Below are 72,089 nucleotides of genomic sequence, written 5' to 3' on the forward strand. Positions count from 1 at the left end.
CAGGAGTAAGTTAATTGCTTGCAGGGAGGCATTAACTCTTTCAAGTCACTAGGGTTCCACTTACAGCATTGCAGAGGGCAGTAATTTACCAAATAATACCCCAGTGACCAGAAAGTATTTGTGCAATATAAATTATTCCCAGGGAGTAATTTATGAGCTCAGAAAATCTCTTCTACTCACACAGATTCAGGGAGGGAGAGAAGGAGCAAGAAGAAAAAAATGGGTAGAAAAATAGGTGAGTCTACATGTTTCCCAAGCTCCCACAGCTTGTCAGGGGCAGAGCTCCAACTTGAGTTTCCTGATCACTGGCATGTCTTCCTCTCAATTTGACGCTGCGAGATTTGGGGCACTCAACTTGAAGAGGGAGCTAATCTGCTAATCAGGGCCAGGACTAGGGTGAGGTGAGAGGGATGCCTCAGTGGCCTCACCTGAGTGCTGGCCCTGCTGCTACCTCAGTGAGGGATGCATTAGCTTGAAACACTCAAGGAACCCTAAAATCCACACTCGCATTCATGGCTTGCTTCTATTATCCCCATAAGTAATTGTTGACGATTCATGAATCGATCGATTAGTGTTCCCATATGGAGGAAAAATGGAGAAGGCAATGGAGGAGGGGGTGAAGAAAGGAGTGGGTGCCGTGTTGCTCTGCTGCCATTCTTGGAAATGGTCAAACAATTCATCTATTTTAGGTAAGAGGAAAAGAGACTAGATTTAAGTCTGTTTATTATGTAATTAATACATGGCAAAGAGGTCTCTTGGAATATTTTGGCTTAAAGGTCCAAATATGCAGTGGCTCATATCTGTTATCCCAGCACTTTGGGAGGCCAGGTGGGAAGATAGCTTGAGCCCAGGAGTTCCAGACCAGCCCAGGCAATATAGGGAGACTCCATCTCTATTTTCTTTGAATAAATAAAGGTCCAAATACTGAGTACTTGTCAGGGTCAACTGACCACTATGAATTCCCATTCTTTAGGAAGGTTCCAAAAGTGTGCAACAGGAACTAGGCGGTCTGCAAAAGAATTAGGATACAGGTATCTTGACTCCCCACTCAAATCTCTTTCACCCAATCCCCACCTATCTCTGCCTTTTTGACGGCTGTCTAAAAGCCAATCACAGAAATACCACGGCCTTTTAAGGGGGAAAAATCTATTTAGTGCTCTGCTCTCTGCCTAGGAGTTTTGCTGTTCCAAAAGGCAGCAATCAACTTCTTTTCAAAGTTCTGCTCCCCCATTCAGCCCGACATTAACCTCTGCCCCCAATAGAGATCCCTGTTGACTTATCTGAATTTTGGCTTATTTCTTGCCTCAATAAAATATACTAAATCACAATTTAAAAGGTGACAGAACACTCCCTGTGTGCCCCCTTACATACATACATACACACACACACACACACACACACACACACACACACACACACATACACACAAGTAAAACCAGTGAAATAATTTTATAGCACCCTTACTTGGATGGTAAGACTGTCAAAGAGTGGCCTCAGGTAAGTCATTTAATCATTCTTTGCCTCCATTTTCTTCCCTGGTAAGATGAGGAGCTTGGACTAGAAGTCTCAGGTCCCTTCCAGTTCTGGAATTTCACAATTCTGGAGCTGACAAATATCATCAAAGTTAAAACTTTAACCTACACTGGAGTCAGCAAATCATAGCCTTTGGGTCAAATCTTGTCCACTGCCTGCTTCATATGGTCCATGAGCTAAGTATGGTTTTTACATTTAAAAACTAAAAATAGAGAAAAATCAAAAAAGTATTCCATGACATGGAAAAAATTATATTATCATTTACATATCATCTATGGCTGCTCTTGCAACACAAGAATAGAGCTGAGAAGTTGCAACAGGGAGAGTCTGCCTTCAAAGCCTAAAATATTTACTATCTTTACAGAAAATGTTTGCTAACCCCAGACCTAAGCCATCAGACCATTTGCATAGTGAGAAAGTCTGCTGCAACAATCTCACCTGATTGAATTTTTATCTCTGGAAAAGAGGAATCTCACATAGTAATTTCAAACGCCAAAAACAAAATTAATGGACAATTAGTCTGATCCTTATGAAAGAAACTGGAAATCACTGATAAATCTCCCTTGCCAATGTCAGGATTGATTTCTTGTGAGAAACGATTTACTCCAAAGAATTTGTCACTTCCCACTACTTTGCAAAAAGGCCATTACAGTGAATTTTTCCCCTTTCCTTTTTTTTTTTTTCACTTTTTTAAAGTGGTCTGAAGGCAAATCTATCTTTCCTCCTTGAGTAATAGGATCATTCGTGAAAATGGCTGTTAAAGAGCAAGCAAGCATGGAACAAATTGCGGTCCAATAAAGCAGTGACTTTGAAAAGGAAATTGCCCTGCTTAAGTGATGGATTTTGTTTCAGTCCTCACGACCCAAGTTACAAGGCAGTCCAGGGACCCGGGTCCTGGCCCTTATAGTCAAAGCAGCTGCAAAGCCCCACTGGGAGCTCGCCAAGGACTCTGTGAATGGCCAAAAGCTGACCCACCCACCCCACCACTTCTCCATGCTGCAGCCCTTCAGGGCCACAGAAGCTGAGCAAGAATGTGGCAGCACCTAGCATCCAGTCTCCTCCAGCAACCCTTTCAGCCAGCCTGGAACGTCCCCTCGCCGCCACCTCCTCTCTGCTTACCTACTCCAATCAAGGCCTACTTTGAGTTCCATAGCCTTATAATACCCTGTTTTATTTTTCATCATTTTATGGTTGTGTTTTCTCTTCCGAAGGACTATAAGATCCTTTGGCACAAATTGCACTGATCATTTAGGCAACTTTCAGTTAGAGACTGCAAGGAATCCTGGCGAAGAGGGTGATAGTGGTGAAATGGGACATTAGTAGGGCTTTGAACCTTTTTTCTCAAAGAAGAGATGGGAGGCTTGAACAATGTTTGCTCTCTCTGATTCTCAGGAAGGACTTCCTAGATTAAAAGCTGAGATCTGGGGAAAATGTGAGAATCCTTAGCAGTATGCCTCTGTTGTTGCTTTATCAGAAGATGTTCTGCCTATTGAGAGAAGAGTTGGTGCTGCAAATTAATCCTTTCTGGACTTTGTTGAGGAGCAGCTTCAAATCAAACTGTTTCGTTTCCTTGAGAACAGAGAAGATGGAGCATCGGAGCTGCGAGGCTCCCTACTTTCAGCTTATGGGGGCATGATATCAGACCATCCCCTTGTTCCCAAGACACCAAATGCCTGCTTCCCATCTTAACTCTATTCGAGGCAGTCACTTTAGAAGGAACTTTTGCTGAATTCATCTGCATGCTGTAGCCATGTAAATAAATGTTCTTTCAAAATTAGAAATATTTGCTTTAATTCTAAATTAATGTTTTTCTTTATATTACTGTTTTAAGATACTTTGTATTTTGAAAGGAATTTAATATTTTGCAAGAGTCTTAGTCCTAGAACCTATCAAAATAGGACTTCTTCATTTTGCTTTCAAAAAGAATCATAAGATGATTGCAACCACTGGAAAAAGATAAACCCAATTCAGTAAACTGAGAGCATCTAAAAAATCACCTCCTGAGCTCCACCCCTCAAGAGATTCTGATTTAATTGCCCTGAACAGGGCCTAGGTCTGGGACTTTTTTTTTTTTTTTAATTTTTGAGACAGGGTCTCACTATGTCACCCAGGCTGGAGTACAGTGGTACAATCTCTGCTCACTGTAATCTCCACCTCCTGAGTTCAAGAGATTCTCTTGCCTCAGCCTCCTGAGTAGCTGGGATTACAGGTACCCACCACCACAACCAGCTAATTTTTGTATTTTTAAGAGACTGGATTTCGCCACGTTGGCCAGGCTGGTCTCGAACTCCTGACCCCAAGTGATCCACCCACCACAGCTTCCGAAAGTGCTGAGATTATAGGCATGAGCCACTGCGCCCAGCCTATAGATCTGGGTATTTTCACACTGGTCATGAGAAAATCAGACTCCAGGACATGAGTCTCATACATATTTCTGTTGGAGTATTTATCACTTTATACCACCAGTAATCATGTGCATATCTCCCTCTCCTTAGTGATGGTTTCTGAAGGGCCAGGAGAGGGCTGTCAAAACCCAAAGTGCCTACCATTAACCCAGCTCCTTCTGAGGGAGTATCTGCTGTGGAGGGAAGGTAGGGAGGATCTCTAGGAAGTATCTCAAGCAAAGGTGGCCAGGCTTTGTACTCCGTGATGCCAACAACCTGGACATGGATGATTGGACCAGGATAGGCACCTGCCCCCAGGTCTGCTGATCTACAGGGTATTTTGCAACCTGTAAGGAGCCTGACACAAAGGCTCAGTCCAACTCTCACCCCTGGTGAACACCCAGCAGGGCCAACTAGATCCTTTCACTAAAGGAGTTTAAATATGAGATCAACTGAGAGCTGAGCAGTTGGTAGCAGGAGCAGAAGCCAAAGGACACCCAGGGAAAAACAGTGAGAGAGGAGCTGAATCACCTTGGCGGCTAAGCCTGTTAGTAGGGATAGGCAGATGCCTGCTGCTGAGGGGGCAGTGAGATAACCCAGTCACAGAGCCGTATCCTGAATGACCTTCCAGTTCCTGAGCTTCAATCCAGTTTTCGTGAGGCCTGGCTGGGTGGCCTTTCCGGAAGGCTTTTCGGAGACACGTGGCTGAGTGGTGGAGATTCCGGTCAGCCTTACTTCCACAGTAAACTCCCAATACTTAGGGTAAACTCAGTGGTATCTGTTCTTTACAACCCCACAAGAAAGCCTAATCAACACAATGCCCAGGGTCTAGCACTTTGCCTGGCACACAGCAAGTGCTAAATATTTGCAGGTGCTTGATGGCCTGACCATCCCCAGCAAAAAGCCTGCTGAAAATAAAGAAATCATTCAAAGTAAGAACATTGATGAGGGCCGTCTTCAAATTCCAAAAACAATGTTAAATGGCGATAAATATATTAAGCTTATTCTGCCCTCCAATTTCCGAATTTCTACCATAAATTTATCAAAGGAAATGTCATTTTCTGCAGAACTGCAGAGAGCATCCTAATTTCAGCTAAGGTATGTTTGGATGACTTGATTTTCACTTCGCTTAATCTTAAATCACAGCAACGTTAGTAAGAACAATTTTCCTCCCACACACGCTTCACTGACAAACCTGCAAAGTAGCTGATCTTTGACTTTTAAAAAGTTTAATAATACATGATCTTCCCCCCACACTGCCACACGCATTTCCCCTGCCTATTGTCTGTATCAGCTACTTGAAGAACACATACTCCCCAACAACCGGATGAGTCATAAAATAAGAGGTACATGGATGTAAACTGAGCCTGTTTACACTTTCCCTGGCCCCAGCTAATAAAATAAAAGATGTCCCACTGAATTCAGGTCCAATGGCTTCCGGAAAGCAGGTTTCTGCTTAGCAAAGACATGCCCTATTTAGTACATTATTTGAGAGGTAGAGCCAATTCCATGCCCCATGTGAATGAAACGTATTTATGATTATAGCCATGCACAGGGTGTGTAAGGACTTGCCCTCCTCCTGTCCTCTACAAAAGAAGGCTCCGGCAGCTTCTGGTGGTGAGCTAACCAGCAAAAGGAATGCCCAGAAGGTCTCACCTCTCCCATCCACAGAGCTCTGGAATGGGGACCCAGCCCCTGATCTCTGGAAACAGCACCCAAGGGGCTGCTTGCTGAAGTTTTCCATTTGCATTTTCGAAAATCTGGATAAAAGCAGGTTTAGGTCAACCTCCCCTGACCCGTTCCTGATAAAGTAGTCTTACGCCTCTGGAATCGGGATTTTGAATGTATGTGCCTACCCCATGTCTGGTATTAGATTACAACAGCATGAAAATGGAGCCTAGGACTGAGGAGCCGGCCAGTCTCAGAAGCCTTCTTCATTGCCTGCCATGTAATACATGATATGCAAAGCCTCTGACTTCAGCCAGCAGATATTTGGAGATCGTGTTGGCCTTATCATGGGGCCTAAACTAATGTGTGTTTAGGTCAGAAAGCGAATCAGAAAAGCCACTGGAGGGCACGTCACTGAGTGAGAACCCTATAAATTCATCCCCACTCGCAGCGTACCCTGGCAAACACTCGGCTTCCCTCACCGGGCCGCTCCGCACCTCTCCTTCGCGGTGCTAGAACTCCAGCCGGCAGCTCCTTTTCTCGCCGCTGCCTCCTGCCCAGCGGAGAAGCGAGGGGGCGAGACACCGGAGCGGGAAGGCCGGCCTTCGAAAGGCGCGAGGAAAGCCCGGCGCCGCCCTGCACCCGCAGAGCGCCTCCCTTCCTGCGCGGGGCGCCGGGGCAAAGCCCGGCGAGGGCGCCGCGGTCAAGTTCGGATTGTCCCTTTCGGCTGGCGCGCGTGGAGCGCCGCACATTCCTCCCGATCCACCCCGCGAGGAGAAGGCGCGAGCCCAGCGGCTTCTCCACGCTTTCAGGGCTCTCCCTGCAGCCCGGGGAGGGGCGCCTCGCGTCGCCCGCTCGCACCCCGGTCCCAGCCTCGGGAACTCCGGCGCCTCCACGTTGCTCTCCTTTCCTCCCCCATCGCCGGGCCCCGCCGCCGCCTCCCGACCCCTCCCTCCGGGGGCCCGCGCCTCCCCTCCCCCACCACGGCCCCCGGCCCCCCAGCCCGGGCTCTCGAAGACCAGCCTGCGCTCCTGGCGCCCTCATGTCTTCACTGGACTCCCCGCGCCGGTTGACTTGGTGTCTCGTTCGGATCTCCAGGCAAAACCTCAGCTCCCGCGGCAGCATCAGACAAGCCCATCTCGTGCTCCCAGGCAGTGCGCCCCGTGGAGGCGCAAAGCGCTGCAGCTGCCGCTGAGCCGCCCGCAGCGCCCCGGGCCCGCGCTGCCCCAGCCAAGAGCGCGGCGCGCGCAGCCCTGTCACCCACGGACCCAAAGCAGCGGCAGCTACTCGGACCTCGGCTTCTGGGGGTGTGGGGAGCCGGCGGGAGAGTTGTCGGCAGCCCTCGCCCTCTTCGCTGCGGCGGCGACGGGACTCTCGGCCGTCGCCTCCATCGCTCCCTCGCTGCCCCGCGCGACCCCAGGATTGCGAACTCTTGGCCCGGACCTGCTGGGAGGGGCTCCGTGCTCCAGCCATCGGCCCGGATGGGTCTCCTGGCTGGGACTTGGGCCACCTGGAGTTAATGTCCAACCTGGGGTCTGCGGAGACCCGATCCGAGGTAAGCAGGGGAGCGGGATGGGCTGGAGGGAGCGGTTGGTGCCTGCGTCGCGGGCAGGAGCGGCTGGCTGAAGGGCGCCCTAGTCAGAGGGGTGCGTCTGGACCCCAGAGCAAGCGGTGAGAGTAGAAAGTGGAAAGACTAGAGGGAGACTAAGCTATGCGAGGAAAGAGAAAAGTGGAACCGGAGAGACTGGCCTTTGGGAGGGGCAGGTTGTCTTTTCCACGTGGGCAAAGATCTGTGAAGCCCCAGATGCCCCTGAACCCCAGAATGCCCAAGAGGAGCAGTTTCCTTCCCTGACTTGGCGAGGCGCTCTTCCGTTAAGTCCCAGAATGATGCATGGCTTGGATCATAATTCGAACCCACCGCCGCCGAAGTGTCCTCTCTGGACCGGCAGATATTATCATTGCCAAGAATGCAACTTACCATTGAGCTTGTTTTGATCTGTTCCAAGGAAAAGCGCAGGCCCGGGGAGGGACTGCTGCAAAGGTGCTGAGAACCTAAAAATGGAGGGCTCACCTCCTCCAGGCGAGGTCTGGCAAAGCTACATTCCTCACCCTGCTGCCAGCACTTTCCTAACGCCCCCCACCCAAACTAACCATCCCGGTCGAGGTTAGGAGAGGAGCTTTCTTGGCAGTCCTGGGCTCAAATCTCTGTCTCGAACAGATTCTTGAGACTCCACTAGGCCATTGAAGTTATTATTTTAATGATCCCTTTTTCTCCTGCACTCCGTGCCACCTTCCAATAACACCCCGCCACCACCGCCACTGCTTTACACCACCTCCGGGCTAATTCCGCGCTGTTGGTTTATTTCTGGCCGCAAGGAAGAAAAACGAACCCTCTTCGGGCTGGAAACGGACTTTCGCGGGTTCCCCCGAGCCTCTTGGCGCCCAGCTAGTTTCGGCTTTGGTAGAATCCGCCGGCAGGACCGGTGTGCGTGTCCCGGGGGCTACCCATCCCTGAGCTCCTGCCGCTTTTGCTCAGAGGCGGGGACAAAGGCAAATCCTCCGGCCCCTGCTGCGGAGATGTTAAGATGAAATACTTAAGCCTGTATTCCAAATACTGAGCAACCGCTCGACTCTTTCTCAGTATTTGGAATATACGCTTAAGTATTTCAAGCAAGAGGTGTTTCTTCCAGCCTCACTCACGCACCCGGTCCCGCAAAGCAGTCAACACGGGAGCCCAGCGGCCTCCACCAAACCCTGGTTTGCTGCGTCTTCGCTTTGGCAGGAAAGGTGGAGCGTTTTCAACAAGTGACAAGTGTCCGATGTCTCGGAAGTCGGCCATGCCCCTAGTCCACTCCCGCTAGCAATTCGGGTGCTCTCGGACCTGGAACACGGCCCTTAGACAGACCCCCCTCCCCAGTTTGCCTGCGAGAAGTGTCCCAAATTCTTTTTCCTTTCCTCATCTTGGGCCCCGCAGCTATGGGTGATAAAGGGGAGAATAAGTCCTCTGTCAGTCAAGAACACGAAGAATAGTTAAGAAAAGCAATAGATCTCCAGCAATTTCTGTCTCTACCTCCCCCCTCCAAAAAAAAACTCGAGGTTATAGCAAACCCGTCTCCTCGCCCCACCGCCTCCTTTTCTCTCTCTGAGACCTGGATCTTGAAGGCAAAGCCCAAACAAACCTCCCAGCCTGCCAGGCACAAGAAGGTGCGGGGGCACTGACGGCGGGAGCGCTCCCTCTGGCGAAGCTGTCACAGTGACGCGGGGAAGGGGTGGGGGATGATCTGAAAGCAGGTTGCCAAGAAACGCGCTCAGGTGAAGTAGGGAGGAAAACCAGCAAGAATGGAGGGGTGGGAGCCTGAAAAGCAAAGATGACCATTAGGACCTCCACAGGTTCCCGGGCTAATCGGACTTCGGGAGGCTTGTAGAGGGAGTGGTGGTTCTCCAGTTTTATAACTAAAAGATAACACAGCCTCCGGGCCGCGTGGGCGCGACACAGCTCAGACGGTTTCTGGTGCCCCCTGCTGCCGGGAACTCAGAAGCGCCTCACAAGGAGCAGCTACTTTGCTAGCACTCCTGTGACTTTCCTGGGCGCCTTGCCTCCCCAGGCCTGGGGACCCACCAGGTGCCGGCGCCCGCAGCCCGCTGCTTTTGCTCTGCGGGGACGTGGTTGTCTTGGACCCACAGGGGGACCAGCCTGCCAGGCCCGAGAAACGGTCCGGGGTCCCCTGGCGGAGTAGTGCTCAAGTCACTTTAGGAGCAGAGCCTGGTTCTCGCACGTGGCGGGGGTGAAGCAGTTCGCGCTGTGGGCAAAGGCCGTGTTTGAGGAGAAACGCGCCGGGCAGATACAAATGTGTTTGGGGAAAGCGACAGACAAACTGAGAAGTCGCGGGGTGGAGTCCACAAGGACTCCGAGAAAAACGTCCAAGCAGACGCTGTGTGTGCCGAGTCCCCAGAACCTCCCCCCTTTTCCCGCACTCAGCAAATGCCGGGAACTAAAGAGCAGCTCTGACTAGAGCGGGTCCCGGCGGCGCTCAGGGGGAAGAATGCGCCCTCCTTGTCCGTGGGGAAGAGGGGGAGCTCGATAGGGGCGCCGGCGGCGCTCCGCCGAGGGCGGGAACGGCTGCCGGGAGCCTCCTCTGGCGAGGCAGGGAGTTTTCCACTGTGTTGTCTTTTGCCAGCTTCGCCACACTTCTAATTGAGGATCTCCACGTCCAATTTAAAAAGCCGTCGGTCGGCCAAGCAGGAAAAAAGGGAAAACCCTCTTAAGACGGAAGGGAAATCTGGTGCCTCCGTGGCTTCCTGCTGGCGGGCACAGCAATTTGGAATGGCGTGTTAACCCCGCGCCTCCCTGCTCCTCCGGACCACCAGCCATTTCGCACGCACTCAAGAGCTGGCACCAGCCGGTGACTGGGGAGGGCGGCTCTCGTTCCCCGGGTCCTAGCTGCCAAAGCGCCTTTCTGTACTCATTTTGCACTGCCTTGTGCAGTTTTCCTGTGTCTGAACGTCGCGATCCAGAGCCTAGCTTTTCCCCGAGTTTGCAAACCAGTCCGCGAGACAAGAGGCGCTCGGTGCTGCAGGTCGCTAGGAGTTTCTAGTCCCTACACCCTCCGAGCCCAACAGCTGCAGGACGAACAAACAGACGCCCAGGGGATGAAAAACGCATTGGTCTCTGCAGCAGTGGGAAGTTGGCGGCCGAATTAAAGGCTTCCTCGGGTTGCCTGCACTGGTACAGGGGATGGGGTTCCGTGTAGAGACGAGGACTGGACCCTGGAAGGGAGGAGGGGTGCCTGTGAACTAATAGCCAGGAATGACATTGAGGTTTTTGCATTTATCTGGTTTTTGCATTTCCCTCCTGCATAGAAAAAAATCGAGTTTTCCTAACAATCCGTTTTATGGGGCGGGTCAGGGGGAGGGGATAATGGACTGCACGAATCTCGTAGATTCCGCAGAAGAGTCTCTCTAGTCACTAGTCCCCTGGAGACTGGAACCCTGGCATTAGGAAGGCACTGGATAACACTGCACCCCAAGATGCCTTCGCCCTCCCCCGTTTCCTTATTGGCTGGAACTCCTCCCAGAATTTACAGCGTCTTTTTCTCACCCACCCCCAGCTGCGTGGCCCCACTTTGTAGGGGTGTGAGAATTGAGAAGCCAAACAGCTGAAAAGAGCTGAACCCCACCTCCAACCCCCACCCCCACTCAGCGCGTACCACTGTCTAGGCCTTCCTCTGCCAGAGGACCCCCAAAGCGTCCCGGACTGGGTAGAGTCGTCCAGGAGTGACTCCTCTGGGAGGGGAAGTGATTAGGGCCAGAATCTCTCAAAGGTGCAAAAATCCAATCAAGAAAGGGTTTTCAGGCATATCACGGAGGATTAAAACTTTAAAGACAAATTCAGTCTTTGCCTAACAGCAATGGTAAAGCATTTATTGAGCTCTTACTACATGTTCCGCTTTCATGCGTGATTTAATGTTCATAACCTTAAGAGGTGGGACGAGTATTTTAAATCGAGTCAGTGCTTCGGGAAGTTAAGTAACTTAACCGAGCTATTCCCATACAGCCCCAAAGTCTCCAAATCCCTCCTAACTTCTTGCTCTGGCAACAGAATACCTATTTAGGTGGGAAGAGTGAAGAGTGGGGGCGGGGTAAGTGGTGCCCCCAGGCCTGGCCTTTACTAGCCGGAAGGCGGTTTGGGACCGGAGGCAGGGGGTGTGCTTGATTGTATTCCCAAAGAGAAAGTCTGTTCCTTGCTAGGGCCGAGGGCTGGTTCCGCGCCCATAGGAGCTCCCAGGACAAGAAGGGGAGGTCTCTGGTTGGGGTGGAGGACTCAGGGTGGGAACTACCCGATTGCCCCCCAGGAATGGGAGATGTTGCGCACCAGTAGAGGGGACTGGACAGGCTTCGTGGTGGTGGTGGGGATGAGGGGTTAACTGGAGGGGACAGCAGCCCTGCTTGAAACTCTGACCCCAAGAGTCAGAGTGGAGAAGGGCAGCTGCAACCTGAACCGGGAGTGCGAGCTGCTCCTGGGGCGCACTCAGCAGGGAGAAGCGAACTGGGGACTCGCAAGGAGGGCGGGAGTGCCCTGGGAGCCGCTGGCCGGCTGCGGTGCCGGAGGAGGGCGGTGACGAGGTTGGAGGGGGGCGCAGGGACCCGCGGAGAGCCCAGGCTTAACGAGCATTCTGTGGTTCTCTCCCCCACCTCCCGCCTGCCCGCGCAGGTGCCGCCGCCGGACGGGACTCTAAGATGAAGTTATGGGATGTCGTGGCTGTCTGCCTGGTGCTGCTCCACACCGCGTCCGCCTTCCCGCTGCCCGCCGGTAAGAGGCCTCTCGAGGCGCCCGCCGAAGACCGCTCCCTCGGCCGCCGCCGCGCGCCCTTCGCGCTGAGCAGTGACTGTAAGAACTATTCCCTCCCCGCGGGGGGCCGCTGGCGGACCCCCTCGCACCCCTACCCGTCTCCCGCACGCACCCCAAGCCAGCCCGATGGCTGTGTAGCCTCCCGACCCATGGGCAAGGGGTGCGAGTGCTGAAGCCCCCAGGGCCTTGCCTGAAAGCGACATGGGCTGGTTTGCCCTTCGCAGAGGGGATAGAGGTTTTATGCTGCCCCTTTAGCATTCCGATGAACAACTTTCCTCCCCACCAGCACCACCAGCTCAGAAACACACAGCTGTCCCCTTTTCTATTTCCTCATCTATACACACGCCCAGTTCTTCTTTCTTCCAAAGCCCTTTATCTATGTGACTGTGCCTGGCTATGCTTAATTCTGAAAACTATTGCACTTTCATCCTAAACTGGGCCTGCAAGCCGAGAGGCTGGGTTTCACTAAAGCAAGCCGGAGGCAGAGAAAACACAGAAGGGCCTACATTTCCAGAACAAGCGTCTGGGTAGTGTCAGATCTGTTCAGAAAAGTTCCGGTTCTAGAAAGACTTAACCATAAATAGTGCTGGCTGGGACTAGGGACAAAGACTGTAGTTCATTCCACATGTGACAATGCTAACTCTTAAGAAAAAAAAAAAAAAAGCCAGGTTATTCTTATTAGAAATTAAGTCTGTGATTTACCTCTCAAAAACTAACATGTTTTAGAAGCAAGTCAGGGAATATCGGCTGTGATGTGATATCATTTTCCCTCCATTCCTCAGAAGTTTATTACACGAAGTTAGAGATGCTATATTACAGGTGATAGAGGCTGTTGTGGAGGCATAATGTCAACAAAGGTAGCAACAGAAAATTTCACAACCCCAAAATAAAGAAAAAATGAGTTGTATGTGACTAGGATACCACCCTGGCCACTGTTCCCTGCCCACCCCCACCATCACCCCCACCCCCAGAATTATCCCTTTTGCGCTTGAAACTTACTGTGGTCACAACCACGGTAGTAATCCTGGAATAATCAGCTGTGTGCTGATCCCCCTAACCCATTGGCCTTGGGCTACAAAACAACCCAGTAAATGCAATGTGCTTATTTTATGCTTAATTATAGCAACAAAAGCATCTTCTTCCACAAATCCCAAGAAAGACAGAAAGTGGATTTTTTTATAAGGCAAATTAAGACTTCAAAAGTAAGTTAGGGAACATGGTTGATCCTTTGAAACTAAAGTGCCTGTTCCAAGAATGTCTGTCAATTAACTGTGTAAACCTATTTTAAAGGCTTTTATTTCCATCACAAATTTCATATATATAAATATTTCTCCAGCAGAAACTTAAAAATGCTCCTTAGTACCAGGTCTTCCGAAACTGGCTATTCATTCACTCAAACGGCCTAGACAAGAGGGACAAGAACACGGTGGCAGATAATAGTTCTCTAACCCGGACATTGCCAAGAGAAAAATGACTGTGCCTGATTACAAGCTGATTAATTCATGGAGGTTTAATTGCCATTATTAGTGTCCTGTTTAACTAGGCTCATTTAATACTGGCTCTGGCTCCTGGCTCAGTTTTCAACTAACTCTGTGTGACTTTCAGGCAAGTTACTTTCGAGCTCAATGAATACTCTGTAACTGTACCATGAAGAGAGGCCTTTCTGCTCCACAATGCCAGCGGCTATGAGATTTGCCCCTTGGCCTTTATGCTCCTGTCACAAAGTCCTGTGGTAAGAGTCTCCTAGGAAGAGACTGGAGTCACCTAGGGAACTTTAAAGAATACTGATGCTAGGTCTCACCCCAGGAAATTCTGATTTACTTGATTTGGGGTATGGCCTAGGCACCTGAGTTTTTAGGTGTTCCCCAGATGAGTCTAATGTACAGCCAGACTTGAATCACTATGGACTGATAATACCCAAGAAAATCTGTGGCTCATATAAGGTACAGTCACAAAGCAAACGAGTTAGCACAGATTGTGGGGGTGAGGGCATGCTGTGGGGAAGAGGGATTGCTTCCCTTTTCCAGAACTGATGCTATGTCATCAATGAACAAGATTCTCACTATTTACATTTGAATGACAGAACACACCCTATTGTGTTTTGTCTATGGAAAGACCCAATAGATCCTAGAGGAAACCAGAAAAAGAAATGTTACCAAAGAGAAACTGAGCTGCATTCTAAGCCAAATTGACTCTTTTCCAGGTATGTTTCATTCAGTAGCAAGCTGTCAGTGCAGGGAAGGCAAAATAATGACAGTATGCAGACTTTGAACACTCAACCAGTGTCAACACGCCCCTGTCACAGTGCTGACATTTATATCCTGCACTGTACACAGTGCAACTGGTTAAGGCTTATGTAAAAAAACATTGTCACCACATTTCACTAAAAAATAGAAAGTATCATAAATTCTGATTCCTCTAGTTCCCTTCAAATGCTTGTAACTTAATGATTGAGCAAAAGAGCTTTCATGCCACATTAACAGTCATTCTGTGCGTTTCACGGGAGGACCGGAATATACACAGTTTGCACACTCACTTTTGAGATTGTATGTGTCCTGCTGGTTCCAGTTTAAATGAAACATTCAGAATTCTATTCCTAATATGATCTGTGTGAGATAACCAAATAGAATTCATAATTGGCCAATGGGCTTGCCTAGAGGCTGGCTGTAAAGCAAATGGCTCATGGCTACCACCTGTAGCAACTTCTAGCCTATATAAACTCAAGGACTTGTGATTTGACTTTTGGGGCACCTAAGACGTTTCTCTTTGGCTATCTTTGTTCATTTATTTTGCTTTTTGCCACTATTGTGTCCAAAGGGCGATTAGCGTAGGCATGAGGAATCTGCAAGGTGAAACCTGCAAATGTCATAGCATTTTCAAGCTGAAAGAAAACCCCTCTAGTCCTGAAACCTAAAGAGGCAAAGCAGTTCTTCTAGAGTGTGCCACAGTTCCATAATCGCTGGAGGCAGGTCTGAAGCTGGGACCAGAGTTTCCCTCAAACAACTGAAATGCACTTTATATGGGAAGGGAAGGATACTTTATATGGGAGGAAGGTCTTGAACTAATGGCTTAGACAATGGTTCACAAGGTTGTCGAAATTTATTGAAAGTTAGTTCATCATAGTCATATTCCCTATCTCAACTCTAAATGTATTTCATAAGTAAAAGCATAAAATGCATGTAGTTTTAAAAAATTGCATCTAAATGCATACATCCATTCACCAGTTACATGTATGCCTGTCTGTGCCAGGCACTGTCCTAGGTGCTAGGGATACCTTGATACACCAAGTAAGCAAAAGTCTCTGCCCTCACAGAACATACCTTCTAGTAAGTGTACATGTATGGTGGTATGAAAAATCCAACATGAAAAGAAACCTCAGTCCAGTAAGGTGGGCTTAACTTTTTGTGCAACTGGAAACCAACTGAAATGACCTTGAGCATCATTAAGTTGTAATTACAAGTAATTTCCAATTTAGTATAATATATGGGATTATAGTCTACCAGTTTGTTAGCAGGTCACAAAATTTCCTATAGAAACAAGTTTTTAAATTAAGCTATCAGGTTTTCAGGGTAGCCACAAAAACCTATGTAAACTGTGATATAACTGAACTGTCATTCACAATATTTGAAGTGAGAGTCTCTGCCCTGGGGGCCACATCCCATAATCTGCAAAAGGAGGGAATAGAACAAGAAATCAGGTAGGTTCAGCAAGCAAGAGCTCAAGGTAATATATTCAGACCAGACTAGGATTTGGACCCCAGCCTTGCCACTAAACTGAGATGTTGAGCTGTTACTTAACCAATCCCTTAAGCTTCAGCTTTCTCCCCTGTAAAATAGTCATAACAGTAAACCTGTCTCATGGGTTGATGTGAGGGTTAAGTTAGATATTGCTTTGTAAACCCTCTGCTCCATAAATAGGGATCATAGTTGTCATTTGCCACCCTCCTACTTGCAACGGCCCCTCCCTGGGCACCCAGTGAATTCCCTTCTTCCGCTGTGACATCTGCCAGGATGCTGCTCTAAATGGTGGGATTTCAGCAGCACAACAGCCTACGGGGAGTGAGAGAAATGCAGCTCTTGTGGGCAGGCTATTTTGGGCCTCACTGTTGGTTGGTCAGCACGTAGGCAGGCCAGGCTTGCCTGGGATCGTGCCCCTGGGTCAGATGCCCCTCGCTCTTCCAAGGTTTCACAGCTCCATTTCTTCCCCACTTTCCAAACTCACGCATTTCCTATGGAATTTATCTCACCAGACTCCCATGGTTATGTTAGGGAAACCTCTTCCCTTGTGGTAAGGAGGGAGCTAAGCTAGGGTAGGCTCTTTCTATGTAAGTGATAAGAGGATTGTGAGTTGGAGGCTACCTATGTGGAGATGTAGCGTTTCTGTTGTAAATGATCCCAGCTGGACATTTAATTTAAGATGTTTCATAACCCCAGCATAGAAAACTTTTAGTAAACTCTGAGACCACCACCTCTATAGAACTAAGGAAGCTTCTAGTACAACAAGTGGGTAAATGTTAAGCTTTCAAATCTAATGCCATGAAATATAGAATTTAGAATAAACGAACACCATCTATCTATTGTGTCTTATTGCTTAGGGACTGTATGAATTAACAATACTATAACCGAGTAACTACCTAAGCTAGAAAGGAGCTCTACCACTTAGGAAGGGTCTCTTGGAATCAAGAAATTGCACATCAGACTCTTATAGAAGGCACTGATCTTTTACTTGAGATCTGAAACCAACATTCTCACTCTAGCCCCAGTCTGGAAACCTATTTCAAACTATTACTGTGTCTAGAAATCTATTTAAGGCTTAAATTGATTTGGCCAGTCTTAGGACCTTAGGCTGACCCAGGGCGTAAGCAATATACTCAACAGGTTCTACCTCAACTGATGTAAAAATTAAAGCTCCCTGATATTTTCCCCTCCTAACATCTCTTTGATCTTTGTTTATTTATCACTCATGGCCCATAGCACCTTCATTTGATTAAAATACTTGTTCTTTCTTTAATTACTTGAGCTCAAATAGGAAACAAATATTAAATATCTTTCATGTACTAGGTGCTGTGTGGCCTCAAAAAAGCTAAATTTCTAAATAAAGTTGCTTGTGATATAGTTGTAAACTATTGTTAGGTGAATGGGCAGACAGCTGGATGCGTGGATAGAATGTCAGTCAGATAGATATGTTTATTGTGTAGGGTTTAGGTGAGCTGTACGCATGCATGGTGAACATTCCTAGCAGTGAGGTCACTGGGATTTGGGGATCATAGCAGGGACAACTTCAAGGAGGAGGGAGGATTTGACCTGGTACTTGAAAGATGGTTGTTGGGAAAAGAAGGTAAAAGGAAAGGGGGACATTCCATACTAGGGAGCAGCATGGGAAAATTTGTGACCATGATGTGGGGAAAGGACAGACCAGTCTCCAAGTTCTAGAAAGAGGTGCTAAGAAGCGGTGGGAAATTGACGATGCCTTGGTAGGTGATGCTATAAAATTCAGGAAAAGGTGTTAGCTCTGCTTCTAATAGCAGTGGGGCACCCATAGAGCAGGCAGGTAACAGCAAGGGGATTTTGCTTCAAAGCTGTCTTGAAGCAGAAGTTACCTAAATAACCAGACTGCTTTTGAGTGGAGCCTCGGGCATAAGCATGTCTTTTATTTTGAGGTATTGTGCTCTTATTTTTAACAATCTTCTAGGCATAGGCACAATGGAATCAAACTATTAGCCCCAAGTAAGTGAATAGTTGCAAATAAACACTTAATTTTAAAGCTAATGACATAGCACCTTTTAACTATCCACATGATTAACACAGTTCTTGTCCTGAAATCAAGTAAGTTTGAGCTCTGCAATACAAGAGGAGATACTATTATCCCCATTTTACAGGTGAAGAAAGGGGACCTAGGGAGTTGTTCCAGGTCACAAACTTGGTAAGTGGTGAAGCCAGAATTGAAACCTCAGCCTTTTGGTCTGAAAGTCAATATTTCTTGACTTTACTCATACAAGCATGCATATTAATGGATTAAGAAAATGCAGACATTTGGCTTGCTTAAAAATGCACTCACTAACTCTGAAACAAAGATTTCCAGGAAAATTAAACAAGCAAGCGAAGAGAAAGGAGAAGCAGAGACTATTAAATTTCCTTTAGCCCCTTTTTAAATTTCCATTTGGGCTGTGGTAGGCTTAAGCAAGTATTATTAATGACTACTTCAAAGTCCAGATCAGGACATTTGAAGAAGAGAAACATGAATTTCTGTAAGTATTCCTATAATATTGATGCTTTTTGCAATGAGAGAAGCCTCCCTAATTCTGCAACAAAGCAAGGTCTTCTCAAGTGTTTGGTAGGCAGACAGCATTCGGGAAGCCTTGTGGGAGACTAGTTCTCAGATCACTCCCATTCTGCCCAGCGAGGGGGGGATGGCATCCACATGAAAACCTGGCATGACTGCACTAGTGCCAGAGCTATGGCCTCAGTGGGAATAGGAGTATGCATAAGCAAACTTGGGTCACCCCTGGGAAACAACAGGCTAGCTCAGTAAAGGCAAAGCCCACTTTTGCATGACGTTAATAACGTCATTGAAGTAGAAAAGTATGGTTTTAAAACAATACGGCCTTCCAATTTTTTTGCCTGCAAACCTGCAAATAAGAATGTTAAAAAAGGATTACCACTTTGAAGCTTTCTAAAATTTTTTATCACGAGTTTAAATGGTTATACCAGATGTCATTGCTAACCCTTTTGGGAACTGTATATATGCTTTAAATATTCTTTTAGCAAAACTTTTGCACCTGCACATGTAGCTTATTCAATTCGTGGAAAATGATCAAACTAATCAGCACACATCAGTTGGCTTTTTGGTCAGAAAAGGTCTGACTTTATTTTCAGTTCAAATATTCATGTTAATATATACCCCATGACCACTCTCACGCTTCTGAATCCCAGTTGTAAGGTAAAGAGATGGACAGGTGAACGGTCAGACAAGCAGAGAAAGCAATTAGGCTTCCCAAAGGGCCTGGCCAGGAGGAAATAGGGAGCAACTTGCTTCAGGATTTCTTGGTTTATTCATAAAGTTTTCTCCTGTTGCAAGTGTTTGTAGTACAGTGAACATCCATACACACTTCACGAAGATTGACTTCTTTTTCAACATTTTGCCTCGTTTTTTCTGAACCATTTGAGCATTTGTTATGAACATCAGAACGTTAAATACTTCAGTATGTATCTTCTAAGAACAAGGACAATGTCTTATATAGGCACAGTTCAGTTATCAGTCTCAGGAAATTTAACATGGATGTAATACTATTATCCAATAGATAGTTCATGTTCATATGTCCCCATTTGTAGCCATTATGTCCTTTACATTTTGGTTTTTTTTTTTTAAACCCAGGACCATAAATTGCATTTGACTGTCTGGTATCTTTATACATCTTTAATCTAAAATGATTCCCAAGCCTTTTTTTTTCCCATGACATGGACATTTGTGAAAAGTCTGGGCTCTTTCACCAGCTGTTTCCCACACTGCCCTTCAGTTTGGATCTGATTACTTCCACATGATTAAATGTAGGTAAACATCCTTGGAATGTCATGTTCTTGACGCTGTGTCCTCACATCAGGAGGTGCCCAATATCAGTTTGTCTCAAGGAGCCATTCATGCGTGAATGCCTTTGTATGGCACCTGAAGGTGTTTATCCCTGGGACAGGCCCCACAGTAGAATGGCAAGATGGATGAGAAGCTCACCGTCTCTCAGTAAGGTCGAAGGGGGATTGGTAAAGTGGATGTGGGCAAGGAGAACCGCAGCAGGAGCATCTCCAGGCAGCCCAGACATTTTAGGACATGGCACATGTGGAAATTAGGAAATGGACATGGATTCTCTCTCAACCACCCATAGACACTGCAGAAAGTTTTCATGTGCCCCCAGAGGGCCAGGCACCTCAGTTTGAAGACACTGCTCTAAGCCATGGTGCATACAAAGATATCACTCATGGGCTTGGGGTGTGCTGACATTTGCATGTTTAGTTGTCAGGCATTTTGATGAACACAGAAGAGCTCACACAGCCTCTCAAGATGGGCCTGTGGCTTCTGCCCACAACCCACCATGCTAAGGGCTCCAGGCCCTGCACAGAGGTCTCTCCTCTGTAGAACATGCTAGACTAAGTAGGGACCAGCGTCTGGATCCCCTTTCACGCAATCTTGCTTTGTCTAGAGACTGTAGAGTTGACTGTGTTGCTGCCTTCTGTGTAAACATTGCTGAAGGAGGGTCCCAGATGTGACAACCATATTGGCTTACATTAGGCACCATTTATGAAATGCATTCTGTGGACCAGGAACTGAGCTTGAATTATTTCTTATGTTATCATATTAATTTGACCTGAAGGAAAACTTGTGACTAGCCCCGTTTGAAAGGGGAAATTGAGACTTACAGGGTTAGCAACTTAGCCAGGGTCTGGACACAGGGCAGCCTGAGTCCAGCACTTACACTTGTCGCCACTGCACAAGATCACTTCCTGCCAGCCCAGGATACTCAGATGTCACTCTTCTGACTCCATCAAAAAGTCATTAAGGAAAAAAAATCAGGGAATGCGTTTAGCAGATAAAGTTGTTTTATAATGATAACCATATCTCATTACCTATAGAGTCTTTGAGATTCCCATAAATTCACTCACCAGGGGTAGAAATTCCCTCCTAGTATCTGACCACAGGAATCTATCAAACCTTAGTCCTTCCTTCTTGTTCAAATCACTGAGACCCTTACATGCCTTTTACCCACTGCTCAGTGGGTCCTCTGGGAAGGGCTGACGGACGGACACTGAGTGCAGAATCCAGCGGGGTCCTGCAGCCTCTCAGGCTGAGGGCAGGGCTTCGCTGAAAGAAGAAAGGAGAGACACCCCCACAACCACCTGCCTCTGATAACACCACAGGGATGATTTGCCCTCGTGGCTTTTTGTGCACTTAATTTTACCAGGTAACTTTCTTACCCTTCCCTGTTAAGTTTTTTAGAAGGGCAGTAGCAGAACTCCTGGTGTGTGCTCGTTAGCTTGGGGTGTTTATTACTGACTGTGGAGTGCTTTTAGCTCACACCAGGTGTTCGTGGATTAGCTAACAAATGAACACCCTGTTGGGTGTTTTTCTGACTTAAAAGCGAACAGTGGACACTTTCCACCCAGGGGGACCATGCTGTATCACTGTAAAATCATTAGCATAACTATGATAAAAGCATGGACCCCATACATAGAAATCAGAGCAAGATGATCAGAACCTGAGTAACAAAAGGAATTTACTGTCTGTCTCTCCCTGAGTGGGGTTTTCTGGCTATTTGTATTCATGGAGTAATTTTCAGTCCATTTATTACAAATTTTCTTAGTTGAGTTGTAGGATAACAGCTTAGGATACAGTACAACTAGTATGTGCAGCGTCATTCAGAGTGGATGGAGATGGTAAATAAGATGGCATTTTGATGGGCAAAGTGGCTTTTCAGAGTATACCCATAGCTCCTTTTTCTGTAAAGTGTTTTGCATTCTGGTTGGTCTTTTTCTTCTGCCTTGAGAGAATCCAGAAATGCTTTTTAAAACAACAAAACACTGGTGGTTTTACAAAGCAAATACTTTTCAAATAAACTGATGTCATGCCTTACTGTCAACAAACCACTGGTCCTGAAGAGAATGCACTGGTAGCTCTGGAAATGGTCGCAGTGACTTAGTAAATTGCCTCAGCTGGTGATTAATTTTAGGAAAATAGATGCTGTGGACACTTCTGAAAGTTAACCCAAGAGCAGCCTATGATCAGGACAGTCTACCAAACACTAGATTAATTCTGCATCCAAAATAGGAAAGCAAGGAAGGTCATTACATAACATAAGACGCATCAGCATTCAGTGCTTAGTGATCTATGGGCTTTTTAAAAAAAAGTAGTTCAAATAAGTGACAAAGTCATCACTTTGAAATAGAAGCAGATGACAAAACTTTACAGAAGTTTTTCAGAGAACTGGAACATTCTCATGAACTCACATTTAGAGTCCATTCTCATGGACTCCACATTTTTGAGGTCCCTGGAGGTCCAATAAGAACAAGTGTTGATAGCCCACAGATGGGCTTCCAGGAGAAACTGCTTGACTCTCCTGATCCATTTTGTACCACTTGCAGGGGGCGATTCTAGCCTTGGAGTCATAAGGCAGGTATGACGTAAGCATACTGGAAGCAGCAAAAACAGGAATGAATACAATTGAGATGTGATGAGAATGGAAAATTGAGTGTTTGACTTGTGGGTGATGGAGACTGAACGAACCATAGCATGTGGCTGTAGTGTATCCTCTCCAGGGTCATGGGGCCCTTCTCTATTTTTACAGATGGAAACTGATGTTTAAGAATGCCTCACAGTAGAATCTGGATGTCTTCAGATGCAGATACAGGGTCCTTTCTACATATCTTTTACCTCTGTTAAATAGGGCACAGGAAAATGACTTGGTGATTTAGAGAGGGTTGATGACAATCATTTCAAATGTAGCCAAGACATTGAGCCAAGAGATAAACTGAAGAGGTTGAGTACTGCAAAGTTTTTAAATACCTCCTGTGGGGTTTCATGGGACGCCTGATGGTAGTGGCTGAGCTGAATGCTGCTGGGGCGTCAACCAGAGGTGGTCTTCTCCCCGACAGAGGTGACCGAAAAACTTACGTCTGGCCACACTTTCCAGCCAAAGCTTAGACTATCCTCATCTTAGCATTTTGGAGCTGGAAGAGGCCCCAGAGAGCATTGAGCTGACCTCAGAAGGGTTAAGTGATTACTTCCAAGGTCACAGGGCTGATCAGGGACTGACACAGGACTGGAATCCAGGCCTCTGTTCTCTCCAGCTCTGCAGCAAGAGCCTGGTCATTTGGTGCCAGCGTGAGTTGGAGGAGCTTCCGGAGATGGGGCCTCTCTGTCTGGATCTGCTGCCGTGCTGGCTGCAGCTTTTCCTGTTTTAACTGGGAAATTGCCAGAGCTGCCTTAGTGTGACATGAAAGAACCAGGACATGGGAGAGATGCCCCTGAATGGCATGGCTTTTCCTTTTTCGGAGACAATTTACTATATTCTGTGGCCCATGGCAGCCTAACTTTAGGATCTACTTAGTGTACCTGAGTTCATACTAGATTTTTCAACAGAAAGTATATTTCTCACTTCCTGGGCTGAACTGGTAAATGTGTATAGAAGAAACCAGCATGTCTTGCACTTGTTTCACAATAAATTCCCATATGCCACAAGACTTGAAATGCTCCATGGTAGTAGAGTTTTTACTTAAAAACAAAAAGACAACAAGTTTGAGCTTTGAAACGGAACCACCAAGTCCACATTTACTAGTCCCATGGCCTTCACCAAATATTTGTCTTCTCTGAGCCTCAGCTTCCTGAGCTGTAAGGTGGAGATAGTATTCAATTTAGCCTTGAAGGGATATTGTCAGTTTAAAGTCAATGTGTGAAAGTAGGCAGTATTCCACTTTTATGTTGGTAATGTTTTTAAGTGCTTCAGGGAAGCTCTTATATAAGGTATAGCCTGATGAAATTTTGTCATATGAGAAGTTTTACAGGTTAGACTCAGCCGTGTAGTAATGATATTCTTGTAATGGTATCCCAGCATTAGTGAAAGAAAATCATGTTTGTATCTTATAGAAAGATAAAAATAACTTATTCTAAAACAATGACATTCATTGGGACTCTTCTTGAGAAGTTATATCAATTTTAAGTTGATCTTTTCTTCTCATGTAAGTATGTATGGGTGTGTCTCTGTGTGTAGACACGTATGTATGCGTGCATGTGTGTATGTGTTTATAGACAGAGAGAGAGTGATCTATATTTTTTAATATAGAGCAATTTGGCCTATAGAGCAATTTGCACTTTACCCACAGTATAGGTAAGCAAAGAATACCAGATTAAATGTCTCCCACCATTAGGGGGTTTTTCATTTTCCTCCTGTCTGAAGACAGCCTTTCATGGGAAGCTTTACATGTCAGGATGGATGGCACCGCACCTTGGCAGCCCCAGATGCAGCAGCCTGTGGCCTCATCCTCCACATCCTGCCCCATCCCAGAACTGGGCCCCACCATCTGGGCACTGGTTCCTGATGTACCTCTCACCTGTGTGGTCTTGGCTCAGGCAACAGATCACCCCATAAGCCCCATTAGCCCCCACCCTTCCAGTCACAGAAGCTGGACAGTTTCCAGTGAAATAGCAAGAATATTCTCCCTAGAGCAAGAAACCCCTGAGCCTTCTCTCTGGGGCCTCTTCATCAGGCAAGCCCAGCTCTTGCAGATCTTAAGCCTGGCCTGAAGGACCTCCCCTCCTGGACAGGAGCACTGTGGGTACTGGAGTCAGGCCCCCTGTCTCCTGGGTCCCTCTGAGCCTCAGAGACCTTCCCTCCACCCTCTAGATAAGGAGTTGTGTCCTTACCACTTTGTTCCTCATAGACAACCTTGTGCCACCTCCCTCTCAGGCCCACAGGTTGAAAACTTCAGATGAAAGTCAGCTTAGACTTCCTGCCTGGCCAGGCTGGGCAGGGGGCAACAGCTACAAGTATAAAAATGATCCTCTGATTAAAAGATAATTAACCTGTACTATTTTTAGACAAATCTGACATTTTAAGAAAAGACTTTGTCCTATAATGCCAGCTTAACCAATATAACATTTTGAATTATGTAATTTTGAGTTCAGCTATTACAGGAAGGACCTGGACCCCTCACCATTGTTCCTATAAAAACTCAGTTGGCTTTACAAAATAGTCACCATCTCAGTTCTTTGTTCCTGAGGTGACATTACTGGATTTTTTCCCCATAATCGAGGGCACCAAAGTCTTTGCAGTGAACAGTCTGTTCCCAGAGTGGTGCCCCAGTACAAGGTTTCGTTTGTTTAAGTAACACTGTTTATACAAAGAACACATCAAAGTTAAAATATTTTAAATAGAATAATGCCAAAATATTTAGTTGCACTCTGAAGGATAGCTTAAATGCATTTGAGCATTTTGGATATCCAAAAACTTTATCTTTTAGATGGACATGTTTTCCAAGATAGATCCTCCAAGCAGGTCTGGGAAATGAGCAAGGATTTGACCTATTTTTTTTTTAATGATGCTTTTCTTTTGTGGTTTGCAAATATTTCACTATTAAAGTTAATAAATGAGGGTCATTTTGTATCTGACATTCTGCCAAGCCTTTTATAGGATAAAGACAGAGATGCGCCAGTAAGTCTTAATTCAGGGAACAAATCCAAACTCAAACCCCTCTTCTTTTCCCTCAGCTCAGTGAATTCCTGGAAGATGGAGGCAGCTGTGGGCATCTCAGCTCATCACCAGGAGTTTCCTGCCTGGGCTGGGTGACAGGACTCTGCAGAATAATTAAGGACAGGCTCAGTGAAGTTGCCTAGCACCCTCTGCAGAGGAATATGGCTCCTAATGCCCCCAAGTGCCTCACAACCATAAATTGAGGCTGGCTCTAAGAATGAACTCATTTAATTAAAAGAGGCAGGCCTATTTGCCCTGTGGTTTGAAAAATACAATGCCCTCTCCTGGCTTTCAGAATTCATATCCATGTAAACTTTTCAGCATAAATATTTGTCGTTTGTTCTATTTTTCATGAATTTGAATGGGAACAAAAACCTTGAGCTTAATAAGAGTTGCTTATGGCCTGAACTTGAGGCTTAAATATTTCCACATTAGCAACAAAGTGTGAGGGAGATTTTCTATCAAAGGAAGTAGTTTTCATTAGCCACATGCCAGAAAGCCTTTTTTTAAGAACAAAATATAGACTTTATTTTTTAGAGCAGTTTTAGGTTGACAGTAAAATTGAGAGGAAGGCAGAGTTCCCATATACTCCCTACCCCTATACATGTATCACCTCCTCCACTGTCAACATCTCCCACCAGAATGGTACATTTATTACGACTGATGAACCTACATTGACATATCGTTTTCACTGAAAGTCCATAGTTAACATTGGGGCTCACTCTTGGTACTATACGTGCCATGGGTTTGGACAAATTTGCTATGATGTGTATTCACTATCTACCTGAAATTCAAATATAACCAGGCTGTCTGTATTTTACCTGGCAAAGAAAGCCTGTGACAGAGCCATGCAGTCAAAATGTCTTAAAAAGGGAGGAAAAATGTTTTTCAAGATCTTTCAAGTATTGAGGGCTAAAAGCGAACTATAAGTGCTGATTCAAATCCTTATTATTACTCTAGTAATATGAATTATGTAACATATAGATTAATAAGTCTCTAAGCCTGTATAATTTGAACTTCTGTGACTCTATGTTTTCCCATTAGCTTATATTAAAATTTCAGTAAGTTTTTTACCCTCATTTCTGATTGATCTTCAGTTGATTGTTAATCGATCTTAACTTTCTATATGCCCAGGTTCCTAAAGTAATGGCCTACTTAAAATTATTGAATAGAGCCCATGATGTGAGTCCTTTTGTAAAACAAGTCTTTTTTTTTTTAATTTGAAGACCCTTCTGTATAGATAGATATATTAGGATTAATCACTCCTATATTAATCATTAGCCACATGCCTAAGATTGATCACTCCTAATATATCTATCTTATAAGTTCTGATTTCTATGTAAGCATTTTTTTTGAAAGTGGGCACATCGGCATTTATTTCCTCTTTAATAGCTTATTATTGAAAGAAATCACCAATAGCAAAAGCAGCTCATTATTTTAAAAACAAGTCATCAGTTTCTGTCAAAGTAATTTAAAGTTGTTGTTTTGTTTTGTTTTGTTTTGTTTTGAAAGAAAACTTCCTAAAGGAAGTCCAGTGATAAAGCAGTCCAAAGGAAAGGACAAATTAAAAGCACTCTTGGCCAAGCGTGGTGACTCATGCCTGTAATCCAAGCACTTTGGGAGACCGAGGTGGGTGGATCACCTGAGGTCAGGAGTTTGAGACCAGCCTGGCCAACAAGGTGAAACCCCATCTCTACTAAAAATACAAAAATCAGCTGGGTGTTGTGACAGGCACCTGTAATCCCACCTACTCAGGAGGCTGAGGCAGGAGAATTGCTTGAACCCGGGAGGCGAAGGTTGCAGTGAGCTGAAATCACACTGCTGCACTCCAGCCTGGGTGACAGAGTGAGACTCCGTCTTAAAAAAAAAAAAGTACTCTCTCGGGCTCCCTTAAGAAAGTATTACTCAGGGAACAGAGCTCTTTGGGAGACCCAGGGGAGGTAGGCACTGAGAGTTACTGCTACGGCGAAGCTGCAGCAAGCTGAGGAGGAAAGGCAGTTTGGAGACAGTTCTTCAGCTCTCTGGTGGGCAGTGACTGTGCCACTCAGAGCACAGTAGCTTTCCTGAGTGATGTGGGCTGTTTATTTTGGAGCATTTTATTTCATAATGAAGCAGCTCTCAGCAGAAGTCCCAGTGTCCCCTTGAAAAATTAAGAACTTTCTTTCCCCCTAGTAAAATAACCTGACTCATTCAGCCAGCAGTTACCTCGACGGCCTACTGAAGCACTTGGAGATCCATCAGTGAACAAGCGGGACAGACAGAGTTCCTGCCTCTTGGAGTTGACATTCTTTTGGAAAGACAGACTGTAAATAACAAGCCTAAGAAATCAGTTAGATGGTATATTAGAATGTAGCAAGAATTATGATGGAGCGGGAGGCACAGGGCAGAGGTATCTGCATTGGGGGTTGGGAAAGGATCTTGTTTTAAACAGGGAGGCCAGGGTGGGACTTGTGGACAGTGACATTTGAGCAAAGACTTGAAGGAGATGTGGGAGTGGCCACAGGGTTCTCCAGGGGAACAGGGTTCAGGAGGAGAGGGGACAGCCAGCATAAAGGCCCTGAGTTCCTGACTGTTAGAGCTGTAGTTCTCCAGGGATGGTGCTGCCCCTAGGGGACATTTGCAATATCCAGAGATACCTTGATCTGACATGACTAGGATGAGGTTGCTACGAGCATTGTATTAGTCCATTTTCTTATTGCTATGAAGAAATATCTGATACTGGGTAATTCATAAAGGAAAGAGGCTTAATGGACTTACAGTTCCACATGGCTGGGGAGGCCTCACAATCATGCAGAAGGCAAAGGAGGAGCAAAGTCACATCTTACATGGTTGCAGACAAGAGGGCATGGGCAGGAAGGGGAACTGTCCTTTATAAAACCATCAGATCTTGTGAGACTTATTCACTATCACAGAACAGCACAGGAAAAACCTGATCCCATGATTCAATTACCCTCTCATGACATGTAGGGATAATAATGGGAGCTACAATTCAAGATGAGATTTGGGTGGGGACACGGCAAAACCGTATCAGGCCTCTCCTGGGTGGAGATGCTGCCAAACATCCTACAGTGCAGAGGACAGCCTCCCACGATGAAGAATGACCCAACCCAAAAGGTCAGTGGTGCTGACACTGAGCCCCGTGTTTGAGGAACAGTAAGAAAGCCAGGGTAGCTAGAGGAGAGTGAATAAGAGGAGAAACAGGAGAGGAGGTTTGAGGTAATAAAGGCTGGAGGAGAGGGGCAGCCAGGTCAGGCAGGGCCTTTAAGGCCAGTGTGGATTTGGGCTTTTCCTTCAAGAGTAATGGGGAGCCACTGTAAGGTTTTGAGCTTTGAGCAAGGGGATTATGATCTGCATTTAAAGTATCCCTCTGTGTGCTGGGTGGAAAATAGATCAAAGGTGGGTAAGGGTAGAATGAAGGAGACCAGTTCAGGGGCCACTGCTGTTATCTAGGCAAGAGGTGACAGGGCTTCAGCCAGTGTGGAAACAGCTTTGTGACTTCTGTACAGCTGATCCAGCCAATGCTAAATTTCAGATAGCAACTAGGCTTTCTAGGGATTCCAATCACCAGTCTTTTCATTATTATACATCATATGTTTTCTATATTATACACACACACACACACACGTGGTTAAGTTGCCTTTGCTAGATTTTGTTCTATAGGAAGGGATACCTGATATATTTTAACAATTAAATAGGTTAGGTTTATGACAAAACAATTTGACATTGGTTAGACATAATGTAACCTTTTTATGCTTTAACTCAATCTTGGCAAAAAACATTTACTCTTGCTGACAACTCTTCTGTGGTATATTTCTCTAAGCAGCTTACAATCCTAAACATAAATGACCTGAAAAATGAGGTAAGGGGGACATAAAAGGCCTAATACCTAAGAAACAGGTGTTTGAATTGTTTTCCCCCACCCATTTAGAAATTTATTACATTGTTCCATTAGTTACTTTTCTCTTCTTACTTGATCTACCAAAACAAACGCTGAAATCGGGCAGAAAGCACCAAAAGACTGCTGATTCATACTTTTACCAAAGGTCTCAGACATCTCACTGTCCCCTCGTCCTTTCTCCATGTGATCTCTCTAATGAGCCTCTTGTCCTGCTTGCAGCCAGACAGTGGGAGCCCAGTGACAGCCTGCAGCAGAGGCTGGACTTCACCCCTGGGGGCAGGACTGCTCTGTCCATGAACAGCATCTCATTTCATTTATTGCTCTGATGCACAAATGCCACTGTACTCTATCACTGGGCTTTGGGGCTTTTTTTTTAAGTCATGCTGTTCAAAGGAAGCAGTAAATTAGTCTCTTTGTTAGTAAAGTATAAACTGTTTTCCTGTTCCTTAATGATTTTTAAGGAAGTTTTAAGCTATAGTTGCATTCCTGAGCTCTTCATTTCTTCTGTCAGAATAGTTCTTGTCCACTCAGCCACGCAGGATCAAAGCAAGTTTCAGGGACAAGCACTCAGTATTCCAGATGAAAGTAGTCATATTAGAAGACCTTACTTTTTTCACCCTTTCAGACGGTGTCTCTCAAAGTTTGGTGTGAGGATCTTTGACATTAGAATTCCTTGGGGCTTGTTAGAAATGCAGATTCCCTGGCCTCTCCCCAAACCAAATGACTCATCATCTCCAAAGGTAGGGCCAAGAATCTGCATTGCAGTCAATATCCAGGGTATTTTCCTGCACACTCACATTTGAGAACCACTACTCTAGGTTTGTGTGACTAGGCAAGAAAAATGGCCCTAGAGGATTGGCCAGCTCACGGCGACCTCTGTATGGATTTGTTAAAAACAGTGGATGTTATTCAAATGAAAACTACACTTCTAAGGATTTGTTTTCTTTGAGGAAGTATGTCACCACCACATTAGTCTCCTCTTCCAGCTAAATCATTTTTGCCTCTGTTCTTGGGGATTACAGTGGTCCCATAGGTTAACCGGCTGATAGTTTTGCTGTGGGTCCAATCTTTGCTGACTTTAGGGGGGCACTTTGATCTTGAAGACGGCTTGAAATGATCATTTTGTCTCATGTACCATTTTTTCTCTTCTTGTTGAACAGCAAATATGCCAGAGGATTATCCTGATCAGTTCGATGATGTCATGGATTTTATTCAAGCCACCATTAAAAGACTGAAAAGGTCACCAGATAAACAAATGGCAGAGCTTTCTAGAAGAGAGCGAAATCGGGAAGCTGCAGCTGCCAACCCAGAATATTCCAAAGGAAAAGGTCAGAAAGGCCACAGGGGCAAAAACCGGGGTTGTGTCTTAACTGCAATACATTTAAATGTCACTGACTTGGGTTTGGGCTATGAAACCAAGGAGGCACTGATTTTTAGGTACTGCAGCGGCTCCTGCGATGCAGCTGAGACAACGTACGACAAAATATTAAAAAACTTATCCAGAAATAAAAAGCTGGTGAGTAACAAAGTAGGGAAGGCATGTTGCAGACCCATCGCCTTTGATGATAACCTGTCATTTTTAGATGATAACCTGGTTTACCATATTCTAAGAAAGCATTCCGCTAAAAGGTGTGGATGTATCTGACTCCGGTTCCAGAGACTGCTGTGTATTGCATTCCTGCTACAGTGCAAAGAAAGGGACCAAGGTTCCCAGGAAATGTTTGCCCAGAATGGAAGATGAGGACCAAGGAGGCAGAGGAGGAGGAAGAAGAGGAAGAGAAGGAGGAGGAGGAAGGCAGCCATCATGGGAGCCTGGTAGAGGGAAATCCAGCTACAGACAACTGAACAGGAGAGAGAGAAAACAGCCCTCTGGATTCTCCAGGATGGCAGCCGATGTCACTAGAAGCTCAGGGCTGATGTTCCTGGTTGGCTGTTACCACCGTTCCAGCTGATACAGTCCACCATCAACCGATCACCGATGTGGTCGCGGATGCACTTGAAGAACCAAACCAGTGTATCTCCTGTGGTTTGTTTTCATGTGTTCGAAGACACCAGGGGAACAGGAATCCTGGTGTCATTCCTTGTCATTACGTTTTACTGCTGAAATTAAGAGAGGTTTATTTTTCTGTCACTCAGTGGAGACATACCCTGGAAAGGAGAGGAAAAAAAAAAAGCAAAGATACATGAGATAATTTGAAAGTCAAGGCCTGAGGTTTACTACAACCAGCATTTTTGCCAACGGTTGGTGATTGATTTCCATCACGGCGTGTGGGGTGGGAAGAAGTTGGCTAGGAATCAAAAAGGCTGTGCTCATGATTAAACACAAACCTGAAGGTATTTCCTTTATGTCCTTGGAAACAGGAAATGAGTTGTGGTTTTCAGCAGCATTCTTGTAGCAGAGAAGCGGGGAAGGCCCCCAGCTGCCCCCTGGCAGGGAGAGCCCCCCTGGCCTGTTGGTTTACAGAGAGACAGATGGTACATACCCAGCCCCGTTGATGTGTGGTCACCAGTGACCGGAGAAGCTACTCGATGCAATGCATCTGTTTCAGATACAGAAACATAGAGAAGATATTTATTGAGATTTAAGTTATTGTTATTTATTATCGTTCACTAATGAGTTTCTCTTTTTTCCCTTATTTATTAAAATTTCTTTTCAAAGGTGCCAAAGTATATGTGCTCGCAAAATGCAAAGAAAGGTGACAAAAGGAAATTTGAATTGGAAACAAGGGTCCATGCTTTTCAAAGTATTAAAAAGTTTTTTGCTAGTTAAAAATCACTTACTTTACCTTTTCAGGAAAATTTCTTATTCACTTCCCCCCAGATTTCAGCATTTTCCCCAATTTTTATTTGTGGAGCATCTTGGGCAGGCCCCCTTTCCTGGAGCAGCGTGCAGAGACCAATGGCACTTGGCTTTATTTCTTCCTTGCTCCATCACGGAACAGAAATGTCGTGGGCTCCACTTCCTGTTGTATTTAAGCTCTTGGTCCCCTCCACGTATATCTATCTATACTATGCATAACCATATGTAGAAAAGTTTCAATTCCCTTTAGTAGGTAGTCCTGGATTTAATGCTGACCTAAAAGTAATGTCAACAGTGCTGTCAGGTAGCTACCATTTTACCAACTCCCTCCATCCCTGCCCACCCACCACCCTCCTGAGAATATGCCGCTGCCCAGTGCAGCCCAGGAGACACAGGTGCCTTCCACAGATAGGGTCTGCCAGGTCCTATACAACTCCTGGGCTGTCATCGAGGGTCAACAGTTGCTGCTCCTATATACCTGAGCACCTGACAGCTCACTGGAGAGCAGATGGCTGAGAAGGTGCTGAGGAAGCTATGTCTGGGCCAGCCATAGCCACACACATGGAGCCTCATGCTTAAGAATGTGCTGCCTTTAAATGAAGGAGGTTGGGGCCAGTATGGTGGCTCACACCCATAATCCCAACACTGTGGAAAGCCAAGGTTGGAGGATCTCTTGAACCCAGGAGTTTGAGACCAGCTTGGGCAACATAGGGAGACCCTGCCTCTACAAAAAATTTAAAAAGCCAGGCATGCTGGTGCACACCTGTGGTCCCAGCTACTCAGGATTCTGAGGAAGGAAGATCACTTGAGTCTAGGAGGTCAAGGCTGCAGTGAGCTGTGATCATGCCACTGCACTCCAGCCTGAGTGACAGCCTGGTACCCTGTCTCAAAAAAAAAAAAAAAGAAAGAAAGAAAAAGAGGTTAGAACAGGAGGAAGCATGGGGTGGGAACAGCCACCTCCTCTGTGTCCTAGATTGTGAATTTGCAGCTGACACACTAGGCCCTGTATTAGAGCTTGTTATACATTTCATAAAGGATTTTCATCCAGGAGATGATCTATCACTACCTTAGTGGCTGCTAGCCACAAAACTATGACAGATTTAGCAATTAAATGAGCTACTGTCCTCCATCAAGTAATCAGGTTAATTTTACAAAAAAACAGGAAGGAGCAGTTACCAGACATCCCATCCACTCCCCCCAAAATGCCCACATTCATCATGATTCTGCCCTTTTCTGTCCTTTCTGCTCCCCATGCCCTCCTGGGACATGGAGGAATGGCCTTCCCTCTCACCCTCCCTTGGGATCTTGCTGAAAGTCAGACTGCTCGAAACAGTGACAAACCCCAGCCATCCAGGCACTCATGGAGTGCAATTTGGATGTGGCCCCGGGGACATCTGTCCCTTTCAGAGATCCCTGGCAGGTGCAGTGGTTGCTGTTCCCAGGCTTCAACCTCAGTGATCCCCACCCCCGCTCCCCATGGAAAGTCCCTGCCCAAAAAAGCTGTAGGATCCAATGGGTGTTGACAGCTCGTACCCGGCATCACCTACACACCACAAGCAGGTTTTAGTGGAAGCAAATTGCTCCACCAAATCCACAAAAGGGTAAAGTTTGTGATTTTTCTTTATCATTGTGATCACCATCTGATACAGTAAGGAGTGCACTTGTTTGGAAGTTCTGACTTCTCTGATCTGTCTTGGTCGTTTGTGTTATACAACCAAAGTTCTCTACAGACTTTATTTTTGTACAATATCATTTTGTAACTTTTTACAAATAAAAACCCATTTCTATCGCTTTCTGTACTTCTGTACTTCCTCGAATGCACTGGGCCAGGCAGCCATCCACAAGCATTTATTAGGAATCATCCCCTTCTTACGACACAGCCCACTGGTTGGTCAGTGGCCTTGCCCATCAACTCTCAGCAACCAATCACCACTCAGGAGGGAAAAAACTTGGAAAATTGTTCTTTATTTATTCATTCAACAAACTTTCATGGTGTGCCTGCACTGTGCCAGCACACTTTCTGGCACCAGAGCTCTAATGGTGACCAAAGCAAAAACCTCTGCCTTCCTGGAGTTATTTTATTTGCAGGGAGACAGACAACAGTCAAAAAAAGTAAAATATGTAGTGATCCATGTGTTGAGAAATGCTAAAAGAAAACAAACAGGATCCTATGATATAGACAATAATAGGGGAGCTTGCTTTAATTAGAAATGACGTTAAGACCGAAGTTAAGAAACAGTGCCAACAGATCAGGAGCGTCCAGGCAGAGGAAGCAGCTTGTATGAAACTCTGAGTCACGTCACAGACTGCCTTGTGACTATCAAAAGGCGGCCTTGCATGGGGTTCTGTGGCTCTTCTGCATGGCCTGGGCTGCCCCATGGACAGCATTTGTGTGGCACTAGCCTTTGCCTGAAATGCCCCCTCTTCCAGATGCACGCTGTCCCTGCGTGGAGATTTGGTGGAGTCACAGACACCAACTTGTGGGCTCAGGCATTCAAAGTCCTTCTGCCAGGACTGGCTGGAAGAGGCTCGAGGGCAGTGCTGAGGCCAGCTGTGTTTTCTCCAAGCCAAAAATTCCCGTCCAAAGTCAGTGACTTGAAGTGGGAACACAAGATGGTAAAACTCGTGCTTACCTCCCTTTTTAGAGCCATTTTCCCAAAGTGTGTCTAGGATTACTTACCTGGTAAGATGCTCCTCAAATTTAAAAAATGAAGAGGAGGACAGGATGGTTCTCTGATCAAATAACTTTGGAAAATACTGAGTTAAATAGCATCAACCTATGTTCTAAAGTTTAAAATATAATTGTAGAACTTATCAGAGCCTTTATTAGGCCAATGAATGTTTTCGCAGTCCAGGAGGGGTGCTGAGCACAGAATTCCCCATATAGCTGTGACCATGAAACGGCTCATTGTTTTGTCTTCTTTCTCATCACATCTGGTGACCACCCTGGGAACTATTTTGGGCCATCTTGCCTGTTCCTGTGAGCTTCAGGGTGAGTTATGAGCTGGACTAGAGATCAATAAGAGGCAGAAACCACTATGCAGCTCCCCACTGGGAGGACACCCCTCTCCAAACACCCACACAGAGGACACCCCCCACCCCAATACACACACACACACGTAGTATTTGGACACTGGTTTCCTGCTGAGAATGAATAACAAAATGATTAACCAGTGGTCAACTTTAGAAACCTCCTTCAACCAAGAAAAGGAGAATATGCTGAGAGCTATGAAGTCCTCAGCAGCCTGGGGGGGCCTGCACTGTGCTCCCCCCGTCCTTCCTGGGCTGGTGCTTTGTTAACCTGCAGCCTTGAACGTACGCCACCCCTCACTGCGATCCCCAGGGGAAGGCCATGCTTGCCGGCCTCCAACTCTGACATCTGCGCTGGGGAGAAGGGTGGAAGAGCACTGGGGGAGGAGCCTGGAAACTGGCTCCGAACGCCTTATGTGGCTTGTGCCCACAAGATCATCTCAGGCCAGCTTTCTGTTGTGTTAAGGAGGCACGCTGGGCAATAGTGTGATGTGAAGTAGATTAAAGTGAACTTTCAAAAGAATCAATCCACTCCCGAGATAGAGGTGGAAAATCAGAATTTCCTGAACCTCTCAAAAACAAAGACCTTCCCTTCAAACACAAGGTCCTACTTGGGCCACGGCTGATTTACTATCTGACACCAGAATCCTGGGGAGGTGGAAGCCTGATGCCTCCATTCATAGTCCACACAGGGAGGGGGCGTGGGTTTCAGCCCAGGGCCTCTGGATTTTTTCCTTCAGGTAATGAAGTGTCTGAGCCCCAAGTGTCTTCTTGGGGCTTACATGTGTTAACAGAAGCGCTACTGGAATCTCATACAATAGTTAACTCATCTGTAGTCTCAGCCTCACAACATCCTGAATGAAATTAAAACCAAATGCTGCCAAGTAATCCCTGAAAATAGGCAGTCGGGGAAACAAAGGTCAAGCTCATATAAGACAAGTAATACACTGCCACGTCCCTGCCCACGGTGACTGAGTGGGATGAAAATGGGACTGCAGATGCGGGGAGGAGCCTGTGACACCCCAAAAGTGAGATGTGGAGGAAGACGTGTGGAGAGAGCACTAGAAGGCCTCAGAGAGAGCTGCAGGTGGGATGAAGAGCCAAAAGGAAAATGAATCAGAGACAGCTACAGATTAGGGTTGCCAGAGAAAATACAGGATGCCCAGTTAAATCTGAATTTCAGATAAGCAGGCACAATTTCTTAGTACAAGTATGTCTCATGCGACATGTGGGGCATACTCATGCTTGTTAGAACAAATAACGTGTATTTCTAATTTGCCTGAAGTGCAAATCTAAGTGGGCATGCTGTATTTTAATTTGCTAAATTTGGTGAAAGTTACATTGGAGCTGGACCTTGCATGTAAGTAGTAATCTGTCAGGTGGTCTGGGTCAACTCAGGCTGGGATGGGCAACAGATACTTCAGGCAGGAGGAATAGTGTGACCCAAAGTGTCAGAAGGGCAAGTGGTGGGCTCAGAGTAGACTAAGCTAATAGACACAGTGCCTAGGGGCTCAAACATGTTTTAAATATTTTTTAAATCAAAAGAAAAATAATATAACAATATTCCATCCATAATAATGAACCCAGCTTAGATTGTACTTGCCTATAGGTTGTATATTTTAATGGAGAAAAGGCCCACAGAGGCAAAAGTGCCCAGAACTCATGAAGAGTCATCATGCAGCCCTGGGTGCGCTGCTAACAGCAAATTTTCTGCATCCTCTGCTTCCAGTTTCCTTCTAGTTTTCCCTTTCTCATGAATTATCAAAGACAACTTTGGGCTTAAAAAATATCCCAGCACTTTGGGAGGTGGAGGCAGGTGGATCACTTGAGGTCAGGAGTTAAAGACCAGCCTCGCCAACATGGTACAACCTCGTCACTACTAAAAATACAAAAATTAGCCAGGCAGAGTGGCACACACCTGTGGTCCCAGCTACTCGGGAGACTGAGGCACAAGAATCGCTTGAACCCAGGAGGTGGAGGTTGCAGTGAGACGAGATCGTGCCACCGCACTCCAGCCTGGGTGACAGAGCAAAATGGGAAAACAACCCTTCTTTCCACTTCTCAAGTTAGATTGTCTTCTCAAGACATTTGCATTTACTTCCTACTTAAGGAAGCATAAAGGCCAAGCCATTGATATCCCAAGGCTCATTCATGATTTCTGAGAATCAATAATATGAATTAGGTGGCCCAGAGCAGACTGGCAGTCAAGGGCATGGCAACAGAGGGAAGAGCAGGTCAGATGGAAGGTAGACACGATGAGCAGACCATACGAGGGATGGAGAGACTTCAGCCTCCAGGAAACCAGAGAACCGTGGAGCTGAGCAATGGCGAAGAAGGATGAGGTTTCAGAACATGTGGAATCGATTGTTTTAACTAGAGAAACTCTTTAAAGTGGTACATGTAGGGGATTTTAACCCACTCCCTGCTCGCCTGCTCCAGGACTGGGTCTCATTCATTCAATTAATTATTGAGCAGCTATCTTCTGCCAGGGGAGGATGTAAAGACACAGAGACAACGCCGCAAGGAGCTCCCAGATTAGAGGGACAGAAATGGAGCATGAAAACAGCGGGAGGGGCAGCGATGAAGAAGTGCAGCGCAGGGTGTCACAGGAGCTCCCATGAGTGACAGGAAATCCTGCTGAGCCTGGGGAGTAGGGGAGGAGGGTGGGGAAGTTGGGGCAGGGTGATGCTATCAGGGACCGCCTCCTGGAAGTAGCTGCCTAACCTATTAAAGGATGAGTAGGAATTTCCCAGAGAGGGCTTGAGAGAGGGGAGAGCGTTCCAGGCTGAAGGGACAGCAAGAGCTCAGCCACTAAGCCCAGACACAGCCTGGGGTGCTGTTGGCTTGGGAAGGTGGCGAGGGGGAGAGGATAGAGCTTCACTGGGCAGAAGGAGAGGGGAGAGAGGCCTCTCGTGGGAAAGGCAGCCGTGAGGTGGGGGCGCAGGGAGCTCTGCTCTGCTGGGCTCCAGGCTCCTTGGGAAAAGGATCACTTTGGATCTTCACACTTACCCCCTCCCTTTCAGACCCACTGCCTCTGCAGCCCCTCTCGAGCCCACGCTTCCAAGGCCTTGTCAGCACTGATTTCATTCTTCCACAGACTCGCCTCCCAGGGATATTTGCTTCCCACAGGAGACTCAGTAGGGCTGCCAGTCTTCCAGACCCACATTTCCCAAGCTGCCGGGGGAGCCCTAGGAGGCATCCCTGGAGGCTGGGATTTCTTGATCTTAAACATGGGAGAAATGTCACATGTCGCATACTCAGGCCCCACTCACAGAACAGCAGTGACATCACACATTTGCATATGAAGCAAGGCTCTGAGAAGGCCTGTGGAGGGAAGCCCATTTAATCTTGTTTAACCCAGTATCTCCCAATCTTATTTGACCAAGGAGCATCTGTTGGCATCTAAAGGAAGTGTTCTTTTGGACAAAATGTGGAAAATGCTATTCTAGAGCCAAAGGAATGAATCTGTAATTGAAGAATTACACACATCAGAATTCTTTCTGGGCAGGGGGATCTTCCCAGCCTGCCATCTGTGGAAAGGCACACTTGGCCAGAAGGACCTGACAAATGGCCACCAAGCTCTCTTTCACACATCACACCTCAGACCGGGCCAGTGAGCGTTAAACACAGCCATCTTCACATTTCCCTTTTTTATTTTTGAACTTTTTTAATGTTTAATTTTTGTGGGTCTATAGTAAGTATATATATTGATAAGGCACATGAGACATTTTGACATAGGCACACCATGTGTAATAATCACATCACAGGGTGTCCATCCCCTCAAGAATTTATGCTTTGTGTTATAAATAATCCAATTATACTCCTTCAGTTATTTTTAATGTACAATTAAATTATTATTGACTATAATCACCCTGTTGTGCTACCAAACAGTAGGTCTTATTCATTCTCTCTAACTACCTTTCATACCCATTAACCCTCCCCATGTCTCCCCCTCCATGTTCTCATTTCCCCCTGAGCTTGAGCTGAGATGACCAACCCTCCTCCCTCAGCCTCATTCTCCACCATCCTCTACCCTCACTCCAGCTGGCTGACTCCACTATAATGCAGTTGTGGTCATCATTAGTGCTGTTCACTTCACAATTACAGATCCTGTACACTTCTGGGCACATAGTAAGATTACACATTTCAGTTCCCTTGTGGTTGACTGAAGCCAATGACTGGCCAAAGAGCGTGAGCAGAAGGGAACAGTGAAATGTAACATTCTGAGCCTCACGTTTAGTGGACATGATGAGACCCTCCAGGGCCTCTTTCTTTTCCTCTGAGACAGCAGCTGGCAACATTCAGGATGGCAGCAGTTCTGTCTACTTCAAGTGCTGATGACAAACAGAGCCCCTCTGCCAACCTACAACAGGCACAGCATGGTGTGGTAACTGAGGAATAAACCTTTGCTACTTTGAGCTACTGAGATTTGGAGGGTGTTTGTTGCTGCAGCGTATAGGAGCCTATCCTGACAGGCACAAGCTTCTGTTGTGAAGAGGTGCATTATGGGCCAAGAAGAGGAGAGCAAGCAGAAAGGCCCAAGGCGATGGGGGAGCTGGAAGAAATAAAGCTGAAAAAGCAGCCAAGATCATATAGAATCTTATGGGCCATGATAGCCATTTAGAGTTTCACTGTGAATAGGACAGGAAGCCATCAGAAGGTTTTAAGAAAAAGGGAGACAGGATCTGGGTGTGTTTTTAAAGGCTTCTTTGAGCTGTTTTGTTGAGGATGACTGTATAGAGGCAAAAGCAGAAGCATGGAGACCAGCCAGGAGGCTTAAGTGAGAATCCAAGTGCATGATAACAGTAACTTGGACTGGGGTGTAGCGATGGCAGTGCTGACACAGTGTCCCCAAAAATCAGGCATGAGGACAAAAGAGGAGAGAAGGTGCCACCAGAACAGCAACGAGGCTGACACCAGTGCAGTGACATCTCTACGAGGTGAAGTAGGGGGGGCTGATGTCTCATCCTGCACCTTCTCTGCAGGGAAGGTAAGAAAATAAATGCTCTCTCCTGACATCCTAACTCGGGGTAAGGCAGGAGCCAGTGCAGGGCAAGGATCCGAGGGAGCTGCCAGCCCGAGGTCTGGAATGCCATTAAAATGCATGCCCGGTGCATTGGCTCACATTCTGGGATGAATCTGCCACTGCTCCCTCTGACAATGTTTAGCATGAAATAAAAACTATGGCTTTCAAATGATACCACGAGGAAGATTCTTGAGCAAATATGGCCAAAGTTTCTCTGCAGAATGTTCTCGGAGGCTGGGATTCCACCCACCTCCAGCCTTCTTTTTCCATCCAGTCCTTCCCAGTCCTGCACTAAGGTTTGACCAGACCATGGCATTGGCCTCCTCACAGGGTTCCCTGATCTTGCTGCCAATCAGATCACTCAGACTGCCAATCAGAACCTCCACAGTCTGCATCAAACAACACTTTTCTCTAGCTCTTTTTTGGTTTTTGTTCCTGAAATCTTCCTTTTACACCTAAACTCAACCTTTCAGTTACTATGGATGTCCTGCAGAACTTGAAAATACATGTTGAGCTTGTGGCACTTTCTCACGGTTGTACCCTTGCCCCAGCCATTTCCTCTGCTAAAAATAATGTCCCTCACATCTTCAATGCTCCAAATACTCCCATGGTGGTATTTATCACTCACTTCACTGTGATTCTTTAGCCAAAGTGCTGTATGTGTGGATCAGGCTGATAACATGAGAACTTTTTTTTTGTCGATTTTTTTTGTAGATATGTAGATAAGTTATGCACTGATGTTATGATCTCTGCTAAGTTGAGGGCTCCTTGAGTGCAGGAGCCACGTCTGGCTCGCCTTTAAATCCTGAAGAGCCCTGGGCATCTGCCTCTCAGGTAGCAGATGCTCAAAAAGCAACTGTATTTGTCAGAACTTTGGCTTACAGCAGCAGTTCCCAGACTTTTTGGCACCAGGGACTGGTTTCATGGAAGATAATTTTTCCACAGACCAGTACTGCTCTGTGTCCTGAGGGTTGGGGACCCCCTGGCTTACAGGTAACAGAAACTCAACTCAAAGTGCCTGAGACAATGAAAGGAAATTGATTGGTTCATGTAATGGAAAAGTCCTGGAGTGGATCTGGCTTCAGAAAAAGCTGGATGTAGATGATCAGTTGATGTTTTGAAGAATAACCAGCTCTTCCTCACTCCCGCTTTCCTGCTTGCCCCTGTTGTTGGCTTCCTTCTCAGACTGTCTTTCCCCACATGGCAGCAAAGATGTTGAGTGGAAGCTACAGGCTTAAAACTCACTCTCAAGAAGAAGCGAGTTTCTTATTTGACCATTCCAGCAAAAATCTTTTGGGAACTCTGATTGGTCAACTAAAGCTAAATGCCAATTTGTTGACCAATCACATGGCGTAGGGGATGGATAATTCTGTCCTAGGCACGTGCCCACTTCTGGTGCCAGCAGGTGGAATGGCCTCACCCAAACTGCATGGACTAAGAACATGAAAGGTGAAATACTGAAAAGGAAATATGGGGGCTGTGACCAAAGAAGGAATGAGTGATGCCAGGCAAGCAAAAACAACAGATGTCCATAACAGAGTCCCTTTTCTGTGATGACACACTACAGAAAAACAAATTGGCTCCTCTTTTCACAGGTCGACCTTTACAACCATCTGCTCAAAGAAATTAATGTTCTCATCTTGGCTGACTTGTTTGGCCATAACAGTAAGTTCACATAACAATTCAAACAGAGCAGTAGGGAGTAGGTAGCATGGTTAGGCATAATTGGGAGAAATATGAATATTGGTACCTCAATTTTATTTTACAAAGAAAAGAAGCCTCGGATGAATGGGTGGATGGATGTCTGGATGGATGATTGGAGAGATGAATGAATGAAACAGTGTTTTATTTATTTAATTGTGCCACTATTAGATTAAAATCCTGTTACAATGGACTCCATTATAAAGACAGTTCAAAGAAGGCTCAATTAATAGGAAATCCTACTGCAGTAGCTTAATGGGGGTTTACATTTCTCACATAATTAAACATTTATGAACATATACCTGGTATATGTCACAGAAATAATTTTTGCAGGTAGATCTACCACTGGGTATTAAAATCAGTGGACGAATGTTTGAGGAGATGAGGCTATTTGCATAATCTCAAAATAGCTCCCCTAAGATATTTATTAATCACAAAGGGAAAAATCATAACTTTATTGTGGAGAAACCCAACAGACACCACCTTAACCAAGCGATCATTGCTAAGATCACCAGTAATAATTTGTGTTGATATTATGTTTCTTAATATAAAGATGCACTGAGAAGGGCACGACATCACTCCTCTGTTATTTTTACCCAAAATGCAAGACCTCAAACTAGTCTTGAGAAAACATCAGACAAACTCAAATTGAGAGATATTCTACAAAATAGCTGACCAGCACTGAAGTACATGAGAGACAAGACAAAAGAAATACTCCTAGATTGGGGGAAACTACAGAAACATGACAATTAAATCAATGTGAGATCTTGGATTGGATCCTGGAGGAGGAAAATACCATGCCTTAATCATTGGGCTACTCTAGCAAAATACACTAGGTGGCTTATAAACAACAAAAATTTATTTCTTACAGTTCTGAAGACTGGGAAATCTAAGATCAAGACATGGGAAGATTCAGTGTCTGATAAGAACTCACTTTTTGGTTCATAGAATAGATGGTGCCTTTTCACTGTGTCCTCACTTGGTGGAAGGGACAAGGCAGATCTCTGGGGTCTCTTTTATAAGGGTACTAACCCCATTCATGAGGACTCTGCCCTCATGACCTAATCATCTCCCCAAAGGGTTCCCTCCTAATACCATCAATTTGGGGGAGGACACAAACATTCAGACCATAGCAAACGTTAGTAGAAAAATAGTGAAACCTCTTTTTCTTTTTCTTTTTTAATTTGAGACAGAGTCTTGCTCTATAGCCTAGGCTGGAGTGCAGTGGTGCAATCTCAGCTCACTGCAACCTCCACCTCCCAGATTCAAGTGATTCTAACTGCCTCAGCCTCCCAAGTAGCTGGGTTATACCAGTGCCCACCACCATGCTTGGCTAATTTTTTATATTTTTACCAGAGACAGGGTTTTACCATTTTGGCCAGGCTGGTCTCAAACTCCTGACCTCAAGTGATCCACCTAGTTTGGCTCCCAAAGTGCTTGGATTAGAGGCATGAGTCACCATGTCCAGCTAAAATCTTAATTAAGTCTGTAGTTTAGTTAACAGCATTGATCCAAAGTTAATTTCCTGGTTTTATTCATTGTACCATCATTATGAAAGATGTTAACAGGGGAAGCTGCGTGAAAGGTATATGGAAACTCTCCTCTTATTAATTTTACAACTTTTCTGTCAGTCTAAAATTATTTCAAAATTAAAACTTAAAAAAAAAAAAAACCATCGTATAGGTCCTTAGTTAGTTATAAACCTATGTATTAACACCACAAATCAAAGGTACATAGGATTTAGTGCCTGGATCATAGGTGCAGACAAATGTTTTTGGAATTTAGAGGAAGGAGGGAGCAGTGCGGTCTTGGTACCTTTGATGTTTCTGGGAAGAACTTCAGCCCAAGTGATGTGGCTTCAGCTAGACCTTCAGCTAGTCCCCTAGTCCATAGAGGACCCCAACTGAGCAAATATACAAAAATGTCAATGACTGATCATGGTATGTTCTGAAAGCTGTCCAAACTTCCTTCCTAGTCACTAAGGACTCTGGGCTCTGACTTGGTCTAGAATTCTGGAACCTCAGGCTTGGTGTGGAAGTAGAAAAGGCAAGGACTTGGCTGTGGGACATGAAACATGGGGAAATAAAGGTAGCATCTCAGAAGAAATAGGTTATGGAAGAATAAGCACTGGATAAATATTTGTGTTCAGAAAGACACACACAAAAAATGAATGAAGTCTGAAACTAAAAGCCAGAGCACACATATTAAGAGAGAGCTTTTAAGGGCACCAAGCTGACATAGAACATAATACCCTGGAGTAAATATTAATTTGGAGGTGTAATGAGTAGTATAGGGTCAGCTAAGAAGTCATGCTTTTCTCAGTTGGTAATGCCAAGCAGACCTACTTCAACTTCAGTGTGCATACAAAGCACGCAGGGATCTTGTTAAAATGCAGATTCTGTTTCAGCAGATTCTGTTTCAGCTCTGGGATGGAGCCTCAGATTCTGCATTTTTAACAAGTTCCCAGATGATGCCTGTGCTGCTGGTCTTTAAACCATGATTTGGGTAGTAACGATGCAGTCCATTGGAGATGTTTGAACAGAAGGAAGACAGTGAAAGCAATTGAAGAACTCTCATCCAGGAATATGTTTAATAAGGCAGCACTGGTTCTGAACACCTTCCTGACCTAAGCATGAGGTTAAATAGTCAAGCACAGAGTTAACACTGAAGGCTAAATACTTTGTATGCAAAGCTCTATCAGGCAAGTAAAACTGGTTGGAAGAGCAGACGGTGGCTGCCCTCTGGGAATAGATAATCCAGAGGTGACACTGCTTTGTGTCTGTAACACTAAGTGAGGGTTCCCTGATCACAGTCTCACAGCAAAAATGCCTTTGGCCTGGCCCATTTGCACTGCAAGTTTATGCAAGCTGAGCTCTTCCCAGGTCTTTTTGCCTGTTATCACATAGCAGGTCTCCTTTATTTCTAACTCAAACATCCCTGTTATTCAAGAAAAGATCTTCCAAGCTTCACATCAAAACAAAATGCCAAGGCCGGGCGCAGTGGCTCAAGCCTGTAATCCCAGCACTTTGGGAGGCCAAGGCGGGTGGATCACGAGGTCAAGAGATCAAGACCATCCTGGTCAACATGGTGAAACCCCGTCTCTACTAAAAATACAAAAAATTAGCTGGGCATGGTGGTGCATGCCTGTAATCCCAGCTACTCAGGAGGCTGAGGCAGGAGAATTGCCTGAACCCAGGAGGCGGAGGTTGCGGTGAGCCGAGATCATGCCATTGCACTCCAGCCTGGGTAACATGAGTGAAACTCCGTCTAAAAAAAAAAAAAAAAACAAAATGCCAAAAAAAAAAAAAAGATGCTCACATCAAAATGTGTGCAAAAATGCAGGAGCTGAAAGGAAAGAAAAACAAAAGAAGATCCTTTGACCTCTCCTAGCAACTAAGTCACTCCTCCTCTAGAGGATGGATGTTAGTTCTTCTTTCTCCCTCCACAAGACAAGTCAGGAATGCCATTTCTAGAAATCCACTGGGAAGATATTCTCAATTTCTGTGGGTATCTGGAAGGCAGGCCTCTTCCCTACATGATCAGATTCTATTCTCCCAAATGAGCAGAGTAAATTCTTCCTGCCTGTACCATGTGATGATCAAGACACAGCCTTTGCCCTCGAGATGCTTCCAGTCTACTGGGAAAGAAGAATGCATGGGTGATTATTCAAATACAAGGTAAAACTGAAGCAGATACCAAAGTCTGAAGGAACTCCAAGGAGACAATGTCCTGTGGACTCCATCAACATTTCCAGTTAGAATCTCTGGGGAGTAGGAGTTGGAGTAGAAGTTGGAGAGATTCACCCTGAATAAGGGATTCTGGCAGCCCCTTCTCAGCCCAGCCTTCTGGTATAACACACCTTTAGAGTCTGCCATCTCCCTATGGGCTGGAAACCATGGCTGACGGAGCTCACCCACTTTCAGGTGCAAACTCTATACTGGCTCCCACAGACCAATTCATTTCAGCATCATATGGCACACTGTCTTGTGGTTCTTCATGGTTGGAGCTGTTTTCTTACAACTGACTATTTCTAAATCATGGCCACAAAATCCTCCCAAACCCATGGTTTGTCTCCTGAGGCCCTTTGCACTGAGTCTTACCGTTCACTCCCTACCCTGGCTTCAGGCTTATCCCCTGATCATAGATCATACACCCTGACAGCCACAGAACCTTCTCCAACCCTCCTTCTTTCACTCCACTCTACCCCTTTCTGAGCAAGGCAGACAAGAATCCTCCCATTTCCACCCCACCTGCCATCTCCATCTTCCTGGTATTTGCCTGACCCTCTGCTCATACTGAGTATTACTTGGGAACACTTTTCCCCTGTCCCACCCAAATCCTAGTATTTCAGGCCTGGGTTCACTGACATAGCTTTAAGGACAAACTGTTAGAAGATTGTTTCCTACAAGCCCAAACTTATTCTTAGGTTTCTGATAGAGACGCCAGCATCAAGGCACAGACAAAATCCTAAGGTGACAAATGCAAATCAGCTATCAGAGCTGTATTCAGGGCTGTTAGAAAAATTTTCAACATATTAAATTTAGCAGAGTTTATTTAAACAAAGAAAGATTCATGAATCAGGCAATACTCAGAACCAGGAGAGGTTCAGACAGCTCTGCTCTGCAAAGAGGGCAGTGAAGTGAATATTTATAGACAGAAGCTGGAAGTAAAGTACAAAAACAGCTTTATTGGTTACAGTACTCCCGTTGCTTCATGTGGACATGGTCTGATCGGTTGGCTGACTGTGATTGGCTGAGACGCCACTGTTTGTTATACTACCAAGTTAGGTTTTCAGTTTGTTTACACACTAAGTTATGTTGCAGTTCCTTACACAGGAACTCAAAGTATAGAGACAGCCTCAAGCCAATAAGTTCCTGCTTTATTAATTTAACAGGGGTTTTCTCTGCCTCTATCCCCTATCACCATGACCAGCTACATAATTTGCAGAGCCCAGTGCAAAATGAAAGTTCAGGACCCCTTGCTCAAAAACACATTTAGAATTCCTGTAGCAGAAGAGTACTGAATCAAGTATGAGACACTGTGAGTGTAGAAGCCCAGGGCACACTGTCTGTTCCTTGACTGAGCTGAGTGTGTTCCTGCTTCGGCCTGCGCATTCACCATGGCCTCCACCTGGAATTCTGTCCCTCGTGTTCCACATGGCTCTCCCCTTCACTTCCTTCTTTCTCTGCTTAAATGTCACCTCATTCAAGGGCCTTCCTCTGACCCTGCTAAGTAAAACCCCCTTAGCCCATCACTCCCTAACCTGTTACCCTGCTTTATTTTACTTTCCTAATCTGAGCAATCTGAGCACCAGCTAAAATAATGTACATATTTCTTTATTGCTCTTTTCCCACCTCAATATAAACTCCCTGAGAACAGAAACTTTGATTCTGCAGTGCCTATAATAGTCATTGCATACATATTTATAGGGTAAATCAATGAATCATTAGACTTTTTTTTTCAATTCAATAACTTACCTTTGGGGAAATGTAATAATAAAGGAATTCAACCAAATTCTAAACAGACAAAATTTGAGCTTTGTTACATTTATTTCAAATTCTCATCTCCTTTTACTGCTTTTTTAAAATTGTGGTGAAATTCATATAACATACAAGCAACCATTTTAAAGCATGTGATTTAATGGCATTTAGTGCATTCACAATGTTGTGAAACCACCACTTCTTGTTTTAAAACTTTCTCATCATTGCAGAAAAATACCCCTAATCCAGTAAGTAATTATTCCCTAGTCTCTCTGCCTTCCATCTCCTGTTAAAAACAAATCTGCTTTCTGTTTCTACAGATTTGCCTATTCTAGATGCTTCATATAAAAGGAATCATACATATGACCTTTTGTGTCTGGCTTCTTTCACTTTATATAATGTTTTTGCATTTCATCCATATTGTAGCATGTATCAAGACTTTGTTTCTTTTTATGGCCAAGTAATATTCCATTGTATAGATATACCACAATTTGCTTATTCATTCGTCTATTGATGGACATGTGGAGTATTTCCATTTTTTGGCTATTACAAATAATACTACCACAAACAATTGTGTACAAGTTTCTGTGTGGACATATGTTTTTATTTCTCCTGGTAAATACCTTGGAGTAGAATTCCTGAGTCATGTGGTAACTTTTAACTTTTTGAGGAACTACCAAGCTGTTTTCCCCAGCAACTGCACCATTTTACTCTTTCTTATTGCCATCACCATTCCCATTATTACAGCAGTTCATATTAACTGGGCCAGGCACAGTGTTTTAAAGCAACCATGTTGCTGAGCCCATGCATAACCTCCATCCCTGCCATCATGGCCATTTTGTTCATGGGTCCATTGGGCAATGGCAGGGGGTGGCTGGGGAAAGAGGCTGAGTGGTGTCCACAGAATGGGTCATCCTATCCACTTGATTATTAAAATCCTCCTCCGCTGAAGCCACGCATTGGTGAGCACTCACATGGGACACAAATATATTCATAGCTTTTGACCACTCAGAGAGGTCCACCCACATACCTCTTCCCCAAACTTCTTTGTCACTAATTTTCCAATCATGCTTCTTCCAAGTCCCTGACCATCCAGCCAAATCATTAGCTATACCCCATGAATCAGTATATAATTACACATCTGGCTATTTCTCCTTCCACGCAAAGTGCACAACCAGGTGCACTGCTCAAATTTCTGCCCCCTGGGAAGATTTTCCTTCACTGCTGTCCTTCAGGGATATCCTAGAAAGGGGCTGTTGTGCTGCAGCTGTCCACTTTCAGGTGGTGCCTGCATATGGTGCAGAACTGTCTGCTAACCAGGCCCTCGTCTTCTCTTCCTCAGTTAACTGATCATAGGGAATGCCCCATGAGACCATCGGCGAAGGCTGAGGAAGAGAAGGCAGGTGGTAGGAGTGGAGACCATGGACATTTGAGCCACTTCTTCAGGTAACTTTCTTGTGCCTTCAGGACCTGCTCGAGCCCTATCATTCATATACTACTTCTATTTGATGATGGAATGCTTCTGTGCATGACCCATGTTATGGCTAGATAGGTCAGAAAGCACCCAGTTCATGATAGGCAGGTCAGGTGGCATAGTGACTTGATGACCCATAGTCAAACGTTCAGTTTCCACCAAAGCCCAGTAACAGGCCAAGAGCTGTCTCTCAAAAGGAGAGTAGTTATCTGCAGAAAATGGCAGGGCCTTGCTCCAAAATCCAAGATCTCCACTGTGATTCACTTATGGGGGGCTGCCAAAGGCTCCAAATAGCAACCCTATCTGCCACTGACATGTCAAGCACCATTGGATCTGCTGGGTCATATGGCCCAAGTGGCAGAGCAGCTTGCACAGCAGCCTGGACCTGTTGCAGAGCCTTCTCCTGTCCTCAGCCCCACTCAAAACTGGCAGCTTTTCAGATCACTCAATAAATGGGCCAAAGTAACACACCCAGATAAGGAGTGTGTTGCCTCCAAAATCCAGATAGGCCCACCAGGTGTTGAACCTCTTCTTGGTTGTAGGAGGCCAAATGCAGCAACTTATTCTTCACCTCAGAAGAATATGTCAACAGGCCACACACCACTGGTCTCCTAGAAATTTTACTGACGTAGAAGTTCCCTGAATTTCAGTAAGATTTATTTCCCATCCTCTGGCATGCAAATATTTCACCAATAAGTCCAGTGTGTTTGCTACTTCTTGCTCACTGGATTCAATCAGCATAATGTCATCAGTGTAATGGACCAGTGTGATATCTTGCCAAAGCGAATAGCAATCAAAGTCTCTCAAAATAAGATTATGACACAAAGCTGGAGAGTTGATATATCCCTGAGGTAGGACAGTAAAGGTATATTGCTGGCCTTGCTGGCTGAAGGCAAATTGCTTCTCGTGGACCTTATGGACAGGAATGGAGAAAAAGGCATTTTTCAAGTCAATGGCTATATACCAGGTACCAGATGTGTTAATTTGCTGAAGCAATGAAACCACATCTGGTATGGCAGCTGCAATTGCAGTCACCACTTGGGTAAGCTTACAATAATCCACTGTCATTCTCCGAAATTCATCTCTCTTTTGCACAGGCAAAATAGAAAAGTTGAACAGGGATGTGGTGGGAATCACCACCCCTGGGTCTTTCAAGTCCTTGATGGTGGCACTAATCTCCACAGTCTCTCCAAGGATGTGATATTGTTCTTGAGTTACTATTTTTCTAGGTAGAGGTAGCTCTGATGGCTTCCATTTGGCCTTTCTCACCATAGTAGCCCTCACCCTACCAGTCAGGAAGCCAATGGGAGGGTTCTGCCAGCTGCTAAGCGTATCTATGCCAATTATGCATTCCGGCACTGGGGAAGTGATCACAGGATGAGTCCAGGGACCCACTGGAACCACTGTAAGTGGGACCTGAGCTAAAACTACATTAATTACCTGACCTCTATATGCCCCTACTTTAACAGGAGGATATAGAGGATATATAGGTTTTGGGTCCCCTGGAACCAATGTCAGCTCAGAGACAGTGTCCAGTAGTCTGCAAAATGTCTGATCTTTTTCCTTTCCCCAGTGCAGTTACCCCGATAAAAGGCCAGGGGTTTCCTTGGGGAAGGATGGGAGAAAGATTCACTGCATAAATTGTCAGCTGTGTAGTGGGGCCCTTCCTCAAGGGTCCCTGGCCTCCCCTTCATTCAAGGGGTTCTGGGTCTATAAACTGGCTCAAGTCTGGAAATTGATTGAGGGACCATAATTCTCTGCTTTTATAATTCAAATTATCTTCTGTCCATTCGACCTAGAAGTTTTCTGCTTATATCAATTAATAATAAGTGCGGTAGGCTTCCTATCAATTTCACTTCTAAGAATACTGTAATTAATTAGCCAAGGCCAGAGCTCTACATGAGTCAAACTATTCTTATTGCTGCCTTGCCTCTGCTGTCCATTACAGTAGCTATGCCCACCTTGCCTTTGATGGTTGAGTGCTGACACTTGGCCCCTGCCACCTTGGGATTCAATTATTCCCATTGTATTTAAATTTTGTAGTTGAGTGACTCTGGTTCCCACTGTTAGATCTGACATACAGAGAAGAGCAATTGCAGGGCCCTTCAAAGATGCAGGTGCTGCTCTCACAAATCTGTTTCACAAGGCATCCATCAAGGGTATATCTTCTGGACCCTTCCAGCTGGGATGAGTAGGTCTAAAGTCACTAATCCACTCCACCATCCCAATCTCCCTAAGCCTTTGGATTCCTTCCTCTACATTAAACCCAGGGAAATCGGGCATTTCCATTTCACTCAGAGTGGGCCATCTTTTAATCCATATTTCAGCTAACAAAGGAAATAAACCATTAGGAACCTTTTTTAACTCTTCAAACTCCAACATCAAATGCAGAGTCCCTACTTAAAGGGCCAAATCAATAAATTCAGCCTGATTCAACTCTATGTTCCTTCCACCATTATCCCACACTCTTATCCATTCCCATGCCTGTTCTCCAGATTTCTGCTTTATACAAATTAGAAAACTCAAACATTTCTATTCAGGTATAGCACACCTCCTTATGGGTCACACTCTCAACCTCACCTCTAGGGACTTGCTAGGACTTTAGTCTAGTTATAGATCTAGAAGGAAACAGGGGTGTTGAGGGTGGCTCCTGAGGAGAATCAACATTATTTTTCCTGGCAACTGTCGAAGGGGAGGCCATCACTGTTGCCTCAGGCAGCGAAGGGTTTGTCTCCTCAGACAAAGGTGGAAAGGCTGATGGCAGCATGGGTCGGGGAGAGGATGTTGTCACTACTGGGGACGGGGAAGCTGTTTCTTCTGGCAAAAATGTTCATCAGAATTTACAAACTCAGTGTCCTCAGCTTTGTCAGGGTCCTTCCACAGATACCCATCCCCAGTCACAGGGTCCCATTATTTTCCAATCAATGCCTTCACTTTAACAGTAGACACCTGGTGAGGCTGTGCGGGCATCTTTCATTGCAGGTCAGCCACTCACATGATAAGAGGTTGTGTCTGTTTTTCCACAATTTCAGCTCCTTCTCTACAGGAGATAAGACTTTCAATCAGGGAAATCTTAGCAGATTGAAGGCTCAGTATCTGCTTCTGAAGCCGGGAGACAGAATCCCTGAGTTCATCGTTTTCTTTTTTTTTTTTTTTTTTTTTTGAGACAGAGTTTCACTCTTGTTACCCAGGCTGGAGTGCAATGGCGCGATCTCGGCTCACCGCAACCTCTGCCTCCTAGGTTCAGGCAATTCTCCTGCCTCAGCCTCCTGAGTAGCTGGGATTACAGGCACGCGCCACCATGCCCAGCTAATTTTTTTTTGTATTTTTAGTAGAGACGGGGTTTCACCATGTTGACCAGGATGGTCTCGATCTCTTGACCTCGTGATCCACCCGCCTCGGCCTCCCAAAGTGCTGGGATTACAGGCTTGAGCCACTGCGCCCGGCCTGAGTTCATCGTTTTCTTTCATCACTTTGTCCACTGAACTTAGAAGCAACCAACCAGCTTCATTAGGTTCCTTGGTTCTCCACATATGGTCAAAGGTATTATGTACAGAGTCACTGAACTCCTTGCCTCTACTGAGTGGTGAATCAGGAGTGTCAAGTGCATTTATTTTGCATAACTTTCTAAACAATTCATGCCAAGGACTATCAGTGTTCTCCATGCTATTAGAAGTAGAGTCCTTAGCATTTTGGGGTCTAATCATATTAAGCAGCCAACTCCAGAAACCCCAAAACCAACAAAAGAACTCCATCTATAATATTCTGTTCCTCTAGAACCACTCCTGGGACCAAAATCTGTATTAGTCAGGGTTCTTTAGAGGGACAGAACTAATAGGATATGTATACAGGGGAGCTTATTAAGTATTAACTCACATGATTACAAGGTCCCACAATAGGCTGTCTGCAAACTGAGGAGTAAGGAGAGCCAGTCCAATTCCAAAACCTGAAGAACCTGGGGTCTGATGTTCAAGGGCAGGAAGCATCCAGCACAGAAGAAAGATGTAGGCTGGGAGGCTAGGCCAGTCAAGCCTTTTCATGCTTTTCTGCCTGCTTTATATTCTAGCTGTGCTGGCAGCTGATTAGATGGTGCCCACACAGATCGAGGGTGGGTCTGCCTTTCCCAGCCCAGGGACTCAAATGTTAATCTCCTTTGGCAACACCTTCACAGAGAGGATCAATATGTTGCATCTTTCAATCCAATCAAGTTGATACTCGATATTAACCATCACGAGGTCTGAATCAAGGCAAAAATAGTTGGGGTGAGAAGGAGAGGAGAAGACCAGTGCAATAAACATACAGAAGAAGTAATCCACCAAATTAGGTAACAGGTTAGACTTGAGGGCAGAAGGAGAAGGGGGAGTTGTGACTCATCCCCAGGTTTATGCTTGGATGACGGCATCAATGGAGTGGCCAGCCACTGGTGGGCACAGTAGGTGCTGCTGCTCACTGATGCATTCTCCATGCTGGATATCGCTCATTCAAGCTGCCTCAGGGACATGAAGGTGAAAACGGACAGCAGACAGTTCAGTCCCAAGCCCAGGAGAGAAGGGAATGTGACAAAGAATACAGGGTCACCAGCACCCGAGTAATCACAGATACAAGAGTGAATGACATTCCAGAGATGTCAGGAGAAGGAGAACAGGGGCCTGGAAACAGACCCTGGGAAAGTGGAATCTTGACCAGTACTGTTTTCCCCAATCCACTAAGACACTTACTGCTTGGTTCCCATTTCTCAGCAACCGACCTCACCAAAGCTAGTCAGAATTTAATTTGCCGTGTCAGAGGCCATCTTCCTCCCTCTCCACCCCCACACATGGTAACATCATCATTTGCTTTATTTTCCTTTACACACAGAAGACATTTTAAGGAATATGTAAATGCCTCCATTTCTTTGCCATCCTAAATATCTGGTTCACTACCTTGAATTAATTATTTTCAATCTTTGGGGAATCTATGACCTCACAGAGAAAGCTGTCTTCTCCTTAGAAAGAAGGTTCCCCTCCAAATGGGGTTGGCTGGCAATGGGAGCAGAGAGAGTTCTCACAGATGCAGGTGTGGACAGCGGCCTCCTGCATTAGCTGGCTCTCATGCTGCTGTAAAGACACCTGGGAGGCTGAGGTAGGTGGATCACCTGAGGTCAGGAATTCAAGACCAGCCTGGCCTACATGGTGAAACCTCATTTCTACTAAAAATACAAAAATTAGCCAGGCTTGGTAGCAGATGCCCGTAATCCCAGCTACCTGGGAGACTGAGTGGGGAGAATCTGTTGAACCCAGGAGGCGGAGGTTGCAGTGAGCCAAGATCATGCCACTGAACTCCAGCCTGGGTGACAGAGTGAAACCCTGTGAAGAAAGAAAAGAAAAGAAAAGAAAATACCTGAGACTAGATAATTTAATTTATAAAGATAAAAGGTTTAATTGGCTCATGATTCTGTGGACTATAAAGGCTTTTGCTTCTGGGGAGGCCCCAGGAAACTTACAGTCATGGCAGAAGGGAGAAAGGGAAGTAAGCACATCTTCACATGGCAGCTGGAGAGAAAGAGAGAGCAAAAGGGAGGTGTTACACACTTTCAAACAACCAGATCTCATGAGAACTCACTAGAACGAGAACAACAAGCAGGAAACTAACCCCAATGATCAAATCATCTCTCACCAGGTCCCTCCTCCCAACATTGGAGATTACAATTCAACATGAGATTTGTGTGGGGACACAGAGTCAAGCCATATCACTTACCAAGGAACCAGAGCCTTGGCTTGGGAACTTCCTGACTTTGGGCCCCGAGGGCATGGCCTGCTTTGATGCTGTCTTCTAACCCTTCCCCCCACCCACCATTAGACATTCGTTTCCTCTGAGCCAGCTCAATGCACAGAGGAAAAGAGCTTGATATGCCAATGTGAGATTCCAGACCTAGCCATGGTGATTTTGATTTCTCGCTGGAAATGAACTAATCTAGCTTCTGCTTTCATCTTAGTCTTGGGAAGTTGAGGAGGATGGGTCTGTCCCTGGACCTGCCCTTGATCTACAGGCAAAATGCAATGACAGAGCCTGTAGTTTGAGGCACAGTACTGGGACCTGGTAAATCCCCCAGGGCATGACTTCCATTTGCCTGAAAATCTGGGAGGCTCTGGCTTTTCTCTATGTTTCCCCAGGAATGACCTGGGCTCTTCTGTTTTTCAACTGATTTGCTCTACTTTGATCACCTGCCACCTGTTTCTGCAACCCCTCCTCCTTTCTTCAGAGTCTGCCATGAAATTGTAATTTAAATGTCAGTACGAAAAACCATTCAAAATTAATATTTTCAAGTTTAACATTTAAGGATGGTGTTTTCAGACTTTGAGTTCTAGATTGTGGAAAGGGTGCTCATAAAATGATAGTATGCACAGACCACTTGTGTGAGTCCCTTAAAGGACCATTTCTGGATAAACTTTGCAGAGTCACAGCTTAGAAAAACAAAAGCTTCCGAATGGTTTTGGGAATGAAACTGTTCAGACAGGCAATGAAATTAGTTTATAAACATTTTCTCACTTTTTTAACATTCCCCATTCAAATACAGAACGGGGATATGTAAATGTGCTGATGCTGCCTGCAGCCTGGGAGCTGTTGGGAGGTTGCCTGACCCCTGCTCCCAGACACTCTATGAGTTAAGTGTGCACACACCCACAAGTACAAATACGCACACACACAAATGCACATGGACACAAATGGATGCAAAGGGAGTAACAGATGGGGTTACAGATTTGAAATGAGGAGACAGCCAGTAAGACCTGCAGTTAAAGGATAATTCATTTGGTTGCAAGGCTGCTCCTCTTTAACTGTACCCCTGGAGTTCACTTTGCCCTTCTGACAAATCCCTGTACTTTTTCTACCAATGGATGGCCTTTCCTGACATTTATCTTCCCAACTGTGTTGCTCCATGCTACCTTTGTCAAGATAATGTTTATGGTGCCTTCTGTTTTCTCTGTATCTCATAAGCACTACCTCATTTAATCCTGAACAAATCTAGTGGAAGGCAATTAGTCCCCACGTTTTACAAAGGGGAGCCCAAGGCTCAGCAAGGCGACAGGGTCAGGTGTATATCCAGTCTCAGGTATGTCTTCCTTTTTTTTTAGTCGGGGTCTCACTCCTTCTCCCATTCCTATGACCTGTTTGGGGTCACCCAGCTGTAAGAGGCAGAGCCACGATTTAAACTCCAGGAAGTCTGACTCCAAAGTGCCTATACTCTCTTCTCATCATGTCCCTGTGACTCAAGGCAGTTTCATTTAACAGATGACAGGGCAGGTTACAGAAGTCATAGCCACCAAATAAGCAAAGAAGAGAATGAAGCAGAACATATTTTTGCTCACAGCTATGGCTCCCTGGCCCAGTATTTCCTACCTGAAGTGGAGTTGCCCGGGTATTTATTTGTAAGAGGTGCAGAGCAGTACAGCAGGGAAAACAGTCAGCCAGCAACCATAAACGCAGGGACTCAGTCAGGCTTTGGCACTTCTCAGTTGAGTTGACTCCATCTGTCACCTAGGTTCTCTGTTGTTTCTCATCTGTAAAATGAGGATAAACAATGCCTTCTTCTCAAGGCTGCTATGAAGATCAATGAAGCAATAGCAATTAAAATTACAAAATTTGGCCAGGTGCAGTGGCTCACGCCTGTAATCCCATAACTTTGGGAGGCCGAGGCAGGCAGATCACTTGAGGTCAGGAGTTCAAGACCAGCCTGGCCAACGTGGTGAAACTCCATCTCCCTAAAAATAAAAAAATTAGCCAGTGAGGTGGTGGGCACCTGTAATCCCAGTTACTCAGGAGGCTGAGTCAGAAGAGTCAGTCGCTTGAACCTGGGAGGCAGAGGTTGCAGTGAGCTAAGACTATGCCACTGCACTCCAGCATGGACAACAGAGTGAGGCTGTCTCAGAAAAAGAAAATTACAAAATTGTCCACAAATCATATCATGTATAAGTATATATTTTTCTATGTATCCCTGCTGAAACAATATTTTATTCATTGAAGTTATTTCTTAGCTCTGCTCTTTGACATAATGTTTGATTTTTCTTCCCAGTTTCCCCATCTGTAAAATGTGGCCGTAGGGCTCGTGGACCCCTATGCTCCTTTCCAGCTCTGCCATTCAGTAGATCAATGACCCGTTCTGACTCCTACCGTGCTTTCCAGCCAGGCCTTTGTGGCTGACAAAGCCCAGGGATGGGGCTCCCTCACAGAGAGCCATGTCTCTTCTTAATCAAGAGGAGGCTGAAGAACAAAGAGCAAAGGTGCCCCTCAAGGATCTTCCAATGCAAAAAGTGACAGAATTAAGTTCACAGAGGAATGGCAAACTTTATTCCCTGTACAATGTGTACTGATGAAGATTACAAGCCACATGGTATGCTGGGAATAAGACCAGATTCAAGAAACAGTTCAGAGGATTTTAAAGAAATCTTTACCCAGGTAATTATTTCACTGGAGTTGTGATATGTTCTATGAAGGAGTAAGACTGTTTACTTGGAGCTTATACAGTGGCAGGGGGTGGTCCTTGTGAGAATTTCCCAGGGAAAGAACACTTCAAGCTAGTTCTTGAATGCTGATCTGGATTTGTAGGGCATGTAAAGGGGCCAAGAAGAGGGTGAAAAAGGTTCCAGGTGGAAGGAACATCCAGTGCAAAAGTCTTTAAAAAGGAGAGTTTTTTATGTATTTTGGTTGCTAAACATAAGCTGCTTTTCCTGGAATGCTGGTAGTGAGGGGAATGAATAGTAGCATAACATGAGGTTCTACATATAGACGGGGACAGATCATACAGGGGCATACAGGTCAAGATGAGGAATTTGACTCATAAGAGGACAGCATCAGGTAGCAGTACAGCTGCAACTTCCAGAGATCTCACTGGAGGGGTCTAAGCTACAGAACATGTCCCATGTTATCGTCCAGAAAGACCATCACAGAAGCGACCAGTCTGTTAGAAGCTGCAGGAGCAGGTGCAGTGAGCTCCGTCTAAGGCTGGGAACAGAGAAGTGGCCGTGCAGACAGAGAAACATGGGGAGAGTTGAGAGATGCTAAAGACGGGGCATGTTCAGGATGCAGTATTGATTCGGTGTGGAGGAGAAGAAGAGGGAGGTAATGCACACATTATACATTATAACCACTGGGTTGCTGACGCCATGAACCCCAATTTCCAGATGAACAAAGTCTCTCAAAGGCTGAATGACTTGTCCAGGTTGAACAGCTAAAAAGAGGGGTTCCCAGAATTTCTGACACTTAGGCCATAATTACTTCAGGTATGTCCCAAGTGATTCATCCTAAGTGCTAACGTTACTTCACAGAACACTCAGTGAAGGTCTAATTTCACATGTATTGAGTTCCAACCACACCACATCCATAGCCATATGATGACAGGGAACCAGAGTGAATGAGTGACATCATGGACCAAACAGAGTCACTATTCAAACGTGCACTGTGGACTCCTTACACAATCACCTAATTATAGCTCCTGAGGAAGCGCCATACAATAATACACTGTACAGAAGCCAATGAATAATTGTCAGTGGGCTAGACAGTCCTTTTAATCGGAGTTGATATTTGGAAAATAATGTGTAGCAAGCTCCATGAGGTTTTTGTGGTGGGGCTTTTGGCTGAACAGGTCATACATTATTCATGTCCAGCTTGTTCCTTGGACAGCCTCTTCCAAACTCCAGAACTAGCACAATTAAAAGTATGCTTTAGCACTTTCTCTCCCCATGTCCCAAAGAAGGGGAACAAGGAGGTCACAAAGTTCACATAAATATGTGCGTATCTGACAGGAAACAAGACATTCGTGCACCAGTGCTCCTCTGATTGCACAAAGCCCGCATGATTTGGCCAAAATGAACACTGATTTCTTTCCAAATATTCTGGTTCCAATGTCTTTAGTTGAGTAATTTCCCCGAAGTCCCATAATTATAAGAGTCAAAGTTGGAAGCTGAGTCTTCCCAAGCTCTGGGCCAGGCTCTTCCACAGCTCCATGCTGCCTGACAGCCAGTCTGAGCCTCAGGTTCCTCATCTGCACGATGAAGACAGCCTGCCTACCAGTGCTGCTCTGGGGGTCGTTACAGTGACTCAAGGTGGTGCCTCGCAAGCAGTTTGGCTCATGGTGAGAGCTCCGTGCATGGTCGATGCAATGGAGTTTGTGAAAACTTCAAACTGGAATAAAAATGAAAATAAGATGTTATAAATAGTATATTCTGATTTATTAAGAATGGCTGAGACACATTTGAGGGTCACACCTACATTTGAACTATTAATTAATGTAAAGCAATAGCCAATTTCCAAAGCTCTTAATTCAATGACTGAAATTTTACTAGTTGTACTTGCTTCACTCTGCTTTCCCTGTTTGACTGATTCTTTGTTCATGATTCCCCAAGCACTTCAAGGTCTTGCTATGCCTCGGGTCCTTGAAAGGAGTGTCATTGTGGAGAATGCCAGCAATCATCCCCAGGCTGTACTGATGAAAAAAAGGCAAATTCTGTAAAATATTTTAAAAGATTTGTTCTGAGCCAAATATGAGTGACCAATGGCTCATGACGTAGCCCCAGGAGATCCTGAGAATGTGTGTCCAAGGTGGTTGGGCTACAGCTTGGTGTTATGGGTTGTAGAAAGACATCAGTCAATACATGTGAGGGTTACACTGGTTTGGTCCAGAAAAGCAGGACAACTGGAAGAGGGAGCTTAGAAATCATAGGTGGCTTCAAAGATTTCCTGATTGGCAATTGGCTGAAAGAGTTTTCTTATCTAAAGACCTGGAATCAATAGAAAGATGTGTCTGGGTTAAGATAAGGGGCTGTGCAGACCAAGGTTTTTATTATATAGATGAAGTCTCCTTGGTGGTCACCCTTGGAGAATATAGATGGCAAATGTTTCCTACTTAGACCTTTAAAAGATGCTAGATTCTCAGTTAATCTTTTCTGGATTCAAAGGGCCTGGAAAGATAAAGATCTACTTATGGTAATAGAGATTCTTTACAGATGTAAATTTTCCCCACACAGAGTTTTCTCCTGCAAAATTGCAGGGACATTTCAAAATACAACAACAAAAAACATATTTTGGGGTAAAATATTTTGATTTCCTTCTTTATCTGTCATGTGATCTTATACCAGAGTCAGAGAGTCAGGATGGAATTTGGTATCTTACTGCTACAAAGAATCTGTCTTGTTCGTCCTAAGATCCCTGTTTTTGTGTGGCTGCTGGTCACTTGTGCCTGAACTCCTTACCGGAGCGGGTATAAAGAGGCATGTCTCAACACCCCTTTCCTGTCATGGCCTGAACTGGGTTTTTCAGGTTTCTTTGGAATCTCCTTGGCCAGGAGGGAGACTTAGGATCTTATTTTTGGTTTACAGCAATTTTGGACCTCTCCTAGCTTCTGCTTTCCTTCAGTTGACATTCACAGGACATTTATTTGTGCCAGACACTGCACTGGATGCTCTACAGAAAAACGGAGGGTGTGGTCATTCCCATAGCAGGGCTCACGTTTCAGCAGGAGAGAAAGGCCTGTAAGCCCCGGTTAGGATTTGATGTATTAAGAGCTGCACAAGCAGAAAACTCCAGCTGTGAAGGAAAAGATGGCGGGAGCGCCTGCCTTGACTTCAGAAGAGCCTGTCCTTCCTTCAACTCCATCATCTGAGGACGACCCAGAGGTTAACGCTCCAGCCAGTGCGGCCAGAAGTAGATTTGTCCAGGTGAGCATGAGGAGAGTGAGCTGCAGAATGGTGGAAAGAGCTCCAACTGAGCCCCGCAAGGATTGGGTCACATTCCATTCTGTGTCAAGTGGACATGGCCGAGGCAGGGCCAGCCCCCTGGAGCTGACACGCTCCGGTCCGACCCTCTCCTCCCCTCCCCCTACTCTCTTCAGTGTGTCCATTTCTTTCGCCCTATCCTTAGCTCCTGCCACCCAGAAACTTTTCTCCAGATGGGAGGACTGGCAGTCATCTGTTCTCCCTTGTGTAATCAAATATCTCACCCTGAAGATATGCTCAGCCTCCCTGGGCTCCACTCAGCCTTCCCAGATCACAGCGCACGGCGCAGCCAGCTAGCCAGCCCACACCCTCACCGGTTTCTAATTAAAACCCAACAAGTGTTTCTCTGGACACAGAATGAGCTCTTGGAGGAGAAACAACGGGTTCCTCTAAGGTTGGCCTTGAGGTCTCACATAGATAAACTGTGAAGGAATCACAAACAGGCTGGTTTCCAAAAGTACAAATATATTTTATGATAATTATTAATTATTACTATTATCATTTTAGCTGTCCTGCTTCCTGAGGCTGACCGCAAGAACTTAAACATGTCTTGGAATGGCATTCCATGGATGAAAAAAGAAATCCCATTATTTTAATGTGTTGGAGCTGCAAAAAATAAAAAAATAATTTCCTGTTTCCCTTAAGTTATAAAAATTTACATAATCCTCCCACATTGATGCATTCAGCGGCATGCTATGGAAACGTAAACATTTCTGAAAATAAAACAGCTTTTATAATTAAAAGTTTGTAAAAACAAAAACAAAGAAAAAAACCCGAACCCCAAAGCCATCTGTGATTGAACACATCCCCTGTCTTGGGATCTATCCTGTATTTTCCTTACCCTGAAGGCAAGGATCATCTAGCCCAGAGGTCACATGCAGACTTCATCCCCTAAAAGTGGGGATGATACTCAAAATATTGAACACTCCTTTTGGCCCAGGACAAGGACTAATCAGAAAGTGGATGTTGGACCTAGCACTAGAGCAGGGAGCCAGGAGGCCCTGCAGTGCCAAGTGAAACCTTTTATAGCCAGATTATAGGGAAGTGGGTTGGAGAGATGCTGTTGGGGAATGGCTGGGAGCAGAGGAGACACTCAGGGAGCTCAGGGGAGCTAGTCACCAATCAAAACAGACATATTGCACCCCAGTACACACCCACTAAATATTGGCCCTGCTCAAAGGGACCAGACAAGAACCAAGGTGAGAGAAACAAGCTGGCAGAAGAATTGATGGTCTACTACCAGGGCAGCCATGCTTTAGTTTTAATCAATTGCCGCTAGACCTTCTGATTCTTCATGAGAAGTTAAAAACCTATATTTTATTTGGCAAATAATGCAGGCCGAGGCGGGTGGATCACAAGGTCAAGAGATCGAGACCATCCTGGTCAACATGGTGAAACCCCGTCTCTACTAAAAATACAAAAAAATAATAATAATAATAATAATACCATATGACCCAAAGGTTTGCCCAGGGCCATGTTACAAACTGGTGGATAGTGCGAGGTCAGTGATCAAGTGGGTCAGGACCATCTGCATCCATGGCCACCACAAAAATATGAACCTATCAAGGTTTTCCAAAAGCCCAAATTTGTCTCACCCTCATAGCTCCTGCCATGGTTCAACTCATCTCATGCCTCACCTGATTTGCTACAATAGACTCTAAACAATTGCTCCACCCCTCCTATTGTAACGATGTGTCTGCCTCATTCAGAGGCTTGTCTTGTTTATTGCTGTACCTGCAGGGCCTAGCACAGAGCTCGGCACCCAGTAGGCACAAGAGAAAGAAGGAAAGAAGAAAAGTCTTAATTCCATTACATTCAGTCCCTTTACTATCATGTCAAACAGTGGCACCTAATGGTGGTCTGTGGTACTGCAACCCAGCTTTATTTGACTTGGAACATGCTCACTTAACCAAAGAGGAAATAAAAATGTGATATCCACAAATTTTATATAATAGGAAAGAGCCCCAGATTGAAAGATGTAGCAAAGGCATCTGTAATGGTCATGGCCACCATATTAACTCTTTCTTTTTTTACTCAAACTACTGAAGGGTTTTTTAAAAATTATAAAAACATAGCTCTAATTCTTTAATAATTTTTTAGAAAATGGAATTTAAATTTTAGAAAGCAGGTCTGTAGACAATATCTTCTATAACATTTTACTTCTGAAAAATCTGTGTATTTTTTAGGTCTTAGGAGTTACTATTAAAAAGATATGGCCCTTGTTTCACAATAATATATCTGCTACTGCCAAACTAAACTATATATGCTTTTTTAAAGCATCTTAATATTTTTAATATTAAGATGGCAAATTTTATGTTATGTCATTTTTAACACAATAGAAAATTTTGTTATATATTAAAATTATACATTATGTAAAATTAATTTATATATTATATAAATAACATTAACATATAACCATATATATATATTTAAAACAGAGAAATGGTCCTCAGCCACCTTTTGTCTTCAGAATTCCTTGTAGCCTGTAATGAAGAAAGGTGGCACCAAAACAAGATAAAGTAGAACAAAGAAAAATTGAGCTAAGACCGATATCCTTAGTCCTGGTATTCCATGGTACAGTCTTGAGAACAACTTTGGGTATAATTTGTTTCTCTCTAGTTTTATGATCCTATTCTTCAGACATGTTCATTTATTCAGTAGGTATTGATTGAATGCCTACTCCTGAGGCTCTGAAGATATCCTTAAAACATAATATCTGTCCTTGACTTACTCTAAATCCAGATTCTAGTGAATGTATTTCCAATATACGTGGAGTTCGAAGCACAGTAGGTGCCTGCTAAGGCCCAGGCTCTCTATAATTCTTCAGTCCTTAGCAACATTCCTATGCCTGGTCATGAGATCATGAGCAGGCCACATGGGACCCCCAAGACTGCTTATAGCTAGAGATACCCACTCTTTCCTATTCACTTCCAGACACAAAAGCACCCAGTGTCACCACATTAGCTTTTTCCTTGCCATGCCTTGCTGTGACTGCAAGAGGTTCTGAGCTTCCTTCAGGTAGCAAAACCAAAGCTTAAGGCAAAATGAATGGTGGAGGCAGTGAGCATCTGTATATGTCAAGTGGGTAAGAAAATAAACATAACCACTTCCAAGATTTTTTTTACAAGCCATGAAGCCTCTGGTTTCTGTACCTCTCGAAATGTCTCATCCCCAGATGACTGGATCCTAGAGATGGCATTCATTCATATATCCTTAGCATTGCCAGTAGCTTGGTGGGAGTCAGATTGAAGGATATTAGACCCAGAAAGTACAGAGCAAGATTCTTCATGTTATAGATGAGGAAACAGAGACTCCAAGAGGCTAGTACAATCTCATAAGCTCATAGCAGATTATTGGCCAAGCCTGAACCAGAGCTCAGGTCTCCTGGCTCCTACCATAATCTATGCCACACACGAGATACCTTCATTAAGAGAATGAAGGCAGACTATCCAGCTAAAGCTGGTCCAATTTCAGGAAGGAGACTCTGGTCACATAAAAGTCTTAAAAGTTTTCCCTAGTCATTTTAATGTATTTTTGGTACATCTCTGGATTAAGGTAATAGTACAACCCCTATATCCACTAATCAACACCAACAGCCACATGGTACTCTAGGGATTTTATACAGAAAGGCAGGACAGCCTGCCAGGAAGACTGCCAACCTGGTGATTGGATGATGTTCCGGTGTCAGTTCTAGTGCTGTAAGAGTTTGGACAGACAAGAGAGAAAAAAAAAAAGGAAAATGTCAGGACCAAGTTCAAGAAGCCCCTCATAACTAAAGACCACAACCAAACTCCTTGGTGAGGCCTTCAAGCACCCTTCTCCAATGGCCAGTTTAAAGAGCAGGACCCCAAACCTAAGTTCAGCTATCCAGTCAGAAGGATAATGTTGTCACTGTTGGCTCCAGAACATATCTCTGTGCCTCAGTTTCCTCATGAGTGAAATGGTCTATTGTGATATTATATTGAGGTTACTGTGAAAATCAAAAGATAAACTGAAAGCTATTGTTAAATTATATCTAAGTTTAAGGTAGCACACATTTTAAAATCAACATTACCTCTATTTATCATATAGGATCTTTCCCCTTAAAACTGAAAGCATGGAGGTGTTTCATCTTATTGGCAGAATACCAGAGGATCAAGAGATTGCAGTAGGGCCAAGAATGTTTCAGTCTTCCTAGATCAGCCACATTGCCATTAAGGTCTGGAGGGCACCTGAGGCATCAAGGGTCCCAGATGTACTGAAGCTCAGAATCGGAAGAAACACGAATACTCTATATTGCCTTGAGCAGTATTTCACAGAGCAGTGTCCATGATCTCCTGTTTCAGAGTCACGCGGACACTTGTTGCAAATGCAGATCCCTGGGCCTTTTTCAGGAATGCATTGAATCTGAAAGACTGGGGATGGGGCCCAGATTCCATATTTCTAATCATTGCCCCCAGATGACTGATGCAGGCCAACAGTTTAGAATCTGTTTTGCCTCCTATTGGATCACCCTTTTATGTGGAGACTCTACACTGGAAGACTGAATCCGTAGCGTGTCTTTACCCAGAGAGCTTCCCTCCAGGCAACATTCTTTCAGCAACTTGTAAGACACCACAAGCCATCAGAAAGGGCTGAATGGAGAAGGACATCACTGATGGCATTTTGGATTTCGGAAGGGGGATGTGTCCAACTCCCATTTCCCAAAGAATGATTGCTTCAACAAATGGCTGAGCAAGAGGTTAGTAATGTAGCCATGACCACAACTGTGTTCCACCCAGACAGATGCTGCCCCTGTGCATGACTTATGCCCAGTCATGGCTTTGACTTTTGCAGGGTCTCTGGTCTGCATTCTTCTAAGACCAGATCACTTTCTCTGATCCTGTATTTGAGGGTTAACAAGATATTTATGAACAATGCCCATAAAATACTGCCTTGAGAGTACAGAAACTCTTGGCTTCGGGGTCAGCTTAACTGCACCTGCTAGTTTAAGTCTAGTGTAAGTCCCAGTGCCTTGGTTTCTTTAGTAGCAAAACAGAAACTCTCTGGCTGTCCTGTCTGAGGGGAGTGGCCAGGATAAAGAGGCAGGATTTGCAGAAAGCTGAGTAGTGCAGAGGAAAATCTCAGTTCACATCAGATGCCGTTGTGTGAATTATGCAATCTGGGATTTAGGTGAAAATAAAAATGCATTCTGCCTGCCGAGGCACACCCAGAGAATAGAACCAGCGGGGTGCCAGCTGCCCCTTCTAATCCCACACAAGGACTTCCAGCATTTCAGCACTTGGACTTGAGTACTCCACTCCCTCTGCACAGCCCCAGTCCCTGGACAGTCGGTGCCTTTAGTCTGGCGTGGCCACTGTCAACATTATACAGCAGGAGAGCAAGGGGGAAGGAGGTGGCTTCAGCAATCACTGTTGGGATACACCAGATTTTGTATGCTGCCACCAAGGTGTCAGGGGCAAGTCCCCTTCTCCTGCCTTCTGCACTTCCCTCTCAGGAGGTCCTGGGAGAATTCTTCATCTGATGTTTACTCTTTGCAAAGCAGTGTTGTAATTGCTGGAGGTTTAAAAAGAGAGCAGAGGGAGTACATTCAAGTGTGATCTCTCTCCACTCAAAATCCTTAAAAATCTGAACTCTTTAGTGAGGCCTCTAAATATTTGCATTCTCCAACTTCTGTTTTTAAAGGAACAATCTGAATCTTAAATAGATGTCTCAACTTAATGGAAAGACTCCAATATGACTAAGTATGGCTGGGAAAGTTATCAAGATAAAATGAAGACACTAATTTCAGCGTCTCTGGACTGTCTTCGAAAAATCTATGGGTAGAAAATCCAGGTCTATCTTCAAGAGTCATTTAAAGACCAGCAGAAGGCAAACCAAACTGAGAAGACTGGGGGCTTAGTCTAGAACTGCTGGCAAATTCATTGCAGTGAGGTCAAATTTATGCTACAGTGGAATGTTTATGTGTATTTAATTGGCCTTTTGCATAACTGTAACAACTGTCACTTGCTGAGCACTTACTGTGTCTTGGCCATTGGTTTTTTTCTTTTGATTAATTATCTCATTTAATCTGGACAACAGACCCCATGAGTTAAATATTCATATCTCAGCCTTATAGGTGGGGACTGTATTGGTCAGCTCAGGTTGCCATAACAAAATACCACAGACTTGGGGGCGTAGACAACAGAAATGCATTTCCTCACAGTTCTGGAGACTAGAAATCCAAGACCAAGGTGTCGGCAGGCCTGGTTTCTCCTGAGGCTTCTCTCCTTGGCTTGCGGATGGCCACGTTCCTACTGTGTCTTTATATGGTCTTTCCTCTATGTGCATACCCACACCTGGTGCCTTTTCTTGTGTTCAAATTTCCTCTTTTCATAAGGACACCTGTCAGATTGGATGAGGATCCACTAACAGTCTTATTTCTGAATCACCTCTTTAAAGGCTCTATCTCCAAATACAGTCACATTCTGAGGTATTGGGATTAGGGCTTCAACGTATAAAATTGAAGGGGACACAATTCAGCCGTTTAGAGGAACACTGAGGCTTGAAGCAGTAGAAGAACTTGCCCAAGGTCACACAATACATGGCAGAGCTAGGATCCCAGCCCAGGTCTGTCTCAGTCCCAAGTACAGTAGAATTAAAGGAGCATTGGGCCAGTGTCAGTGACCTTGGTGTCAATGGTCCCGGCTCTACTATTAACTAACAATGCATCCTGGCACAAGCGGCTGACCCTCAGGGCCCCTGTTTTCTCATCTGTAAAACACAGGACTCAGACCAGATGATCTTCTGTGTGCTCCCCAGGTCTAACAGTCTCTAATTATAGCTTTGTTCTTTCACATCATTCCATTGCCTTCTCTGTATTTCATGATATATGCTTGGTCATAGCTATGACTTACAGGATACTTAGTTCTTGACTTCCCTGGCATCCCATTTGAAACACTGTTCTTATTGGTAAAATACAATCTGCTTGACAAGTGTCTTCAAATGACACAGCACACATTATAACACAGTTTCCAAGGCATGTGGAGACAAAGGTGAGAGACTGCTTGTCAGACATCTCCAGAAATAAAAGGAATAACATTTGCTTTTTGTGCTGTTTGTATTCTCCTTATTTACAGCTCCGTGATCTTCAGTAAAGGAGAACTGAAGGCTGACTGTACATAACTTAAAGGAATAACGTTGATTGTTGTTGATCATTTACAATGAAAAACATCTTGGAAGATGCAAGGAAATTCAGTCACAGCTAGTTAGGACTTCGTATCTGGCCCTAAAGCAGATTCACAAGTCTCACCTCCAGGCCTCATTGGCAAGCAAAAGAGAAAGTCAACATGTGTGATCTTCATGATGTTCAGCCAGCCTGGAGCTGGATAAAAGAAAGAACATGGCCCCTGAGGTAGACCAGCCAAAGAAAGGCTCAGGGCATCGGCTACAAGGCACAGGCTTCCAGGAGGAGCTATAGCTGTTGGTGGCTATACACTGAGCAGGTAGGGTTGCACATTTTTAAAGTGAAGGAATAGATCTGCAACATGTTCTTCAGGACTCTGGTGTTTCAGATCAAGCACACATTATGCTACAATGTAGCATTTCTAAGAAATATCCTGAACTAGAATCTCTGAAATGTCTGCCTCCTGCCTTTTCAGGGTCCTCTGGAAAGTGTCATAAGAACATTTGTTTTACTGCTCACAAAGTGCTTTTACACTGTGATCCTCATGGCACCCCCCACTGCCACCTCCAGTCACTGGCCTCCAAAGAGATTATGTAACTTGCCCGACATGGAATTTGAACCCAGGTCTTCTGACTCCAGAGCTTTTCTCTATACTACGTATCTGAATAACAAGACTAGTTTCCCCAAAGGGAAAAAAAAGGTTTCTTATTTTTCAAACAAAATAAGGGCAAGAAAAAAGTCCCTGTACTTGAGAGGCAAGATTACTGCTGGCCATTTGTCATGGTTGACTTGCTATTTTTCATAAACAAGAGGCAATCAAGTCAAAGGAAAAGACCATTTGGTACTCAACAAAGTGAACACAATACTTTGTAATACTGGGAAGAAACAAGGACAAAAAAGAAAAGAAAAACAATATCAAAATAGCCTATGAGAAATACAGAAGACAACTTTCCCATTGTTCTCAATTTGGAAAGATTTCAGATGCTGTCACAGTCAGCACCATAGGTCCATTGTGTTGAACATGGCCAACAGTGAGGCCAACAGCAGCTAGAGCAGGGTCCCAGTTGGCTCCATGAGAAGCCAAATCAACCAGGACCAGAGCCCACCCAAGACTACCTCAGACAAGTCTTGGATAACCTACTTCCACATTGGATGGAAACCTCTCAAACACACAGAATCAAATTCTCTCTATTGGAGGACTGTGTGAAGCCCCTCCAGTGTTGGGCCTCACTGTGCGTGAGCTTGATCCCAGACACAGTCTCCTGCTGGAGGCAGTTGAGCTATGGGGAAGTAGGAACGGAAAGAATAAGAATAATGTCAGCCTCTATTTCTGACTACAGTGACCCTGGGTAATGGATGTGTGTGCTCTTTCGGTTCCTGTTGAGGAGTGGGTTTTATGACTCTGTTTACCAAGTTAAGTATAGCCTTTTGAGGACCAGATGATATTCCTATACTCAGATAAAGATTTATGGCTTAGCCTGTGACATTTCTAGATTGTTATCCTTGTGACCACATGTTCTGTTAACAATGATAAAGTACATCACCTGCTTACCTTTTATGACCCGTGATTATGTACCCCCTCTGCTGACATTTGCTTTTTGCAACTTTCTGTGCTTTTTGCAACTTTCTGTTCCCCTTATTGTATAGCTTACATAATGTGCACAGACGTCAATCCTTATAATCTCAAGGTATATATTGGAACCCTGGACACAAATAAACTTGCTGCATAGGCATTGCCTATTCAGTCCTCCAGACCCCATCTTTCTGTCTCTCTTTATTTCTGCACACCCCCTCTTCCAGGCTGGGACCCTCTTGCTGGCCGAGACTCCCGAGCGGGCTCCCCATTGCCCACAGAGGACCTGCTCTGCTTTCACAATGACTCTCATTAATGGGGCTGACGCAGACCTGAGCTTGTGTTCTAAGAATACCCTTCGCATACCTTCATTGAAATAGTAATCATAATCTCAGGGGGCAACAACTATATTAGCATATAGTTGTTTCATGGTTTGCAAAGCCCTTTCACATACACACTCTCTTATTTGAAACATAAAACACCCTTCTGGACGTAGGCTGGTTAGTATGTTAATACTGTTCTCATTATACAGATGACGAAACTGAGGTTCACAGTTTATGTGATTTTACTCATAAAATTACTAAATATCAATAGAGAAACATGAACCTAAAACTTCTGACTTCATATTTCACACTACTTCCAAGATATCAGCCATACACTGAGTAAGACTCCTTGGTTAATGTAGCAAATATTACGCCATCACCTGTTTCTCTTTTGCCTGATGAACTTGAGAGATCTGAGGAGCAGCACCAGGTATCTGGTCACATCAGTTCTGTCAGGCAGATACGAGGAGAGAGGCCAGTTGTGGTCAGCCACCCATGCTTTAAAGTTGCTTAATAAAAGCAAAACTGTCACTGATTATTCAGCCATAGCCATCTCAGAGGGGGAAAAAACAAACAAACAAACAAAAACCCTGTGAGGAAGACTTACAGGCTTTTGAATTAGAAAGCTACAATCCTGGACATCTGTCTGTCCTGAGGATGTGGGGTGGGGGGATTAGACTAAGTTTGGAAGCCACAGCAGCCTGGGTAACTACTGCCAGGCGAGTCAACCAAGGGGAAGTAGGCGGTAACTCTACTGACTCAACAGAACTGAAGGAAAGAATATTACAATTGTTTCCTGTAGCTATAATCTCTGGTTGACCTAAGTAGTTCATGACAGTCTTCTCGTTCTACAGAATAAAATCTGTCATCTCACCCACAATCCATCAAGAAAAACAAAGTGAGCTCGAGGCCTTAAGACAAGTTCTTAATGGGTTCATCCTCAGAAGATGGAACAGAAAGACACTCTGGACACTCAAAAGGTAAGATGAATTAGCTGCATTAGAAATTGTATTAGTTGCCTATTGCTGTGTAGCAAACTACTCCAGAACATAGTGGCTTACATAAATCAAGTGACACAACAGCAATCATAACTCAAGTCCATATCGAGGAAGAGAGGGAAGAATTGTAGACTTTGATGTTGGAACTTGAGGAGCTTTTTGTTTTTTTCTCTTTTTTTAGCCCTTCCCAAACTGTGGTGATAAGCAACCTTGAAAAGCTCCATCTGGATTCAAGTGTTCCTCACATCTTATTGCTAGATGTGTTAGTTTCTTAGGGCTTCTTTAACTAATTATGATGAACTGGGTGGCTTAAGACAATACCAGTTTATTCTCTCACAGTTCTGGAGGCTGGAAGTCTGAAATCAAGGTGTTGGCAGGGCTAAGCTCCCTCCAAAAACTCTAGGAAAGAAGAATCCTTCCTTGATTCTCTTTATTATGTTAATACTGTGGCTGTAGGCAATTCTTAGAGCCTTTGACTTGCAGCAATATCATTCCCATTTCTGCCTCTATCTTTACATAGTCTTTTCTCCTCTCTGTGTTTCTTTCTGTGTCTCAGTGTCTTCACTTGGCCTTCTTATAAGAACTCCAGCCATTGGATTTAGGACCCACCATAATCTAGTATGACCTCATCTTAACTAATTGTATCTGCAAAGACCTTGTTTCCAAATAAGGTCACATTCTGAGGCTCTGGGTGGTGTCAAATCAAGTTTAGAGTAAAGCTGCCCCTTAACGTGTTTTAAGTTCAGCCTAAAGGTTTCTGTGTGCATTGTGAACTATAATTTAAAGGGAGTTGTAAACAGACTGTAGTCTACTCTTGTGCCAATCCCAAGTCTTGGCCAATCAAAAGTGGTAAACTATTCAAACCGTGTACAATTAAGGCAAATGCTGAGCTGTAACCAATCTGGCTTTTTCTGTACATTATTTCTGTTTTCTGTGTGTCACTTTCCTTTTTCTGTCCATAAATCTTCTTCCACCACGTGGCTGATCATAATAGGCTCACTCTCCGAGCCTATTATGGCTTGGGAGGCTGCCTGATTCGTGATTCGTTCTTTGCTCAATTAACCTCTTTTAAATTTAATTCAGCCGAAGTTTTTACTTTTAACAGATGGCATAAGAAGTGAGATACGAAGCACAGCTTCCAGTGACTCCCAGGAGTGCTGGGTGGCCAGGAGAGGGACCTGCCAGGTGCATTGTGTCCATTGCCCTCCTGTAGCAACTGGAGATGGTAGTAAGTTCTTTCTAGGATTCCAAAGCTCCAGAGATTTGAGTTTTGAGCTCTCTGAATTTCTTTGAGCAAATTTCTGATCCAAACTGGGGTTGGAAGTAGCAACAGAAACTGGGCTGGATCCAGGATTGGATGGGATCTGGTAATTAACTGGCCTGGATCCAGTTAGAGGCCTCTTCCGTCTGACTGTGTCAGAAATAAACAGGCAATAAATGGCAATATTGCAGGGGGTATAAAATCGAGCTTTTGGAAATTCACAGCGATTTTTGTGTTCTACCCCTTTGTTTCAGTTTTCTTGCATGCTTAGGTAAGGAAAAAATCAACGGCTAAGTTGATCAAGGGAACCTAAAAGCCAAAGCCAATATTTGAGGTAGAAATGGAGTCCTTAATTTCGGAAGAACTGAGTTCTTTCTGGCTTGTATATGCGTAAGTATTAGGCCCTAGCTGCAGCAAAGTGTTATAGAAATGTTGAAATCTTACTAGAGATAAGTTACTGTGGAACTTT

At 44.9% G+C, this 72,089-nt stretch overlaps 1 protein-coding gene across 2 annotated transcripts; it reads left to right on the forward strand.

Annotated features, from left to right (window-relative positions):
• The first annotated feature begins 6,424 nt into the window (after positions 1–6,424).
• On the forward strand, positions 6,425–33,662 carry GDNF (glial cell derived neurotrophic factor). 2 transcript variants are annotated; one of them, XM_032278920.1, is made up of 3 exons: positions 6,425–7,140; positions 11,797–11,973; positions 30,224–33,662. In XM_032278920.1, exons 2-3 carry the CDS (start codon positions 11,823–11,825, stop codon positions 30,706–30,708), a joined length of 636 nt encoding a protein of 211 aa, XP_032134811.1. In that variant the 5' UTR covers positions 6,425–7,140; positions 11,797–11,822; the 3' UTR covers positions 30,709–33,662. The 2 variants fall into 2 exon arrangements, with proteins under 2 accessions (XP_032134811.1, XP_032134812.1); XM_032278921.1 differs by having other exon boundaries at positions 6,980–7,140; positions 11,797–11,895.
• Positions 33,663–72,089: the final 38,427 nt, after the last annotated feature.

This window comes from Sapajus apella, unplaced genomic scaffold, assembly GCF_009761245.1.
Source record: "Sapajus apella isolate SASKATOON/1434 unplaced genomic scaffold, GSC_monkey_1.0 scaffold11, whole genome shotgun sequence".
NCBI classification, from domain to species: Eukaryota; Metazoa; Chordata; class Mammalia; order Primates; family Cebidae; genus Sapajus; species Sapajus apella.

Coding starts and splice junctions, on each gene's coding strand:
- GDNF (XM_032278920.1), top strand. CDS start 11,823: ATGAAGTTATGGGATGTCGTGGCTGTCTGCCTGGTGCTGCTCCACACC. Junction 11,974..30,223: donor CTTCGCGCTGAGCAGTGACT/GTAAGAACTATT, acceptor CTTGTTGAACAG/CAAATATGCCAGAGGATTAT.